Here is a 72,089-nt window from a genome sequence, read left to right on the forward strand (position 1 = left end):
AGTATGATGGCCAGTAACTCCCGATCCCCAATCGAGTAGTTGCATTCTGCGGAAGAGAAGAGCTTGGAGAAATATCCACATACCATTGACTTGCCCTTGGAACCTCTCTGGAACAGGAGTGCACCAACACCGACAGAGGAGGTGTCCACCTCCAACGAGAACTGTAGGGAAACATCTGGATGATGGAGGATAGAGGCTGACGTGAAGGCATTCTTCAGGCTATTGTATGCGGACTCTGCCAAAGGAGTCCACACCTTGGTGTTCATGCCCTTCTTAGTGAGGTTAGAGATTGGAGAAGTCAGTGAGGACAAGTTTGGGATGAACTGTCTGTAAAAATTGGTTAATCCCAGAAAGCGCTGTATGGCCCTCAAGCCTTGAGGGCGTGGCCAATCCAGGAAGGACTTTACCTTTTTAGGATCCTTCTCGAGACCTCAATTCAAGACGATGTAGCCCAGGAAGGGTAGAGCATCTTTCTCAAACACGCACTTCTCCAACTTAGCGTACAGACGATTCTCCCTTAACTGCAGCAAAACTTCAAGATGTCATCAAGATAGACCACAACACAAACATATAGGAGGTCATTAACAGACTCCTGGAAGACCGCGGGAGCATTAAATAGAACGAAGGGTATTACTAGATATTCATAATGTCCATCACGGGTGTTAAATGCAGTCTTCCATTCGTCACCCCGGCAAATCTGGATTAGGTTGTAGCCCGCAGGTCTAGTTTGGAAAAATCTTGGCACCACGTATACGATCAAACTGTTCTGAGATCAGTGGCAACGGATACTTATTTTTCACCATGATCTGGTTGAGACCCCGGTAGTCGATGCAGGGATGTAGAGAACCATCCTTTTTTTGACGAAGAAGAACCCGGCTCCTGCCGGGGAGGAAGACTTCCGTATAAAGCCCCTCTCCAAGTTCTCTTTAACATAGGCGGACATGGACTGAGTCTCTGGTAAGGAGAGAGGATATACCCTACCACGGGGAGGGGATGCACCAGGAATCAGCTCGATAGAGAAGTTACACGTCCGGTGTAGGGGCAGCGTCTCTGCCTCCCTCTTGCTGAAGACATCCGAAAATGCAGCATAATGACCAGGCAATCCTGCCATTGACTGAGGCAGAGGAGGCTGAGCTGAACTAATCTGTCCCAGGCAACGGTTGCGACACTCGGGGCCCCACTGGAGAACCTCTCCAGAGTTCCAGTACAGGACTGGGGCATGTAATCGGAGCCAAGGCAGGCCCATAGCACGGGGTTAATGGCCTTGGACAAGACAAAGAACGATAATAGCCTCAGCGGCTTGGTCACAGCAATAACTTTATCTGGCAGAGGTAGTCCATTTACTGATGAAACCGTCAACGGCCTCTCCAGAGGGGTGGTGGGTAATTGAAGAAGATCCACCAGGTCTCTACAAATGAAATTAGCAGCGGATCCAGAGTCCAGATACGCAGAGACCTGATGCGTTCTCTTGCCGGACACTATGGTCACTGGCATGGACAATTTAGATGGAAGTCCTTTTTTATCCAAGTTTGTCTCTCCTAGCAACCATAGGCTTTGGGATTTTTGGGGACACAGACGGACAAGATGGCCACCGAGGCCGTAATATAGACAGAGTCCCGAAGTGCATCTGCGTTGTTTCTCCTGGGTGGATAGCTTACACTGGTCCATCACGGACCCCTTAGGAGGGTCGACATCTGAGGACAGCAGGGGTTGCTGCAAAGTAGGGGCCAGACTAGGAAGGCCTCCCTCCCGACAAGCTTCTTGGAGGCGTCCTCGGATCCTCATATTAATCCGGACGTACAGAAGTATGAGGTCATCCAGGGTAGACGGTAGATCTCGGGCGGCAAGTTCGTCCTTAATATTAGGGGACAGTCCATGCCAGAATGTAGTCAACAGGGCCTCATTGTTCCACAACAGTTCTCCCGCCAGGGTGCGGAAGTGGATGGCGTACTTGGTCACGGAGGTGTCTCCTTGGTGTAGGTTAATCAAGGAAGCTGCTGCAGATGAGACTCATCCTGGCTCCTCAAACAGCATGCGAAAAGTCCGGAGGAAGCCCTGGAAGTCACGGGTCTCTGGTCTTTGTCTCTCCCAGATAGGATTCGTCCATGCAAGAGAATTTGCCAGTGAGGAGAGAGATTATGAAAGCGAACCTTGCACCATCAGACGAAAACGCCCTTGCGTACAGGCTGAAGTGGATCTGGCACTGGTTCAAAAATCCACGACAGGTACCCGCGTCTCCATCATAGCGGTCAGGAATTGGCAAAGAAAAACGGAGATCAACACTGCCAGGAGGTGTAGTAGCAGGAACAGCAGCTTGTGCCTCCTGCCGACGTGCGAGAATGTTCAAGGCCTGGAGGAGTTGGTCTTGTCGAGACCGGAGGTCCAGCATATTCGTCCGCAACTCTTTTGACGTCATCTTGTTCTTGGATCGACCAGCGGGGTCCATGGCCTGAGCGTATTGTCACGTTGGGTTCATGGACCCACTGGACCGTACCGCCTTGGCGGTATGGCAGTTGTCCAACAGGGCGCAAGTTACTGTCTATAGTTCGTATAGGGTACCTATGGCAGCTTGGACAGTAGCAAGGCAGGCTCGGCTGGGACTAGGCAGCAGGTAGACGTCAGGCGTGGTGAAGAAGGACAGGCATGGAATACAGCACAGCACGACTTCAGCACAGCACGGCACTCGACCAGGATAGCACGGTATACAGGTAACAGGATACAGGAACACTGGGAACTGGGAAACACTAGGAGACCATTTGCATAAACAAACAGGGTACGACAACAACGCTCAGGCGTGGGAGGAAGGGGCTGATCCCTTCTTATAGTCCAGGGTGCTACGGGCTAATTGAACATAAAAGCACCCTACAAGACCCAGCCGTGGTGAGCGGAAGTGAGTGCTGGTCTCTCCTGAGGAGGAGACTGGGGACAGCGCTCGCAGATCCATGGCTGCGGGCATCAGGAGGTGAGTGAGCCTGATGGCCTGCGGCCCGCGGCCATGGGTATGACACTAGGGTGAAGCAAAACAGGTCCCCTGCATTCAATTGTATTTGCTTCCAAAGAACCAGTCTCTGTTGTTTAAATCTACATTTACCTTAGGGTATATACAGCACCTGAACCAAGCTCAGTACATAAATAGTGTTTAAAGTACATAAATTTTATTAATGAGGGCAGTGTATGGTGCTATTATATACAGGGGTACAGTGCATAGTACTATTATATTCAGGGGCATAGAGTGTAGCACCACGAGAATTTTATATTTGTTTATTGGTGCGGAAATGTTGGAAAAGTGAGGAGCCAAATAAATATGTGGCAAACTCTACAGAAATAGGTAGTGGTCGGGGAGAAGTCATCATAGAGGTCTGGACCAGATGGAGAAGAAAAGTGAAAAAGAATGAAAAATAATCTGAGTAGGTGTCACCTGTGAGTCTCTAAATGTAAATGTTTATTCTCCCTCTGACTGATTAGTACTGTAGTCACTGTATGATCTGCAGTGAGATGATGGGTGGTAGCATTATTTTTTGTGGAACAGCAACTCCCAGCATATCATTACCATTGTTCAGGCCATACAGAGAGCTGTAGTTTTATGCCATACAACCTTATATGGCAGGGGTTAAACTGAATTTGCAAATGATCTGTATATATGTACTGACCTTGGTTCTGGTTGTGTATTTATGTACTGAACTGTATATATTTACTGAGCTTGGTTCTTGTGCTGTATATCTGTACTGAGCTTTGCTCTGGTGCTGTATTTATGTACCACAACCTTTGTTCTGGTGCTGTATATATGTACTGAGCTTTGTTCTGGTGCTGTATTTATGTACTGACCTTGTTTCTGGTACTATATACATGTACTGAGCTTCGTTCTGGCGTTGTATATATGTACTGAGCATGGTTCTGGTTATGTATTTATGTATGAGCTTTGTTCTGGTGCTGTGTATTTGTACTTAGATTAGTTATGGCAATGTATCTGTCCATTAGCCGGGAGATTTGTTGCGGCTTACTGCACACGTCGCCATGTCCTCTACACTTCTTACAGTAACTGGCAGCTGCTACAAGGCCCGTGGTATGAGGGGGCCTGTGCCGCCAGCCGTATGGGGGCATTTGTATACTGTATGGGGGCATTTGTGTGGGTATTATACTGTATGGGGGCATTTGTGTGGGCATTATACTGTATGGGGGCATTTGTGTGGGCATTATACTGTATGGGGACATCTGTGTGGGCATTATACTGTATAGGGACATCTGTGCGGGCATTATACTGTATGGGGCATCTGTGTGGGCATTATACTGTACGGGGCATCTATGGGTCAGTATACTGTATGGGGGCATTATACTGTATGATGGCAGCTATGGGGGCAATATACTGTGTGGGGGGCACTATGGGAGCATGATACTGTGTGCGCTGAACCGGGTGTGTATGGGCGGGATTAGAGTTTTAAAAGAAAAAAAATTGCTGTTACATGCCGCATCAATTGTCCCTCTTTGTGATACTTGAAAGTATAGCACTGTCTACAGGGGGGGCTGTATAGCACTGTCTACAGGGGGGCTGTATAGCACTGTCTACATGGGGGCTGTATAGTACTCTACAGGAGGGGGCTGTATGACACTATTTACAGGGGGCACTATCAACAAGGGCTGTGTGTGGCACCCAGGGGAGGGGGGCCCAGTCAAAAGTTTGCTATGGGGCCCAGTGTTTTCTAGTTACGCCCCTGTGCACAGCCTAACTAAATGGGCTGAGCATGCTTTGGATATTGAATGTGCACATAAGGGTCTATACGCAATGGGTGAGTTTAATATAATGAGTGTGGGTAGGTATGTGAGTATGCTTATGAAATTATATACATATTGTGAAAATCCAGTTAAACATTCTGGACAGGGAGTTTGTTTATTTAGAGTTCACTTTAACCCCTTGCGCACCTTCGCCGTAATAGTACGTCGCTGGCCGCTTATTCCAGCGTACCTTCGACGTACTATTACGGCGCAGGAATAAACTGTCACTATGTGAAATCACATAGTGACAGAACAGCGGCGGCAGCTGTCATTGACAGCTAACCGTCTCTGCTACCGGCCTGGGGACAAATTAGCACTCCCCAATGCCGGCGATTGCTGTGATTGGTCAGTCTCTGAAGACTGACCAATCACAGCCGTCTGTGACGTCGTCTGCAGGAGAAAGCTCCTGTCACTTTCTTTGATCTCCTCACTTCTGTGAGATACGTGAGGAGATCAGAGAAAGCGGTGTAAAAAAAAAAAACACTATTTTTATTAACCCCTTCCCGAAAATGGGCGTATAGTAACGCCCTGAGGATGAAGCGGGCACAGGAGCTGTGCTCGCTCCATCTTCATCGGATGTCGGCTGTAATATACAGCCGACATCCCACTGCAACTACAGCGATCACTGTCCTCTCCGATCGCTGTAGTTTAACCCCTTAAATGCCGCTGTCAATAGCGACAGCAGCATTTAAGTGATTGATACAGAGGGAGGGGGCTCCCTCTGCACCCCATTGCCCCCCCCCGTGAAAAATCGCGGGGTTCTGATGGTTGCAATGGCAACCAGGAAGCCTAGCAACGGCTTCCTGGTTGCCAGGTACGGGAGCCTATTAGATCCTGCCCAAGGCAGGACGTAATAGGCTCAACTGTCAGTTGTAAAGTGACAGTTACAATACACTGCACTACATCAGTACATACAGAAGTAGTGCAGTGTATTGTGCAGGGGATCAGAAGATCAGATCTTCCAGTCCCCTAGTGTGTGTAAAATAAAAAGTGAAAAAAAAGTAAAAAAAAAGTTTTAGATAAATAAATAAATACAAGTTTTACGTAATAAAAACAATAATCGCCTTGTTTCCCTGATCAAGCCCTTTATAATTAGAAAAAAAAAGACAAAAACTAGACATAATAGGTATCGCCGCGTTTGTATTAGCCTGACCTAAAAAAATATCATATTATTTATCCCGCACGGTGAACACCGTAAACAAAATACCATAAAAAACAATGGCAGAATTTCCTTTTTTGGTCACGATGTTTCCAAAAAAAAGGAATAAAAAGTGATCAAAAAGTCGCGCGTAGCCAAACATGGTACCAATAAAAACTACAGTGTGTCACGCAAGAAACAAGCCCTCACAAAGCTCCGTCGACAAAAAAATAAAAAAGTTATGGCTCTCAGGACATGGTGACACTAAAACATTTATTTAGAAAAAAGTTTTTTTTTTTGTAAAAGTAGTAAAACATATAAAAACTATATAAATTTGGTATTGCCATAATCGTATCAAACCGTAGAATAAAGTAAACATGTTGTTTATACTGCACAGAGAACGCCGGTAAAAAATTATAAAAAAAATAGTGAAAGAATTTCTGGTATTTGGTCTCCTCACCTCACAAAAAATGGAATAAAAACTGATCAAATTATCGCATGTGCCCCATGATACTAATAAAAACGACAGCTCGTCCCATGAAAATCAAGCACTCACATAGCTCGTCAACGGAAAAATAAAAAGTTATGACTCTTGGAACGCAATAATGCAAAACGACGGCCCAGACTAATTTATGTGTGCAGCAGTTCTTCACCTAAAACCCCACGTCATCATTTGCAGCCCCCATTGGTAGACCCTGTAAATCCAGCGAAAACGATGACGTTTTGGGGTCTGTGCTACATATGGGGCTAGTGAAGAAGTCAAAGATTAGGCAATACTGGAGTGCGGATATTTTGTACAACACCACAGACACCCTTTAGAAGTGCGACTCCTGCACCCAATAATCCGGCCTGTGCATGAAGGATTGGTTCAAAGCGTACGTCACTATCCAGGGATAATTAATTTTATTATTCATTCTCCCCATTATTACATCATCCTATTATGACCTGTTGCACTCCGCCCAGCTTACATATACCCTGATGTACTCCGCACAGTTTACATATACCCTGATACACTCCGCCCAGGAAACATATACCCTGATGAACTCCGCCCAGCTTACATATACCCTGATGTACTCCGCCCAGCTTACATATACCCTGATGTACTCCGCCCAGCTTACATATGCCCTGATGTACTCCGCCCAGCTTACATATGCCCTGATGTACTCCGCCCAGCTTACATATACCCTGATGTACTCTGCACAGCTTACATATACCCTGATGTACTCCGCGCATCTTACATATACCCTGATGTACTCCGCCCAGCTTACATATACCCTGATGTACTCCGCACAGCTTACATATACCCTGATACACTCCGCCCAGTTTACATATACCCTGATGTACTCTGCCCAACTTACATATACCCTGATGTACTCCGCACAGATTACATATGCCCCCACATTATAAACTGAAACACCAGTAAAACACTAAACAAAACTACTACCAAGCAAAATCTGCGCTCCAAAAGCCAAATGGCGCTCCTTCTGGGCCTGGCAGTGTGCCCAAACAGCGGTTTATGACCACATATGGGGTATTACCGTACTCTGGAGAACCGCTTAACAATTTATGGGGCGTATGTCTCCAGTGGTACAAGCTGGGCCCAACGCATTGGGCACTGAAATAGCATATATGTGGAAAATGTCAATTTTCAATCTGCAACATCCACTGTGCACTAATTTCAGCAAAACCTTTGGGGGTCAAAATGTCACTACACTTCTAGATGAATTCCTTGAGGGGTGTAGTTTCCTAAATGGGGTCACTTCTCGGGAGTTTTCACTGTACTGGTACCTCAGCGCAATGCAACATGGCGTCAAAAACAAATTTTGTAAAATCTCCACTCCAAAAACGAAATTGCACTTTTTCCGTTTTGACCCTTGCCGTATGTCCAAATAGCCGTTTACAACCACATATGGGGTATTTACGTAATCAGGAGAAATTGTGTAACACATTTTGGGGTGTCTTTTCTCCTGTATTCCTTGTGGAAATTAAAAATTCTGAGCTAAAGCTACAGGTTATTGTAAAAAAATTTTTTTTCATTTTCACGGATCAATTCTAATAAAATCTATAAAACACCTGAGGGCTCAAAATGCTCACTACACCACTAATTTAATTCTTTCAGGGGTATAGTCTCCAAATTGGGATCACATCTGGGGAATTTCTACTGTACTGGTACTTCAGGGACTCTGCAAATGCGACATGGCCTCCAGAAACCAATTCAGCAAAATCTGAGCTGCAAAATCCAAATGGTGCTCCGTCCCTTCTGAGCCCTGCCATGGGTCCAAACAGCAGTTTATTACCACATAATGGGGTATTTCCGTAATCAGGAGAAATTGCTTTACAAATGTTGAGGTGCTTTTTCTCCTTTATTCCTTATAAAAATTAGAAAATTCGGTGTTTTTTCCAAAAAAAAAGTCTCTTTTCATCTTCACAGACTAATTCCAATAAATTCAGCAAAAAACCTGTGGGGTCAAAATGCTAACTATACCACTAGAAAAATTCCTTGAGGGGTATAGTTTCCAAAATGGGGTCACTTTTGGGGGGATTCCACTGTTTAGGTCCCTCCAGGGCGTTGCAAACATGACACGGCACTGAAAACCATTCCAGTAAAATCAGAGCTCCAAAATCCAAATGGGGTCCTTCCCTTCTGAGCCCTGCTGTGGGTCCAAACAGCAGTTTATTACCACATATGGGGTATTTCCGTAATCGCGAGAAATTGCTTTACAAATGTTGGGGTGCTTTCTCTCCTTTATTTCTTGCAAAAATTAGACATTTTTACGTTTTTCCAGAAAAAAAGTAGATTTTCATTTTCACAGACTAACTCCAGAAAATAAAGCAAAATACCTGTGGGGTCAAAATGCTAACTATACCCCTAGATAAATTCCCTGAGGGGTGTAGTTTAAAAAATGGGGGTCACTTTTGGGGGTTTCCACTGTTTTGGCACCACAAGACCTCTTCAAACCTGACATGGTGCCTAAAATATATTCTGAAAAAAGGAGGCCCCAAAATCCAAGAGGTGCTCCTTTGCTTCTGAGGCCTGTGTTTCAGTCCATTAGCGCACTAGGGCCACATGTGGGATATTTCTAAAAACTGCAGAATCTGGGCAATAAATATTGAGTTGCGTTTCTCAGGTAAAACCTTCTGTGGTACAGAAGAAAATTTCAGGCAGAAGGGGCCTCTGTGCTCTGAAAGCTTGCATATAGAACTTTTATGGTTAGCCAATAAAGGTATCATACCTATTATACTTTTGTCTTTTTTGACACAAAAGTATTTAACATTTCATATTGTCTCTGGCTAACACGGTACTACACTATTTTTTACTGTACTTCTTAAAAATATGAGAAATTGCTGCTAAAGTTCTAAGCCTTGTGAGGTCATAGAAAAATAAAAGGATGTTCAAAAAACGATGCAAACATAAAGTAGACATATGGGAGATGTTAATTGGTAACTATTTTGTGTGGTATTAAAGGAACAGTGTCATCACAAATTATTTTTTAATATGTTAAAGATGTTAGTGCTTTATTAAAAACGTTTATATTTATTTGTGTGTTTGTGTTTTACTTTTTCTTATTTTTACACTTTTTCTTCCCTATGGGGGCTGCCATTTTTTGTTCCATTTCTGTATGTGTCGATTAACGACACATACAGACATGGAATACGGCAGCCACAGTCCCATAGGGACTGCGAACGGGTCCCGTCCCATCCACTTCTGTGTACGGCGTCTGTGTGGGAACTGCGCATGCGCCGCTCCCACACAGTCCAATTTGAAATTGGCGCCGTCCGGCGCCATTTTCCTGTGGACCGGAAGTCGCGGCCGGACAGTAATATTACTACTTCCGGTCGCGGCTTCCGGACTTGTGCACTTGGACCAGCGGCAGCAGACGGAGCGGACGGGCCGGAGGGAGCCGCGGCGGCAGGAGCAGGTAAGAGATTTCAATGTATGTTCGTGTTTGTGTGTGTTTACTACTGTATGTAAACCTACTACACTGTGTGTTAGCTCAAAAAATGGCGACACACAGTGTAGGAGGTTACACCGTTCAAACCCCTCGTTTATCCCGGCACTAGCCAGGATAAAGGAGGGGGGGATGCTGAGAGCTCACTAGAGCGAGGGCTTTATACCCAATTTTGCAATGCTGCAATTTTGGGAATAGCTCCATCTAGTGACCAGCAATGGGAAATATTATAAATTAGAATTAATTTATAATATTTCCTGACTCGTGAAAAAAATAAAAAAAATGTGAACAATGTTTAATCACCTACACACTAAATGTTTAATTAAAAAAAACAAACATGTTTTTCTGGCAACACATTCCCTTTAACATCTGTTTTACAAGCAGATACATTTAAAATTGGAAAAATCATAATTTCTTCATATTTTCGCTAAATGTTGGTGTTTTTCACAAATAAGCAATGAATTTATCGACCACATTTTTGCACTAAACTAAATTACAATATGTCACGAGAAAACAATCTCAGAATCAATTGGATAGGTAAAAGCATTCCGGAGTTATTACCACATAAAGTGATACATGTCAGATTTGAAAAATGGGTCTGGTCCTCAAGGCCAAAATGAGCTGGGTACTCAAGGGGTTAAGATATGGTGCAGTTGGAATATTGTAATTGTTTTATTTGATTATTAGAATCATTTTCCATGGCGCGATACACCGCGAAACACAGCCTCGTCGTCCCCTAGGCGGGTATGTCTTTGCCAGCAAAACATAGAACCTGTTAAAAATTTGAATCCCACCCCTGCCAAGTACTACAATTAAACTTTTTATTCTCAATTATTTAAACAGATACAAAAACAGGTTAATTTAGGAAAAAAAAAAATGAGGAATACACAGCGCCTACCCCGTGGGAAGCAATCACACAAATTGTGCATTGTAGCCTGGGATCACAGCATGGTACGCTTTATTTCTAAAGTTTGGTTCTACATGTTTTGATGATTTGCACTTGCTCACCGGCTGGAATAACTTAAGAAATAGCGACAAAGTGTATTTATTTTTCAGTGTTTACAAGACAGTACATACTCAAGTTCCAAGATGTGTAACCGTGATAAATAAATATATATATATATATATATAAAAAATAAAAAAAATAAAAATATATATATATATATATATATATATATATGCGTGTATGTATGTATTAGGGTTAATTATATAATCAATTGAAGTGTTCTTCATAATCCCGCTTCGTATTCCTCATTTCTTTGTTGAATTCTTTCCTAAAAAAAATTGGTTTTGTGTCTGTTTTTGTTAATTAAGACTACAATATTGCGTTTTAGTACTGGGTATTAGTTTTGCTTTGTAGGGGACATATTTGTATAATGAAGTTTCTAACTGATACTGTTTGACAATATTGACGATTCTTTGATGTGCTATCTGTCAGCCTTGTCTGAATTTAAAACGGTGTTTGAAGAATTAAAGAAGGACCTTTATCTGCGTGCCAGTACACAATACATTTTTTAAAATAAGTCTCAATACATAAAACATACACATATTCGGTATTGGCGTGGCCGTAATAACCTGCACAACAATGTTTTTGCATCATTTATGATGTGTACGCTGTAAAAAAATAAAATAAAAACTGCTTTCTATCACTTATTGTGGGGCACGAGGTGTGATGAATTTAACCTCCATGTGGCTCACATTAATAGTAATTAACCCCATCATGTACCTCACACATTAACCCATTATGACTGAGAAACATAATGGGGTTAATTACTATTAATGTGAGGCACGTGGAGGTTAAATTTATCATCACACCACGCGCCTCACATCAGAAAATGGAAGAACTTTTTTTTATTTTTTTTTACTGTTGGCAAAGTATCGAATTGGTATCGAAATCGCAATACTAAACGAAGTATCGGTATCGAATTCCAAAGGATAGGCCATCAATGTTTAGGGACTGGACAACCTTTAAAGCCTACCGTGTGTTAGGCTTAGGGTATGTTCACACGAGGTCATTACGTCCGTAATTGACGGATGTATTTCGGCCGCAAGTACCGGACCGAACACACTGCAGGTAGCCGGGCTCCTAGCATCATAGTTATGTACGACGCTAGGAGTCCCTGCCTCGCTGCCGGACAACTGTCCCGTACTGAAAACATGATTACAGTATGGGACATGTCCTGCAGCGAGGCAGGGACTCCTAGCGTCGTACATAACTATGATGCTAGGAGCCCGGCTACCTGCAGTGTGTTCGGTCCGGTACTTGCGGCTGAAATACGTCCGTCAATTACGGACGTAATGACCTCGTGTGAACATACCCTTAGATACAGGGCCCCAGCTTATACTGCATACGAATACTGTCCGCTGCACCCTGTGTCTAAGCCTACATTAGTCTTAGATACAGGGTCCAACAAACAGTATCACACATGCACATGGGCCCTGTTCACATCACCGCTGCCCTTCCGTTGAGGGGTTCCGTCTGGTTAACCCCTCAACGTAAAGGCAAATGGAAACCTTAGCTTCCGTTTGCATCACCATTGATCTCAATGGTGATGGAAACTTTGCTAATGGTTTCCGTTTGTCACCGTTGTGAACGGGTTCTGTTGTTTTGGCGGAATCAATAGCGCAGTCGACAATGCAAAACAACGGAACCCATTCACAACGGTGTCAAACGGAAATCTTTAGCAACGTTTACGTCACCATTAAGATCAATGGTGAGGGAAACGGAAGCAGAGATTTCAATTTGCCTTTCTGTTGAGGGGTTAACCCGACGGAACCCATCAATGGAAGGGCAGCGGTGATGTGAACAGGCCCTTACTAATGTTTTTTTTTTTGTTTTTTTACAGGTTCGGTCGATGGACCATGTCGGATTTGACGACTACTTAGATGACGGCTTTTTTATTCTCAATAAAATGGTTAATGAGGGTTGTGTGGCGGTGTTTTACTTAAATAAATCTATTTTTTCTGTCTTTGTATTTTTTTTTTACTTTATCGCTACCAACTTACTAATGGCCGCTGACAGATTGACAGCGTCCATTACTAAGGCGGCAGTGGCGTAACTAGGAAAGACTGGGCCCCATAGCAAACTTTTGACTGGGGCCTCCCCTCCCCAGGGTGTCACACAACCCCCCCCTTGTAGATAGTGCCTTTTTTACAGCACCCTCCTGTAGATAACGTCATATAGCCCTCCCCCTGTAGATAACGCCATTCAGTCCCCCTGTAGATAGCGCCATACAGCCCCCTCTGTAGATAACACTATACAGCCCCCTCTGTAGATAACGCCATACAGCCCCCTCTGTAGATGGCGCCATACAGCCCCCTGTAGATAACGCCAAACAGCCCCCCTGTAGATAACGCCATACAGCCCCCTCTGTAGATATCTACAAAGGGGGCTGTATGGCGTTATCTACAGGGGGGGCTGGATGGCGCCATCTACAGAGGGGGCTGTATGGCGCTATCTACAGGGGGGCTGTATGGCGCTATCTACAGGGGGGCTGCATGGCGTTATCTACAGGGGGGCTGTGTGGCGCTATCTACAGGGTGGCTGTATGGCGTTATCTACAGAGGGGGCTGTATGGCGTTATCTACAGAGGGGGCTGTATGGCGCTATCTACAGAGGGGGCTGTATGGCGCTATCTACAGGGGGGCTGTATGGCATTCTCTACAGAGGGGGCTGTATGGCGTTATCTACAGGGGGGACTGTATGGCGTTATCTACAGGGGGGACTGTATGGCGTTATCTACAGGGGAGACTGTATGGCGTTATCTACAGGGGGTCTGTCTGGTGTTATCTACAGGGGGTCTGTATGGCATCCCCTACAGGGGGGGTCAGTAGGGAACGCCATACAGCTCCCCCTGTAGGGAACACCATACAATCCCCCCTGTAGATAACGCTATACAGTCCCCCCTGTAGATAACGCCATACAGTCCCCCCTGTAGATAACGCCATACAACACCCCTGTAGGGAACGCCATACAGCCCCCCTGTAGGGAACGCTATACAGCCCCCCCTGTAGGGAACGCCATACAGCCCCCCCTGTAGGGAACGCCATACAGCCCCCTGTAGGGAACGCCATACAGCCCCCCCTGTAGGGAACGCTATACAGCGCCCCCTGTAGGGAACGCGATACAGCCCACCCTGTAGGGAACGCTATACTGCCCCCCTGTAGGGAACGCCATACAGCCCCCCTGTAGGGAACGCCATACAGCCCCCCCTGTAGGGAACGCCATACAGCCCCCCCTGTAGGGAACGCCATACAGCCCCCCTGTAGGGAACGCCATACAGCCCCCCCTGTAGGGAATGCTATACAGCCCCCCCTGTAGGGAACACCATACAGCCCCCCCTGTAGGGAACGCCATACAGCCCCCCTCCTGTAGGGAACGCTATACAGCGTCCCCAACCCCCCAAAAAAATGCGACCTACAGTGTGAAAAGACAAAAGACATGTGTCCCCTATCCACAGGATAGGGGATACATGTGTAATCGCTGGCAGTGATAAGGAGAACGGGGGACTGAAAGTCCCTCAAGTTCTCCATGACTAACCTCTGACTTCCGGCGTCTGCGCAGCTCAATAAAAATGAAAGGAGCGCTGGTCACGCATGCGCACAAGCGCGACCGGCGCTCCATTCATTTGTACGGAGCTGCCGACACAGACCCCGGAAGTCCGAGGTTTGTGATGGAGAACTTCAGGGGGCTTTCAGTCCCCCGTTCTCCCTATCACGGGCGACACGGGCCCCCTCATGCTGCGGGCCCGTAGCAGCCGCTACGGCTGCTATAGCGATAGTTACGCCACTGAAGGCAGGGCTTAGTGTTAGCCGGTGAAAAGGCTAACACTAACCCCCATTATTACCCCGGTACCCACCGCCACCTTGGATGCCAGGAAGAGCCGGGTACGATCCAGTACCCGACCATCTGTAGTGATGGTCGGGCACTGGGGTGACCGTAGGCTGGTATTATTAGGCTGGGAAAGGCCAAAAACAGTGGCCCTTCCCACCCTGGTAATGCTAGTCTGCTGCTGCTGTGTTGTATCTGGCTGGTTATGAAAAATCCCACGTCATTTTTTTAAAATTTATAAATAATTGGACAGCACGATGTAGGGTTCCCCCATTTTTATAGCCACCAAGATACAACATAGCAGCAGTAGCCTAGAATTACCAGGGTGGGAATGGTCACAGTTTTTGGCCTTTCCCAGCCTAATAATACCAGACTGTGGTCACCTCAGTGCCCCTCTGTCACTACAGATGGTCGGGTACTAGATCATACCCGACTCTTCCTGGTGGCGCTGGGTACCAGGGTAATAATGGGGATTAGTGTTAACCTCTTCATTTCTAACATTAAGTTCCCCCCTTAGTAATGGGCGTTGTGAATCAGCCAGCGACAATTACTAGGGTGGTAGTTATAAAGTTTAAACAAATACAAAGACATAGATAAAATATTTTATTGAAATAAAAATTCCACACACAATCCTCGTTATCCATTTTATTGAGAATAAAAAAAACGCAGTTATCGAAGTAGTCCTTGAATCTGAAGTAGTCCAACAACCAAACCTGTAAAAAAACAGAAACACACAAAAATAATTAGTATCAGTCAAAAAGGAAAATAATTATTATTCTTACCTTTCCTGGGTCCAGCGCTGGAGCTGCAATGTCAGCGTGCTGGGCTCTATATCTAATCCAATCATGTGTGATACTGTCTGCTGAGCCACTGTATCTAATCCTATCATGTGTGATACTGTCTGCTGAGCCACTGTATCTAATCCTATCATGTGTGATACTGTTTGCTGAGATACTGTATCTAATCCTATCATGTGTGATACTGTCTGCAGGGCCCTATATCTAATCCTATCATGTGTGATACGCTTCTGCTGAGCCACTGTATCTAATCCTATAATGTGTGATACTGTCTGCAGAGCTACTGTATCTAATCCTATCATGTGTGATACTGTCTGCTGAGCCCTGTATCTAATCCTATCATGTGTGATACTGTCTGCTGAGCCACTGTGTCTAATCCTATCATATGTGATACTGTTTGTTGAGCCACTGTATCTAATCCTATAATGTTTGCTACTGTCTGCTAAGCCACTGTATCTAATCTTATCCATAGCTTTAGGGTCGTAGTGCTATAGATATGCTGTCTATGCTATATATATATATATACAGCACAAATTCATACACGCACATATTATTTTTTTTTGGGGGGGGGGGGGCACATATGTAATGGGGCTATTCCCCCTGATGTTTTAAGTCCTTAGTGAATGCCCCTGGCTGCTAGTGCTGCATTGTTGGATCCAGTGGCGTAACTACCGCCGTAGCGGCTGCTACGGGGCCCGCGGCATGAGCTGTGCAGACACCGGAAGTCAGAGGTTAGTCATGGAGAACTTCAGGGGACTTTCAGTCCCCCGTTCTCCCTATCGCTGCCAGCTATCACACATGTATCCCTCATCCTGTGGATAGGGGACACCTGTCTTTTGTAGGACACACTGTAGGTCGCATTTTTTTGGGGGGGTTGGGGACGCTGTATGGCGTTCCCTACAGGGGGGGGGCTGTATGGCGTTCCCTATGGGGGGGGGGGGTTTGGCGTTCACTAAAGGGGGGGCTGTATGGTGTTCCCTACAGGGGGGGGGCTGTATGGCGTTCCCTACAGGGGGGCTGTATGGCGTTCCCTACAGGGGGGCTATATGGCGTTTTCTACAGTGGGGGCTGTATGGCGTTAGCGCCATACAGCCCCCTCTGTAGATAACGCCATACAGTCACCCCTGTAGATAACGCCATACAGTCACCCCTGTAGATAACGCCATACAGCCCGCTTTGTAGATATCTACAGGGGGGGGGCTGTATGGCGTTATCTACAAAGGGGGCTGTATGGCGTTATCTACAGGGGGGTGTATAGCGTTATCTACAGGGGGGCTGTATGGCGCTATCTACAGAGGGGGCTGTATGGCGCTATCTACAGAGGGGGCTGTATGGCGCTATCTACAGAGGGGGCTGTATGGCGCTATCTACAGCGGGGTGTATGGCGTTATCTACAGAGGGGGCTGTATGGCGTTCCCTACAGGGGGGCTGTATGGCGTTCCCTACAGGAGGCGCTGTATGGCGTTCCCTACAGGGGGGGCTATATGGCGTTCTCTACAGTGGGGGCTGTATGGCGTTAGCGCCATACAGCCCCCTCTGTAGATAACGCCATACAGTCACCCCTGTAGATAACGCCATACAGCCCCCTTTGTAGATATCTACAGGGGGGGCTGTACGGCGTTATCTACAGGGGGGCTGTATGGCGTTATCTACAGAGGGGGCAGTATGGCGTTCTCTACAGTGGGGGCTGTTTGGCGTTCTCTACAGTGGGGGCTGTATGACGTTCTCTACATTGGGGGCTGTATGGCGTTAGCGCCATACAGCCCCCTCTGTAGATAACGCCATACAGTCACCCCTGTAGATAACGCCATACAGCCCCCTTTGTAGATATCTACAGGGGGGGGGCTGTATGGCGTTATCTACAAAGGGGGCTGTATGGCGTTATCTACAGGGGGGTGTATAGCATTATCTACAGGGGGGCTGTATGGCGCTATCTACAGAGGGGGCTGTATGGCGCTATCTACAGAGGGGGCTGTATGGCGCTATCTACAGAGGGGGCTGTATGGCGCTATCTACAGGGGGGTGTATGGCGTTATCTACAGAGGGGGCTGTATGGCGCTATCTACAGAGGGGGCTGTGTGGCGCTATCTACAGAGGGGGCTGTATGGCGCTATCTACAGAGGGGGCTGTATGGCGCTATCTACAGAGGGGGCTGTGTAGCGCTATCTACAGGGGGGATGTATGGCGCTATCTACAGGGAGGGCTGTATGGCGCTATCTACAGGGGGGCTGTACAGCGCTATCTACAGGGGGGCTGTATGGCGCTATCTACAGGGGGGCTGTATGGCGTTATCTACAGGGGGGGCTGTATGGCGTTATCTACAGGGGGCTGTATGGCGCTATCTACAGGAGGGGCTGTATGGCGCTATCTACAGGGGGGCTGTATGGCGTTATCTACAGGGGGCTGTATGGCGTTATCTACAGGGGGGCTGTAAAAAAGGCACTATCTACAAGGGGGGGGGTTGTGTGACACCCAGGGGAGGGGGGGCCCCAGTCAAAAATTTGCTATGGGGCTCAGTCTTTCCTAGTTACGCCCCTGGTTGGATCACTTAGGAGACCCAGCGATGCAGCTGTAAGCTGCGGGCCATCGGCCCTGAGAAGTTTGGGGGGGGGCCCAGGAAGAAACTTTGCATCGGGGCTCATGAGCCTTTAGCTACGCCCCTGGTGCCATCACAAGCATCAGCAGCCCCCACAAGTGCATGGGGGCTGCTGATGTGCTACAAACCCACTACATGCGGAGATCGCAATCAAGCCCCGCATGTAACGGGTTAATTGCCAAAATCAGTGGCAACGAGCCTCTGATCGGCAACAGTTGAGTGTCAGCTGTCAGGAACAGCTGACCTCCCGGTTCCCGATGCACACTGTCACCGACACTGTCACAGACACTGTCATCGACAGTGTGCATCGCGAACGACAGTGACGTCCTGTCACTCTGGCAGGACATCTATCAGGAGGCTGGTCCTTATAGGCTTCCGTACATGGCAGACACGGTGGCTATTTCTTTGCCTCCGATCGCTGTGCTAGCCATCTGCAAACCTCAAGATTTCATTGTGAGGTCTGCCGATGTGCTAGAAACCCCTGAATGCGGTGATTGCAATCGATCACCGCAATTAAGGGGCTAATTGCCGAAATCAGCGGAAATAAGCAGCTGATCGGCATACAGTGGAGTGTCAGCTGTCAGGGACAGTTGGCCTCCCGGTTCCCGGTGCACACTGTCACCGACAGTGTGCACTGGAAACCATGCAGTAACTATACGCCCCTGTGCAATAAGACACTGGCCACATGGACGTACAGTTGAGTCGTGGTGCGCCTAGGGGTTAAAGGGAAGGTGTCATGATTTTATTTTATTTTTTAATTATATTGCTTTTAATAAAATATAAACAAAAATTGTATTTATTAGTGTTGTCACGGTCTAATTTTTACTGGGTTCAAAATTTTACTTCTCTATGGGGGCTGCAATTTTTTATTCATCTCTGTATGTTTCAATTAACGATTACAACCCCATAGAGAATGCGAACGGGAGCTGTTCCATTCTCAGAAGCGCATGCGCCGCTCCCACACAGACCAAAACGAAGCTCGTTCGCAGAGCGGAATCCGGCGCCATTTTCATGTGGACCGGAAGCCGCTGCCGGACAGTAAGATGAGGACTTCCGGCCCCGGCTTCCGGCCTTATGTTGAGGCGCAAGGAATAGGAGCGTAGACCAGCGGAGGCGGCGGCAGGAGCAGGTAATTTATGTTCGTGTATGTGATGTGTGTATTATGTTCGTGTATGTTCATGTTATAATGTCTGCTGAGCCCTGTATCTAATCCTCCTACACTGTGTAGGAGGTTTGAAGATTCAAACCCTTCCTTCTCCTGGCACTAGCCAGAATAAGGGAGGGGGGATTGTGTGAGGACAGTAGAGGAGAGTGTGTCCACCCCAAATTTGCAGCATAAATCAATGAGGTTGCTTTACCACAGTGACCATGCTGCAATTTTGGGAACTGCTCCCTCTAGTGCCTAGCACATGGAAATGTTATAAATTAGAATCTAATTTATAATATTTCCTGAGTTGTGAAAAAAATTAAAAAAATTAAAACAATGTGTAATCACTCAAATACTAATTGTTTAACTGAAAAAAATATATATATTTCTAGCGACATATTCCCTTTAAAAAGACTGTAATAATAAATCTGTCCCATAGAGACCCTAGGTGTACAGTTCACTTTAAGATTCTTGTGTGCTCTTTGTAAAATGCTAGACATCCAGTTGGATTTCTCCTCCGAGTATCATCCACAAACGAATGGCTAGACTGAACATATTAACCAGGTACTTTTTTGAAGAGCTTTATGTCTTCCCAACCAGACAACTGGGTGGATCCACTTGCTTGGGCCAAATTGCCACATAACAATCACGAGAGTGAATCTTCTGGAAGTTCACATTTCTACATCATGCACACTATGCATACAAAGTTCCCGTTACCCCTTTATTCTGCTTCTGAAGTACCTGCCGCCAACATAAGGAAATGTAGAAATCCACTCCTGTATAACCAGAAGTCAAAGTATGTCCGTCTGAAGGTACTGTACCCTTAGGGCATGACCACACGTGGCGGATTTCCTCCGCAACTGTCCGCATCAATGCCGCACAGAATCTGCGTTGCAGATTCTGCTGCGGATCTGCACAAAATGTGCAGAAAATTGATGCGGACTAGCTGCTGCGGACTGCGGTAAAAGTGCTTCCCTTCTCCCTATCAGTGCAGGATAGAGAGAAGGGACAGCACTTTCCCTAGTGAAAGTAAACGAATTTCATACTTACCGGCCGTTGTCTTGGTGACGCGTCCCTCTTTCGGCATCCAGCCCGACCTCCCTGGATGACGCGCCAGTCCATGTGACCGCTGCAGCCTGTGCTTGGCCTGTGATTGGCTGCAGCCGTCACTTAGACTGAAACGTCATCCTGGGAGGCCGGACTGGAGACAGAAGCAGGGAGTTCTCGGTAAGTATGAACTTATATTTTTTTTTACAGATACATGTATATTGAGATCGGTAGTCACTGTCCCGGGTGCAGAAACAGTTACTGCCGATCGCTTAACTCTTTCAGCACCCTGGACAGTGACTATTTACAGACGTCTCCTAGCAACGCTCCCGTCATTACGGGAGCCCCATTGACTTCCTCAGTCTGGCTGTAGACCTAGAAATACATAGGTCCAGCCAGAATGAAGAAATGTCATGGTAGTAAAACCAATACGCTCCGCAGCACACATAAGATCTGCGGACTTCATTGCGGAATTTTGACTCTCCATTGAAGTCAATGGAGAAATTCCGCCATGAGTCCGCCACTGCTCCGCAACAGACAGAGCATGCTGCGGACACCAAATTCCGCTCCGCAGCCTATGCTCCGCAGCGGAATTTTACGCCTCGTCTAAACGAACACTGCTAAATTAAAGTGTAAGTCAATGGACAAACGGCTCCGCTGCGGATTAACGCTGCAGAGTGTCCGCAGCGGAATTTAAGTGAAATTCCGCCACGTGTGAACCCAGCCTTATACAAGATTTCTCCTCCTTTCCTATGTTTATATGCCCTGTGACAAATGCACCCTGTGACTTATAAGGCTGTGTTCACACAGAGTTTTTTTGCAGGCAGAAAATCTGCCTCAAAATTCAGTTTGGAATTTTGAGGCAGATTTTCCTCTGCCTGCACGCCGATTTTCGCTGCGTTTTTCGCAGCTAAATACTCTTTCTCTGCCTCCCATTGATATCAATGGGAGGTCAGAGACGTAAACGCCCAAAGATAGGTCATGTCCCTTCTTTTTTCCACGAGCCGTTTTCTCCGCTCGCGGGAAAAAAACGCCTCTGCCTCTCATTGAAATCAATGGGAGTCATTTTCGGCCGTTTTTTGCGCGTTTTCCGATTCGGTTTCCGCGGCAAAAAACATGTAAAAAAAACTCTGTGTGAACTGACCCTAAGCTTCTGCTTCATGCCTCCCTGTACACCGATAACTCATTTCATGTGTCTGTTGAAACCTCTGGGGCTAAATTGATATTCCCACAACACAAAGCAGTCTGAGCCTGTAATCTTTTCCTAAGATCAAGAATACGAGGTAAAAAGAAATACTCGATGCCAAAAGAGTCAGAGGTAAATAGTTTTATTTAGTTGATTAGAAAGGCCTTGCTGCCAGAGGGAAGAACTTATACAGCACATTAATGCTCCTACACTTATCCACATATTTCATTTGCACTTTCCTAACAAGCCAAAGAAGAAAGGTGCATAAGGGGGATACTATAATCAGACGCACCTGCCTGTGCGGCTGACATCCCTCTATTTGGCTCACCGCTGCAAGCCCCTCGATAGGAGTGCACACGTGTACTCTGCTATTTAAAGGGATAGGCCTATGTCAGCTGGTCAGTACTCAGCGTGTACTCTGATTATTTAAATGTGCCGAGAACTGTCACACTTTGCCTGAGTAACAAGACTCTTTGGATTCTGTCCATTTGTGAAGTAGTTTATTGTTTGCTATATTGGATTTGACTTAGACTTTTTCCTGCATCTGCCTTTGGATGGTTGCCTACCCTATATCTGTCTTCTGTTGCATGAACTCTGCCAGCCCTGGCCTTCGGATTTTGTACTACCACAGTTCTGTTTATCGATTCTGGTTCCCTATTTCAAAAAACATTTTCAAACTGTCAGCAGCTTTTAGAGACTACTCCAGGGACACAACCTGGAGATTCCCTGAACAAAGTCCATACCCCCATGAGAAGCCGTTTACAAAATTCCTAAGGCTGGGTTCACACGACCTATTTTCAGACGTAAACGAGGCGTATTATTCCTCGTTTTACGTCTGAAAATAGGGCTACAATACGTCGGCAAACATCTGCCCATTCATTTGAATGGGTTTGCCGACGTACTGTGCAGACGACCTGTCATTTACGCCTCGTCGTTTGACTGCTGTCAAACGACGTCGCGTAAAAATACAGCCTCGTCAAAAGAAGTGCAGGACACTTCTTTGGACGTTTTTGGAGCTGTTTACTCATAGACTCCAATGAAAACAGCTCCAAAAACGGACGTAAAAAACGCATCTGAAAATCAGGGGCCGTTTTCCATTGAAAACAGCTCTGTATATTCAGACGTTTTTGGTCACTACGTGTGCACATACCCTAAGGGTATGTTCACACGTAGTCAACCAAAACGTCTGAAAATCCAGAGCTGTTTTCAAGGGAAAACAGACCCTGCTTTTCAGACGTTTTTTTACCAACTCGCATTTTTACCAACTCATTTTTTTACCAACTCGTTTTTGGAGCTGTTTTCATTGGAGTCTATGAGAAAACAGCTCCAAAAACGTCCAAAGAAGTGTCCTGCACTTCTTTTGACGAGGCTGTATTTTTACGCGTCGTCGTTTGACAGCTGTCAAACGACGACGCGTAAATAACAGGTCGTCTGCACAGTACGTCGGCAAACCCATTCAAATGAATGGGCAGATGTTTGCCGACGTATTGGAGCCCTATTTTCAGACGTAAAACGAGGCATAATACGCCTCGTATACGTCTGAAATTTGGCCGTGTGAACATACCCTTATACTCCACCCCATTGATTAGCCCTAGCCAAATCTAAGGCCTTATTCACACAAACGTTGAATACGTCCGTGTGACTGCCGTTAAAACAACGGCCGTCACACGGACCTATGCAATTCAATGGGGTTATTCAGACATGCAGTGGTTTTCATGCAGCGTGTTTCCGTTCCGTGAAACTCACTGCATGTCCTATTCTTGTGAGTCTTTAGCGCACCACGCACCCATTGACAATGAGTGCGTGAAAAACACGGACAGCACACGGACGCACTTCCGTGTGCTGTCCGTGATTCACGCACAAGTTCATAAATGAAGAGAAAAAAAGTAAAAAAAAAAGAAATGTGTAAAGAAACAGACATCAACAGCTGATGCCACACGGAACACACACTGATGCCTCTCGGAACTGCATCGCATGACAAACGTGTCCATTTTTTGCGGACGCAAAACTGACACATTCATGTGAATCAGGCCTTATAGTGACACATTGTGTCCACTCTCCTGTCTCGAGCCCTGACCTTGACAAACATACACATGGAAACAGAGGGCAAAATAGAGGAGCTCTTCTATTATCTAGGGATGGGCAGAGAACTTGAGCGCTAATAATACCTGATCATCATCCTGAGGAAGGCAGTTGCACCATATAAATTTTTCTACTTCTGGGGGGCTGCACATCTGGCAGATGAGGCACACCAGATGGGCATCATTGGTCTAATCCATCGAGCCACCAGGGATGTGGAGAGGTCGTATCAAACTGTGCAAAATAAAAAAAATTAAGACTAAACCTACCACAGGATTTGAGAAATAGGCATTGTGTTTTTTATCAAGGTGAATAGGTTAATTTTTTTAAGCCACCAGGGCTGTTTGCATAGTCTTTTTACTATGCCATCTGGGTACTGGACTGTATTTTTTTTATCCACTATACCTTGTGGGTATCAGGAACTATTTTACAAAGTTACCAGTAAACTATCTTTATACTTTAAAAAGAGCCCCCAGAGATGATGCATTGGACCATCATCTGTAAGCACTACCTATTTAAAAAAAATGTCTCTGTCCATTTCCCTGCTGTTAACCCCTTCCCGCCGCAGCCATTTTTAATTTTCATTTTTTCCTCCCCTCCTTCCAAAAGCCATAACTTTTTTATTTTTCCATCAATATAGTCTTATGAGGGCTTTATTTTTGCAGGATGAGTTTTTCATTCCTTAGTTTCTACAGCATTCACCATGCAATTAAAATGACATGTTAAGTTAATTCTGCGGGTCAATGCGATGACATCGATACCAAATTTATATAGCTTTGTTTTGTATTTTACTACTTTTACAAGGAAAAATCAAACTGTGAAAAATGTAATTTATTTTATGTCGCCAAGTTGTGAGAGCCATAACTTTTTACTTTTCTATCGAATGAGCAGCAAGAGGGCAAATATCTTTTGCGGGATGAGCTGTAGTTTTTAATGGTACCATTTTGAAGTACAGATGAGGTTTTGATCACTTTTTAATTCCATTTTTTTTGGGAGATGAGGTGACCAAAAAATAGCGATTCTCGCGTTTTACTTTACGGCATTTTTTTACAGCGTTCACTGTGCGGGTTACATAATGATATATTGTAATAGTTCAAACTTTTACGGATGCGGCGATACCAATTATGATTATTTATTTTTTTACAATGCTTTTAGGGGAAAATGGGAAAGTTGTTTTTTTTTTACTTACATTTTTCTTTTGTACATAAAAAAAACGTTATTTAACAGATTTTTACTTTATTAGGTCCCCAGGCTGCCATAACAACCAATGGCACCATGCGTTCGCGGCTTTGAGCTGTTAAAGGGGGTGGCCCCCTCTTTCTAACTATTTAAATGCCACGGTCGCTATTGACCGCCGCATTTAATGGGTTAAAATGAGCGTGATCCCACTCATTACAGTGAAGTGTCGGCTGTAACATACAGCCACCACCTGCTTTGTATGGAGCAGGCTCAGCCCGTGAGCCCACTCCATACTTCCCCTACTTGGCTATGACGTTAGTATATGTCATATGTCGGGAAGGGTTAAAGGAAGTCAACTGGTTAATAACTGAACTCTAGATTGAAGGTAAGCTAGAATAAAATGATGGTGGCAAAGTCAGATGCCAACATGTTCTATTGAGTGTCTGCCGCAGATCTTTCAAAGCCTGTGCAGCAGCTGTGTAAGTACTCTATGATGTACATCAGCTACACAATGTTGACTGTATACCAGTCTGTGCATTTCTAAATGCTTTATGAAATGCTTTATGAAATTTCCGAATCAAAGTTATTGAAAGTGGACAAGTTAGAACTTCCAATTTTGATGATCTTATTTGTTTAAAAATATCCATATACATCATAGAGAATGGAAACTGCAAAAACAGGCCAATTCTCATGAGCATAGAAAGATTCTTGCCAAGATCCATCTATTTCTAAAGAACATTCACATATTATATAGAGAACATTGCAAGAACGTCTTATGCCTCATTACAATATAATTCTATGCAAACATTTGGGCATCCATGGTCAACTGAAGAAGCTCACGACCTACACGCTAAACATGTTCATAGGGGCTATATTGGCCTGATGGAAATTGGTCTCAGTTGGGCTGGCATACGTCGGTATACCTTTTTTTTTCAGGTATGGAATAGCATAGTAGACTGCTCTATTGTGTTGTTTTAACATGATGCTTGAGGAAGATGTATGCCATGTGTATTAACAAATAATAAAAACAGAAAAGAAGGCAGAATTCTGTCTTAGCACTAAACAGGAAAATACAATGATGCAGGTACCAATTCTTGGTGAGTATAAATGAATTACCCAGTGGGGTGGAGCAGTGGATTACTACACAAAACCACTTTGGAAGTGTAGGGCAAATCACATGTCCTGATATCGCCATACAGCTTTCATACCAGGATTGCGCAAGATTCATACCCAAGTCTGTAGGTTCTCCAAGATTTATTATATAAACTGCTCAAAGTGTTTCAGGGGTTAACAATAATATCCCCTTCCTCAGGAGATAACGATAAACTTGTCATCGCCCTTTACACAGTAATAGAAATATATATAGTGTTACTTACACCTGTAGGTAAATATCTTAAAAAACCCTTCATCCCCCGGTCTGTGGCGTCTCAGCAGGTTCTCCAGATCAAGGAAATAGAAAGGGACCGTACATGTATGTGCGCTCCAAAAACCAGAAGTCGGGCAGCTTTGCAAGCGGCCTCACTGGCCCGCATTCCAGTGATACCGAAAGCAAGCAGTCCCTGCGTTCCTGCCAGCTGACAATATTTTGAACTTACAATTGTTGCCCGGAAACCAATTAATATTGTAACTTGAGGAATTACTGTATATAGAAAAAATATATAACACCTTGAAACCACTAAAAACATTACATTTAGCTAGTTAAAACATACATTGTCCTAGCAATGAACACAATATTTATTTTACCAATATTTCTATATTACTCAATATGAAGTATCTAGATGTAAAAAGTACAAATCTTATGAAGGAGGTTTCCATTGGGTTAACCCCTCAAAGGAAAGGCAAACAGAAACCTAAGCCTCCGTTTGCATCACCGTTGTTTTGACGGAATCAATAGGTGATCAGTAGTGGGTGTACAAATTACGTTGCAAAATAGTGCACCAATTATAAGCGTTGCATACAGTTGCCTAAAAAAACAATACTATACAGTGCTGCTGCCACCATACACTCCAAAAAATAATTAAATAGCAGCGCTGCACAATGCCTGAGTAAGACATTCTGTTTATAACAGAAATCACAACACATTGCCATGGAACGGCGGTCGATCATGCCCCGTCAATCCATTCAATGTCTATGAGAATGACAGAAACAGCTAAGCGCTGTATTTGACTGTTTCCGTCATTCCCATAGGCATTAAATTGAGCATGGGGGCATAATGGACCGCTGCTCCATTGAATGTCCTCCTTACTGCAGTTAAGCAGTTAGGAGGAAAGGGGGTTCGGGACCCCTGTTCTCACTATCAGTGGGGGTCGCAGCAGTGGGGCTCTTAACAATAAGAAAATTATCACATCCTGTAGACACATGATAATTTATGATTTTGGGAAAACCTCCCTAAAGATGCAGCTGTTCAATTGTAAAATATGTTCCTTATTACATCTGTTATGGTATAATCCACCAAAACCTTAGGGCAGAAGTCTATTTTGCATTGATTTTCATAAAGAAGGTCAGCCTCTATAGTAAAATTTGGATAACTAATTTACATATATAAGTGAATACCACAGTAAATGTGACATATTAGCAGTATGTGACATATCCAGGGCCGCACCGTCCATGAGGCTAGATGAGCTTCTCGCCTCAGGTGGCGGCCTGCTGCATCTCTGAGGGGGCGGTGCATCGACAGGATGCAGATACAATTACATGCATAAGCGCTGACTGGCCGGGCACATTTCGTGCCCGGCCATTCAGCGCCTTTCAATGACGCAAGCTGCGCGATGATGTCATAGCCACGCTTGCATCGTTGAAAGGCGCTGATTGACAGGTCAGAATGACTTACCCTGTCATTCAGCACATTTTAACGACGCAAGCGGTGCAATGACATCATGGCGCCGCTTGCGTTTTTCAGCCCCAGCAGACTTGCTCAGAAGAGAACAGGACTGCACTGCAACAGGACGGTGCGGGAACGGGATCAGGTGACTATGTAGTTGTTTTTTTTTTCTCTTAATAGTATGAGTGGCATTATCTATGGGGGGAGCTATATGTGGGGCATATATATCTACAGGGGGGCTATATGTGGGGCACTATCTACAGGGGGGGGCTATATGTGGGGTATTATATATGGGGGGCTGTATGTGGGGCACTATCTACAGGAGCTACTATGTACAGGGGGTTCTATGGGGGTCACTATCTACAGGGGGATCTATGTAGGGCACTATCTACAGGGGCTCTTTGGGGGTCACTATCTACAGGGGGTGTATGCAGGGCACTATCTACAGGGGGCTCTATGTGGGCTCTATCTACAGGGGGCTCTATGGGGGGGGTACAATCTACAGGGAGCACTGTGTATGTGTAGGACACAGTGTATGGTGCTATTATAATCAGGGACACAAAGTATGGCACTATTATAATTAGAGGTGCAGTGTATGGCGCTATTATATTTAGAGGTGTAGTGTATGGTGCTATTATATTTAGGGGAGTAATGTTTGGCCCCGTGAGAATTTTATCTTCGTTTATAGGGGCAAAAATGTTTTAAAATTGAGAAGCTGAAGAGCGGCAAACTGCAGAAATGGGCTTTGGCCGGGAGAAGTCATCATAGAGGTCTGGATCGGATGGTGAAGAATAGAGAAAAAGGACAACTAGATCTGAGAAGACGTCACCGGTGAGTCACTTAATGTAAATGTTTCTTCTGCCTCTAAAGATTACTGTAGTCATTGCATGATCTGCAGCGAGATGATGGGTGGTATGTTTTTTTTTTGGTGAAACGTCAACTCCCAGCATATCCTTACCATTGTTTGGGCCATGCTGGGAGCTGTAGTTTTACAAACCTATACGGCAGGGGTTGCACTATATTGAGCTGTATTTGTGCTAGTGTTGTATTTATGATATGAGCTTGGTACTAGTACTGTATTTATGTACTGAGCTTTGTTCTAGTACTGTATTTATGTACTGAGCTTTGTTCTGGTGCTGTAGTTATGTACTGAGCTTGGTTCTGGTGTTGTAGTTATGTACTGAGCTTCGTTCTGGTGTTGCATCTATGTACAGAGCTTTGTTCTGGTGCTGTATAGCTGTAAATATGTGCTGAGCTTGCTTCTGGTGCTGTATATATGTACTTAGCTTTGTTCTGGCATTGTATATATGTACTGAGCTTTGTTCTGGTGCTGTATTTATGTACTGAGCTTAGTTATGGTGCTGTATTTATGTATGAGCTTGGCTCTGTTGCTGTGTGCTGAGCTTGTTTCTGGTGTTGTATGTGCTTGGTTCTGGTGTTTTATTTATGTACTGAGCTTTGTTCTGGTGTTGTGTATATATATGTATGAGCTTGTTTTTGGTGCTGTATACACTACAATTCAAAAGTTTGGGGTCACCCAGACAATTTTGTGTTTTCCATGAAAACTCACACTTATATTTATTAAATGAGTTGCAAAATGACTAGAAAATATAGTCAAGACATTGACAAGGTTAGAAATAATGATTTTTATTTGAAATAATAATTTTCTCCTTCAAACTTTGCTTTCGTCAAAGAATGCTCTATTTGCAGCAATTACAGCATTGCAGACCTTTGGCATTCTAGCTGTTAATTTGCTGAGGTAATCGGGAGAAATTTCACCCCATGCTTCCAGAAGCCCCTCCCACAAGTTGGATTGGCTTGATGGGCACTTCTTGCGTACCATACGGTCAAGCTGCCCCCACAACCGCTCTATGGGGTTGAGATCTGGTGACTAAGCTGGCCACTCCATTACAGATAGAATACCAGCTGCCTGCTTCTTCCCTAAATAGTTCTTGCACAATTTGGAGGTGTGCTTTGGGTCATTGTCCTGTTGTAGGATGAAATTGGCTCCAATCAAGCGCTGTCCACAGGGTATGGCATGGCGTTGCAAAATGGAGTGATAGCCTTCCTTATTCAAAATCCCTTTTACCTTGTACAAATCTCCCACTTTACCAGCACCAAAGCAACCCCAGACCATCACATTACCTCCACCATGCTTGACAGATGGCGTCAGGCACTCTTCCAGCATCTTTTCAGTTGTTCTGCGTCTCACAAATGTTCTTCTGTGTGATCCAAACACCTCAAACTTTGATTCGTCTGTCCATAACACTTTTTTCCAATCTTCCTCTGTCCAATGTCTGTGTGCTTTTGTCCATATTAATCTTTTCCTTTTATTAGCCAGTCTCAGATATAGCTTTTTCTTTACCACTCTGCCCTGAATGCCAGCATCCCGGAGTAGCCTCTTCACTGTAGACGTTGACACTGGCGTTTTGCGGGTACTATTTAATGAAGCTGCCAGTTGAGGACCTGTGAGGCGTCTATTTCTCAAACTAGAGACTCTAATGTTCTTGTCTTGTTGCTCAGTTGTGCAGCGGGGCCTCCCACTTCTCTTTCTACTCTGGTTAGAGCCTGTTTTTGCTGTCCTCTGAAGGGAGTAGTACACACCGTTGTAGGAAATCTTCAGTTTCTTGGCAATTTCTCGCATGGAATAGCCTTCATTTCTAAGAACAAGAATAGACTGTCGAGTTTCACATGAAAGCTCTCTTTTTCTAGCCATTTTGAGAGTTTAAATCGAACCCACAAATGTAATGCTCCAGATTCTCAACTAGCTCAAAGGAAGGTCAGTTTTATAGCTCCTCTAAACAGCAAAACTGTTTACAGCGGTGCTAACATAATTGCACAAGGGTTTTCAAGTGTTTTCTAATCATCCATTAGCCTTCTAACACAGTTAGCAAACACAATGTACCATTAGAACACTGGAGTGATGGTTGCTGGAAATGGGCCTCTATACACCTATGTAGATATTGCATTAAAAACCAGACGTTTGCAGCTAGAATAGTCATTTACCACATTAACAATGTATAGAGTATATTTCTGATTAATTTAATGTTATCTTCATTGAAAAAAACTGTGCTTTTCTTTCAAAAATATGGAAATTTCTAAGTGACCCTAAACTTTTGAACGGTAGTGTATATGTACTGAGCTTTGTTAAGGTGCTGTATATATGTATTGAGCTTTGTTCTGGTGCTGTATATATAAAATAAAAGAAATCTATATTGCAAATTTTATTACTAGTTTAGAACACAAGTAACAAACATAAATAATGAAAATAATTTCCATATTTAACAACTGAGAATAAGACAAAGCACTCATGTAACTAACTTATAATGACTTTATCTTGCTGATTGCACTGTCACTTGTCAAGCAGGACTATCAAGCAGTTTTGCTGTTTTCGTAACTCCCGACCATCTAATCAGGAAGTGGCCGGGAAGCAGCAGAAACCGAGAAAGGCAGAACGGGGTTTAGGGGCCCCTGTTTTAGAGATAGGCACAGGTCCCAGATTTGGGACCCGCATCTATCGGATATTCATGGCATATCCTGTGGATATGCCATAAATGTTAAAGAAGGGCAAACCCCTTTAACTGTCTACCGAGCTCCACTCCACTCCAAACATTTTCTACAAACAGGGCAGCAACCACTACCTCCTAGTTCTTTTTATTTTATTTTTATTTTCAGTCAGTCCATGTCATGACGCTCAGCACACACACCACACAGTAAAAGCACTGGCAGGCTCAGAGTGCGGAGCAAGAAGAACTCTAACACTGATTGGCTGAGAGGCTCCTCCCACATTTTCTAATCTACTGTTGGATTTCTGTCTACTGTTGGAGCCTCATCTTAGCCTGAATCTACCGCTACTGTCTACGTTGCCTCAGGTACCCTTTCTGAACTATAGACATTGCATTGTACCTGTTTGGCCAGCTGCTATCCCGCAACGCAGTATGGCCCAGTGGGTCCACACCCCGCGCCGTGACACCCATCATATTATTTTGCTGCAGATGATACAGTCACTACAGTACTGATTAGAAGCAGAATAAACATTTACGTTAAGTGACTAACCAGTGACGTCTTTTCAGTTTCTAGTTGTTCTTCTTTTTCTCTTTTCTTCTCCATCCGGTCCAGACCTCTATGATGACTTCTCCTGGCTACAGCCCATTTCTGCAGTTTGCTGCTCAGATGTCTTCAGCATCTCACTTTTCAAACATTTCTGCACCTATAAACTAAGTTAAAATTCTCATGATGCCACACACTACACACCTAAATAGAATAGCGACATATACTGCACCTCTAATTATAATAGCACCATACACTGTGTCCCTGATCATAATAGCACCATACACTGTGTCCCCCCCCCCACACACACACAAACACAGTGCTCCCTATATAGTGCCCCCTTCTAGATTCCCCTGTAGATAGTACCCACATACAGTCCCCTGTAGATAGTGGCCTACATATAGCCCACCTGTAGAGTGCCCACATATAGCCCCCTGTATATAGTGCTCTACATATAGTCCCTCCTGTAGATAGTGTCCCACATATAGCCTCCCCTGTAGATAATGCCACTCACACTTTTAAGTGAAAAAAACAACAACTTTACATACTCACTTTGATCCCATCCCCGCGCTGTCCTGTTTCAATGCAACCCTGCTCTCTTCTGAGCAGGCCTGCTGAGACTGAACGACGCTTGCATCATTGAAGGGCGCTGATTGGCAGGGCAGAATGACTTACCCTTCCAATCAGCGCCTTTCAACAACGGAAGAGCTAGCATCGTTGAAAGGCACTGATTGGCGGGGCAAGTCATTCTGCCCTGCCAATCAGCGTCATTGTTAGGTGCTGAATGGTCTGGCACCTAATGCGCCCGGCCATTTAGGGCTTATACATGTAATTGCATCTGCGTCCTATAGATGCAGATACAATTACAGGAGTGCAGGAGGAGGTGGCGGCGGCTGGTTTCAGTTGCGCCGCCGCCCATTAGACAGGCAGCAGGCTGCACTGTGTGGCGTGGCCATGGCGGGGCAGCGGGAGTGGCAGTCATGGTGATGGCGGTGGGACCTACCATCTCAGTGGGCATGGGGCCACCACCCCCCCTGTCCCCCGCTAGCTACGGTACTGGGCAAAGTTAAAAGTTGGGCCACATATGCTGAATTAGGGCCTGTTTACGTCTGCATTGGGGTTCTATTGCTGGCTTCCATCAGACCTTTCCGTCAGGGGAACACATGAACGCAAACCAAACGGAAACCATAGCTTTCCGTTTGCATTACCATTGATTTAAATGGTAATATTTCCATTGCAAATGGTTTCCGTTTGTCTCCGTTCCATAAGATTTCCGTTTTTATTGTGGAAACAATAGCTTAAAAGACTGCACTATTGATTCCGTCAAAAATACTGAAACCTTCCATGACGGAGACAAACGGAAACCATTTGCATTGGAAGAGTTACCATTGAAATCAATGGCAATGCAAACGGGAGCTATGGTTTCTGTTTGCCTTTCCATTGATGGGTTCCTCTGACAGAAAGGTCTGACAGAACCCATCAACGGACACCAAACGCTGATGTGAAATGGCCCTTACTGTATCAATAATGCAGTTAATTCAGAAGGCGGTGTGCAGAGTACTGCGTCGCTGATTTCTGTCGCAAGACCCAAAGCATATGTCCCCCTTCTCACACAAAAAATTATCTTTATACATATACAGTTATTATATCATACCACTATACCAGATTAAATATTACCTGCATATTGTTACTGAACACAACTCAATATTATAAGACCAATATTACCAATAATAATACATTATAAGGTACAAATAATACCGCCACACCATAACCACATAGTGACTGACCAATACCCCCATACTGTCACTGAATAATACTACCACACCATAACCACATAGTGACCGAATAATACCCCCAAATTGTTACTCAATAAAAACCATAGAAAGACCAATATTACCACCATTTAGTGACCATATAGTGGCAGATGTCAGTTATATACAGGAGCTTTGCAGACGATGATTAAGAAGTGATTACAGCACGTTCATATCTAGTGACTCTGATTAGAGTCGTTCAGCTTTCCCTTTTTTTCTCCATCCGGCCCAGACCACTGAGACGACTTATTCCAGCCGCGATTCGTCTATGCAGAATTTGACACGCAGACATGTTGGTTTATCGCTTTTCCAGCACCCTCGACACTTATACCTTATCCGCTAAACAAACTCTTAATCCACAGTGCCCCAGATGGTAATAATGATCCCTCAGTGCTCAACACAATATAAATTCCCCCATTAGTAACCGTGCCCCCTTTGTGCCCCCCTACACAGTAATGTCCCCTTTGTGCCCTTTGTAGATAGCGCCACACACAGCCACCCTGTAGAGAGAGCTACAGTCCCCCCTTGTATATAGTGCCACACAACCCCCTAGTAGAAAGTGCCGTACAGCCCCCACTTAGTAGATAGTGCCAGAAAGCCCCCCTTGTATATAGTGCCACTCACAGCCCTCCTAGTAGACAGTGCCACACAGCCCCTCCTTAGTAGATAGTGCCACACAGCCCCCCTTGTATATAGTGCCGCACAGCCCCCTCCCTTGTATATAGTGCCACATAGCCGCCCTTGTATATAATGGCACACAATCCCCCCTTGTATATAGTGCCACAACGCCCTCCCCTTGTATATAGTGCCACTCAGCCCCCCTCCCTTATATATAGTGCCACACAGAACCCCTCCCTTGTATATAGTGCCACACAGCACCCCTCCCTTATATATAGTGCCACACAGAACCCCTCCCTTGTATATAGTGCCACACAGAGCCCCTCCCTTGTATATAGTGCCACACAGAGCCCCCTTGTATATAGTGCTACATAACAATCCCCCCTGAGGATGCAGATGCAAGTGAATGTAGCAGTCGTTAGCAGCGGGGTCCCCTCCGGTGCTAGCGACCCCACCGGCATGAGGGGGCTGTGACGTCCGGCCCATAAATGTTATGAGCCTGGCGGCACAGGCCCCCTCGTGCCCCGTAGCAGCCGCGAGCAGGGGGCCCAGAGGATGTGTGCCCTGGGTAATTGCCCAGTTTGCCCCCCTAACGCCGGCCCTGTTGGCAACTCACAGATCAGTCCTCCTTCCTTAACATATGTTATTGATGGCATCAATAACATACGTGAAGGAAGGGGGCCCGGTCTGTGAGTTGCCGAAAGTCACAGGGAGGGAAGGGGGCCCCCCTCTGTCTGCCGCACGGCTGTGCCGATCTATACACACCTCGTTTTGGGCAGCTAAGTGGGCCTCCACCCCCTCCGGGCCCCTGTGCTGCCGAACCTGCTGCACCACCTATATGTTCGCCCCTGGTATTGAGATTGGTTCTGGTACTGTATATATGTATGAGCTTGGTTCTGGAGCTGTAATTATACAGGATATATGTATAATAATACATTTGCAGGGTAAATGGAATTGTTTTCAATTCATTGTCTATTTAATGGGAACCTTTCAGGTAGTTTTAACCCCTTGAACTGCCACCATACAGTAATACATGACCTGACAATATTTCTAAACATCCCCCCGAATGTTTTTTTCAGATACAGCAAAATCTATAAATCAACTTTTTAAACGGCGCACACTTTATTCTAATTATTCATTAAAGAGTCATGGGGTGGTGCCGCTATCCTGAAGAGTCACATAGTCCTGCCTCCAAACCCACCTTTCCATGTTTGTTTGACATCTTCCTGGCTGTTATACATCACTAGCAGCCTCCTCCATCTTTCTCGGATGCACCATTGTCTTGTACTACTTGGGCACGCAATGTGCAGCGAGGTGTACTCTGCCCGGCTTCATTGCTGCACTGCGCATTCCAGGAGAGAACTAGGAAACGTTGCATCCGCAAGAGTTGGAAGAAGCTGCTAGTGATGTAGAACCCAGCCCTGGACATATCTCAGACAAGTGCACGTTCAAGGCTTAGTTTATTGATCAAAAAATTTGCATATTTGTATCCAGAAGCTCAACTTAGCATAGCATTCCTAGAAATTCCATATGCCTTGCCCCCTTCTTTGGTCAAAAGTATGCACTTGTTTAAATACTCATTATTTATAGAAGGGGGAAGGAGCCACAGTGCAACCTACTTCCCAGAATTTATGAAAATAGACTTTTGCTGGAATACAGCTCTGAACACAGGACAAAAACTATTTTGTCCCAGAGATTAATAGCTTAATCACTGGGAAATCCCATCGCACAGTCAGGCAAGCTGTAAGGAGGAGGGCAGTACCCACCAACCACCAAAACCACTATGACTCCTGGAAAAACTGAAGAAATGTTTTAACCTATTGACACATCCCCCTCTGCTGATTCATTGATCTAAGAACTTTATATAGGAGGGAACCAAACCCTTCCTCAGTCTGTACAGCTGCAACTCAGAGAGCTACAGGATAGCCAACAACCAGGGTAGGTAACATCTGTATTCTATTATATAGCTCATATTCTCACACTATCTGTGCAGTTTTCCTACTATCTGCTATATGTTCACTAGACTAAATAATAATATTTGTGTTAACATTTCATAGCAAATATTGGAACTTTGTAATATTGTCTTAACAGATCTGCTTATTGTATTTTAATGTATCGACATTAGTTAAATAGGTTTTATATGATTATAAATCTAAACCTCATAAAAAGGACATCTACAGCCTGTTTAGATTTCTTTCCCTAAAATTGCATTGTAGGTACTGTCTATATAAAAAGCAACTTGTCTCAAGAAGCTGTTTGTACAACTTATTTTGCATGTTTCTCTGACTTCACTGTACAGTTTTTAGTGTGTGAGCGTTCAATTTAGTCTGGAACATGATTGATAGAAGCAGATCTGGACTGTTGAGTTTGTGCTAGGACACATTTTTGTAAGCCAGAAAATATGGACAGTGATATCTCATGTACACCAATAAGATTAATATGCTATGAATGAATCCAGCTCTGCAGAGAGCAAATAATAAAACATTTCCAAGGCAATGTACACAAAAGCCAAAGCACTCAGTAATCCACATGTATTGCTGAAGTGCACACATTTCGAGTTGACTTGGAAACTTTTCAATTAACATGACGTTACTTTTGGATACAGATACAGTGATTCAGTGCATGTAAATACAATATTAGGACCACATGAATATGTTTGTCAGGAAAGCCTTCTACAAGGATAAGACAATGTTTTGGCTGTGTTCTAAGTGTTTCCAAGACAAAACGCAGATTGTGTACTTGTATTGAGGGATTTACTGCAATACCTTACCACGTGAAAAGAAAAAAGGATTTTGTACAGAACATTACTCCCTTTAAATGAACTACATGAAAGTGGATGCAGCGTCTTGCACAAGCACATGACTGAAATGAACTGATGCTATTCAATGGATCCTTTCAGCTTCCAGGGCTCATTAAATTAAGATTTTTACCATTTCATTTTATACGTTTACTGTTTAATTTTTCATGTTTCATTGCCAAAAGTTTCCTTTACTTCTTCTACTGGAATCTCATCATAGGATAGAAGGATGGTATAATGCTCCTGTAGACAAAGCTTAAAGGCTCTGTACACCTTTGAAAGCAATTTTAAAAAAATAAAAAATGATTTTTACTTTTTTAGATACAGCTGCTCTGTATTCTTTATACAGAGCAGCTTTATCTTGTGCTGAATCCTGTATCCGTCAGGTCAGCGGGACTGACGGGTTAAGTGTAAGCGGATCCTGTGTGTCTGTGACATGCAGGATCGAGCTGTTAACGATCACATCTAAGTTCATAACTTAGATTTGATCAGTAACAGGTGGACGGATTCAGGTCTCAGCGCACTATACAGCTGCTCTCTATACAGGATTCAAAGCAGCTGTATTTCAAAAAGTATAAATCATTTTTAATAAAAACTAATTAGAAAGTTGAACCAAACACACTGATGGACATTTTTTTAAATTAAAAATAAATAAATAATCGCTTTCGGAGGTGTACAGTCTGCTGACGTGAAACATTTCATTACCTGTAATATAATGAACTTTTATTATCTGTGAAAGAACACTATATGTCTTTCTAGCAATATAACAATATAACAGTCATTGTGTACAAAACGACTTTTAAGGTGGCAGTGGGCCCTCTTATCTATTGGGCTCCAGCAGCTGCACATGTTGCAGATAAGATGCGCCCACTTATGTCATAGTGGTCTCTGCATTTTAAACCTCTGCACATTTTCAAAATCTTTGTGATCTTTTCCTAGTATTTTTGTGGTGTTTTTACCACATTGACTTCAACAGGAAAAAGGCAATGACGAAAATGCAACAGCATGTGCAGTTTCTACATGGGATAAAACTATTGTTTCTCAATAGGAAACAATTCTGTGCACATTTTGTCTTTTTTTTGTTTCTTAAGCCAATGTACTACTGTCGAACAGCTAATACACTTTCAATAAGACTCTGATCACACTGGCGTTTTCTACCTTTCCATTAGGGTTCTGGTATTTTTGATGTCAAGCTGAGCGAGTAGTCTGCAGAGCTTTTCATGCTGTCAAAAGCAGAAAAAAACTGCAATAGAAACATAATGGACCCCAATATAAGAATATGATCTAGGATTTCTATCATTCCTTAAACAGAGCACCATGTTTCATATGGAATTCAGTTCTGTTATAATTCTGGAAGGATTTATCCACAGTGTTGATCTATGTGTTGCCAGCAGTTTAGCCTTTCCATGCCCCTCTTATCTTCCCTTACCTCAGCGCAATTCTGAGAAATGTGAGTGTTTCCATATCCTACTACAAATAAATTGTAGACTGCTAGTGTGTTATTTTGATCTCCTTTATGTGTGCATAACCTTACTAACAAAATCCTCATTTGGACACACAAAAAGCCAGTTTGTTTTAGCAATTGTCATTATTTAGTAAATTCAAAAAGATTGTTATGTGGCATAAAGAAAATCTGATCCAATCACATAAATCTGTGGCAATAGCATGATTTTATAGTATCTCTGTGTGTCTTTTTGATCATGACAGAATTATTATCATCAGATTTCTGTAAAATGATAGCAACAATGGTGATCACACAAAAATGTTTCATTCTAATTTTCCTGTAATAAGAACAATTAAAACCAGATTATATTGGTTCCATTGTCTAGGCTTAGTTATGCAATCTAGTTGTGCTGTAGTGTTATATATGTAAGTATGTGGACATTTTAGATGCCAATGCATAGCTTTGATAAACTTTTGTGGTATCATTTCACAATGTTGTGTAACTTTATCAATACTACACTCATATTGTTCTCTTTTTGAGTCCTATGATTTTATTCTCCTCACTTCAAAACTAAACCTAAATACAAAATTCTGCAAGTTTCACCCTTGGTCAGGACTCGGGAGAGCAGCGTGGACCCAATGTCACTATTAGATTTGGCTAGGGCTAAACTGGGGGCGGAATCTAAGGGATTTTGAATTCTTCACCTCAAAGCGCCCCTCACAAGTGTAAGACTTTGTGCAGGGAATCCCCAGGTTACATCCCAGAAGTAGCATCCAACCGCTGAAGGCCTGCAGATGGAATTTATGGAGCGAGGTACCAGAATAAGTCAGGAAACAGTCTGGATCAAATACAAATTTGCAAACAACATACACCGTCACAAATGTACAGGATCCAAAGAACCTTGTTGCTCAGGCAAAGTGTGGCAGTTCTGAGCAGGTTTAAATAATCAGAGGTGATCAACCACAAACTGAGCATTGACCGGCTGTCATAGGACTGTGGTCTCTTTAAGATATAGCAGAGTTTGCCTCTATGGACACAGACTTTTGAAAGCAGCATGAAAATGAATGGAGAAAGGTCGATTTTTATATGGCCATAATGCCACCACATTTTGACATCTGTATTACGGTTGTAATTCCCAAACTTCCCAAGATTCAACTAGGGTGATGGCTCTGTTCTGTAAGACTAACCCCTGATGGATAAATTACCATTTGGTCAAACAAGATCATGTTTAAAAATGTGCAAAATAGATTCAATCTGTAGCATGTCCCATGGGAGCTAATATGGCTAACAATGGCAACTGTCTAAAAGCCACTTCCTGTCCCAGAAACTGAAGACAGAGGTCTGGAGAAAGATCTGCGCTTACAAGTGGAAGCCTATGCACAATTACCGCATATAATGATTTTGCAACAAACCTGCCATGTGTGAACTTACCATAAAGCTATTATCACACATGTCATTTTGATACAGTTATTAGCGCAGTTTTTAGGAAAGATTTTGAGCCAAACACAGGAGAGGATAAAATGAAAGACGATGCATTAGCCTTTTCTTTATACCTTTCCTTCCTTTTGGATCCAGTTGTGGCTTTGGCTAAATTTTTTTGGGCCAAAAACTGCCTCACAAACAACATCAAAACTATGTGTGTGTTTTTTCGTGTTTTTGTTGACATTTTTCAACTGCGTTTCTATGATGAAATATTGAAAAGTCTACATATAAAGCGTTTTGTGGAATTCTGGTAGGTTTTTTGGGGTCAGTGGAGTTTTTTCTAAATGTAGCATTCTCTGGGTATTGACGTTGTTTTTTTTTCATAGCCTTCTCTATAGGACTTGAAGAATGCTGGAAAAAGCACCGATTCAAAATAAGTTTCTTATTTCTTTCGCCACCAAAAACGCTTGTAAAAAAAAAATCAATAAAAATCGCCTATAATTCATGGCATTTTTTACGTGTTTAAAAACACTGAAAAAAAGTGTGTGTGAAGGAAGCCTTAAAATATTAATTATTGGTTGGAGGTATGCTTTAAGGAAAATAATATAGGCAGTAAACATGTCACGGAAGGGGCAGTCAGCAGCTTGCAGTGTGTGTGGGCACCATTATTTTTCTAGCAAGCACTTTCTAGTTTATATAAGCATTACTTACAAGCTTCCAGACATCCCTTGTTTATTCTAACGTCCTAGTGCCAAACACAGTCTACGTCTTCAATGTACTCTCATTTGTGTATATTAGTGTCTATAAACGTACATACGTGCATGTGTTTTGTAGAAAATATCACATAAGTATTAAAAAAACTGAACACCCACACTCATTTTTAATACGGTTCATTTGTGTATAAACTTGCTGTATGCTTAATTCTTAGTTATGCTATGCAACTTTGCTCTATCTGTTAGTGAATAGAAGGGGCCAATATATGTAATATTTCAGGTTTGGTCACTCCTTCCTGATGCAAAGAATAGAAGACTGAGTAGAGGACTAGTATTTGGAAATCTTCCTATAGCAGCAGAACTGTAAATGTAACTGGACCGTTAGGATGGGAGGGCAGACGAGGATAAGAGGCTGCTGCCTGGATTCTAGGATTCTGCGCTGCTCCTAACAGTCACTCACAAAGAAAATATACAATCTAATCCTGTAATTGTAGACGCTCAGGATCGGATGTGAAGTTAGGACAGGGAGCACAGTAAAAAGTAATGGAACGGGACTGAAATCTTGCATCTCTCTCATGCGTTTTGCTCCCTGCTGTATTAGAGGAAATCATGTTTTCCCCTGAACTACTAGTTTACTGTATGCAGAATACATAGAGCAAATCAATCAGTTCAGTAGGCAAACTATAAGTGGGCAAAATCTCCATAAAGCCACTATTCGCTCCAGTGCACAGCTGTACTCCTCCATTACTGCCAAAAACATTGTGCATGGCATCTGTGTTCTGCTGATGGAGCCGACAGGGCAGTGGTGGGTGATCTAAATATCTGACACTGAAGCTAATACTTACATTTGATGTGCTGATTCATGCAGAAGGGAGCTACCAGGGGTGGGATTCAAATTTTTAACAACAGGTTCCCTGTTTTGCGGACAAAGATATACCCGTCAACGGTGGGCGTGTGTCGCAGTGTTTTGTGGTGTATCGCGCCATGGAAAATGAAAAATAAAACAATTACAATATTCCAAATATGCCCTATATTAAAGTGGACTCTAAATAAAGAAATTCCCTGTCCAGAATGTTGTAGTGTGGATTTCCACACTATGTATATAATTACATAAGCGTGTGTACCTACCTACCTACCGACGCTGATTATATTAAACTCACCCATTACATATAGACTTAGATGCGCACATTCAATACCCTAAGCGTGCCCAGCCAATTTAGTTAGGCTGTGGACTGTGAGAAGGGTGGAGGACAGTGCGGCGTGCGCAGTAAGCCACGACAACTCTCCCGGCAAATGTACAGATACGGTGCCAGAAGCAAGCTCAGTACAAATATACAGTACCAAAACCAAACTCTGCATAAAAATACAGCACCAGAACAAAGCTCAGTACATATATACGATACCAAAACCAATCTCAGCATATAAATACAGCACCAGAACTAAACTCAGTACATACAGTGAAGGAAATAAGTATTTGATCCCTTGCTGATTTTGTAAGTTTGCCCTCTGTCAAAGACATGAACAGTCTAGAATTTTTAGGCTAGGTTAATTTTACCAGTGAGAGATAGTTTATGTAAAAAAAAAAACAGAAAATCACATTGTCAAAATGATATATATTTATTTGCATTGTGCACAGAGAAATAAGTATTTGATCCCCTACCAACCATTAAGAGTTCAGCCTCCTCCAGACCAGTTACACGCTCCAAATCAACTTGGTGCCTGCATTAAAGACAGCGGTCTTACATGGTCACCTGTATAAAAGACTCCTGTCCACAGACTCAATTAATCAGTCTGACTCTAACCTCTACAACATGGGCAAGACCAAAAAGATTTCTAAGGATGTCAGGGACAAGATCATAGACCTGCACAAGGCTGGAATGGGCTACAAAACCATAAGTAAGACGCTGGGTGAGAAGGAGACAACTGTTGGTGCAATAGTAAGAAAATGGAAGACAAAAAATGACTGTCAATCGACATCGATCTGAGGCTCCATGCAAAATCTCACCTCGTGGGGTATCCTTGATCCTGAGGAAGGTGAGAGCTCAGCCGAAAACTACACGGGGGGAACTTGTTAATGATCTCAACGCAGCTGGGACCACAGTCACCAAGAAAACACATTACACCGTAATAGATTAAAATCCTGCAGTGCCCGCAAGGTCCCCCTGCTCAAGAAGGCACATGTACAGGCCCGTCTGAAGTTTGCAAATGAACATCTGGATGATTCTGAGAGTGATTGGGAGAAGGTGCTGTGGTCAGATGAGACTAAAATTGAGTTCTTTGGCATTAACTCAACTCGCCGTGTTTGGAGGAAGAGAAATGCTGCCTATGACCCAAAGAACACCGTCCCCACTGTCAAGCATGGAGGTGGAAACATTATGTTTTGGGGGTGTTTCTCTACTAAGGGCACAGGACTACTTCACCACATCAATGGGAGAATGGATGGAGCCATGTACCATCAAATCCTGAGTGACAACCTCCTTCCCCCCACCAGGACATTAAAAATGGCTCGTGGCTGGGTCTTCCAGCACGACAATGACCCGAAACATACAGCCAAGGCAACAAAGGAGTGGCTCAAAAAGAAGCACATTAAGGTCATGGAGTGGCCTAGCCAGTCTCCAGACCTTAATCCCATCGAAAACTTATGGAGGGAGCTGAAGATCCGAGTTGCCAAGCGACAGCCTCGAAATCTTAATGATTTACAGATGATCTGCAAAGAGGAGTGGGCCAAAATTCCATCTAACATGTGTGCAAACCTCATCAACTACAAAAAACATCTGACTGCTGTGCTTGCCAACAAGGGTTTTGCTTCCAAGTATTAAGTCTTGTTTGCCAAAGGGATCAAATACTTATTTCTCTGTGCACAATGCAAATAAATATATATAATTTTGACTATGTGATTTTCTGTTTGTTTTTTTTAAATATAATCTATCTCTCACTGGTAAAATTAACCTAGCCTAAAAATTCTAGACTGCTCATGTCTTTGACAGTGGGCAAACTTACAAAACCAGCAAGGGATCAAATACTTATTTCCTTCACTGTATATACAGCACCGCAACAAAGCTCAGTACATAAATACAGCACCAGAACCAAACTCATGCATATATACATGACCAGGACAAAGCTCAGTACATATATAGAACACCAGAACAAGCCCATACATATATACAGCATCAGAACCAAGCTCAGTACAAAAATACAGCACCAAAACCAAGCTCAGCACTGTATTTATGTACTGAGCTTGATTTTGGTATTGTATTTATGTACTGAGTTTTGTTCTAGTTCTGTATTTATGTACTGAGCTCGGTTCTGGTGCTGTATTTATGTACTGAGCTTTGTTTTGGTGCCGTATATATGTACTAAGCTTGGTTCTGGTGAGTATATATGTACTGAGCTTTGTTCTGGTGCTGTATATAAGTACTGAGCTTCTGAATATAATAGTACTATACCCTGTACTCCTGAATATAATAGTACTATACACTGTGCTCATGAATATAATAGTACTATACACTGTACTCCTGAATATAATAGTACTATATACTGTGATCCTGAATATAATAGTACTATACACTGTACTCCTGAATATAATAATACTATACACTGTACTCCTGAATATAATAGTACTATACACTGTGCTCCGGAATATAATCGTACTATACACTGTGCTCCTGAACATAATAGTACTATACACTGCACCCCTGAATATAATAGTACTATACCCTGTACTCCTGAATATAATAGTAATATACACTGTGCTCCTGAATATAATAATACTATACACTGTACTCCTGAATATAATAGTACTATACACTGTACTCCTGAATATAATAGTACTATACCCTGTACTCCTGAATATAATAGTACTATACACTGTGCTCATGAATATAATAGTACTATACACTGTACTCCTGAATATAATAGTACTATACACTGTACTCCTGAATATAATAGTACTATACACTGTACTCCTGAATATAATAGTACTATACACTGCACTCCTGAATATAATAGTACTATACACTGTGCTCCTGAATATAATAGTACTATACACTGTACTCCTGAATATAATAATACTATACACTGTACTCCTGAATATAATAGTACTATACACTGTACTCCTGAATATAATAGTACTATACCCTGTACTCCTGAATATAATAGTACTATACACTGTGCTCATGAATATAATAGTACTATACACTGTGCCCCTGAATATAATAGTACTATACACTGTACTCCTGAATATAATAATACTATACACTGTGCTCCTGAATATAATAGTACTATACACTGTACTCCTGAATATAATAGTACTATACACTGCACTCCTGAATATAATAGTACTATACACTGTGCTCCTGAATATAATAGCACTATACACTGTACTCCTGAATATAATAGTACTATACACTGTGCTCCTGAATATAATAGTACTATACACTGTGCTCCTGAATATAATAGTACTATACACTGTACTCCTGAATATAATAGTAATATACACTGTGCTCCTGAATATAATAGTACTATACACTGTGCTCCGGAATATAATCATACTATACACTGTGCTCCTGAATATAATAGTACTATACACTGTGCTCCTGAATATAATAGTACTATACACTGTGCTCCTGAATATAATAGTACTATACACTGTACTCCTGAATATAATAGTACTATACACTGTGCTCCGGAATATAATCATACTATACACTGTGCTCCTGAATATAATAGTACTATACACTGTGCTCCTGAATATAATAGTACTATACACTGTGCTCCGTAATATAATCATACAGTGTGATACAGTGTATACACTGTGCTCCTGAATATAATAGTACTATATACTGTATCCCTGTGTCCAGTTAATGGAACTAAGAAACCTAGGCCAACCTCTGAAACACAACACCATAGCATTATCCCTCCTTCACCAAACGTTACAGTTGGCACAATGCAGTCAGGCAGGTAACGTTCTCCTGGCATTCGCTGAACCCAGACTCGTCCATCACACTGCCAGATAGAGAAGCGTGATTTGTCACTTCACAGAGCACATTTCCACTGCTCCAGCGTCCAATGGTGGCCTGCTTTACACTACTCCATCTGACGCTTGGCATTGTGCTTAGTGATGTAACACTTGCATGCATCTGCTTGGCCATGGAAACCCATACCATGAAGCTCCCGGTGCTCAGTTTTTATGCTGATGTTAATGCCAGAGGAGGTTTTGAATTCTGCAGTTGTTAAGTCAGCAAAGGTGACTTTTATGCCCTGTGCCGGTCTGCTATTTTATGTGAGTTGCTGTGGATTCCAAACGCTTCCACTTTGTAATAATACCACTCACAGATGATCGTGGAATATCTAGGATGGACAAAATTTCATAAACGGTCTTGTTACAATGGTGGCATCCCGCTCAAATTCAGTGAGCTCTTTAGAACGACCATTTCTTTCACAAATGTTTGTAAAGGCGGGCTGCATGGCTAGGTCTTTGGTTTTAAACTCAATGGAATGAATGAAACACCTGAATTCAATGATTAAGGGGTATGTCCTAATACCTTTGTCCATATAGTGTGTGTATATATATATATATATATATATATATATATATATATATGCACACAGTATATGCTGTATATATTGTAAATATATTTATACACATACAGAGCTTCATAGTATGTTCACATTATTTAAGCAATGAAAAACATATACTACACTGAATACTTAAAATAAATCCATTTGTCTTTTGGATCACTGAGAACATACTGTTCCTAAGAATGCGGAGGAGTAGTTTCCAACCCTCTTGAAGACTTTAGTCTGAATTGGCCGGCCTTAACTGCTGCTGAATACAGTCACTGAATTAAAGCCATACACTTGGCAGCTAAGAGATGCAGTCTAACCACTGATCTGGGTATTACAGATACACTGTATGAATGGAAATGTTTCACTGTAGTGGAAATGGTTTTATTTTTTGAAAAATCATGGAGACATAGCTGAAAACTATTAACCCATTCTGTGTTACAATGTAGTGATACAGTGCAGAGGTGTTTATCTTCCTGTGTGCATGCAGTAACGGAAGAGAAACACATCTGAGACACCAGCAAATCTAGTGATACTTTTTAGAAACAGTATTGTAGGGAATGAAGATAAAATCCAGCTTTTGCTTTGAAGATGAATTCTAAACAATGTCTCCTATTTAAAGTTTCTCTTATCTCTAGTGGGTGGTTAAAGGGTTATACCCGCCTGCCGCATTCAGACGAAGAATAAATGGAGAGGCGGTGGGGCTCTCTCTATTCATTTCCATAGCAGTTTTGGAAACAGCCGTGCTGGATCGTCTATTGTTAGGACTCTGTCCCTTTGGGCCTTAACCCCTTTAGGACGCAGCCTGTTTTGGCCTTGTGGCACAGCCGATTTTTTCAAATCTGACATGTGTTACTTTATGTGGTAATAACTCCAGAATGCTTTTACCTATCCAAGTGATTCTGAGATTGTTTTCTCGTGAAATATTGTACTTTATGATAGTGGAAAAATTTGGTTGATATATTCAATATTTATTTGTGAAAAACACCAAAATTTAGAGAAAATGTGCAAAAATTTGCATTTTTCTACATTTAAATGTATCTGCTTGTAAAACCGATAGTAATACCACACAAAATAGTCACTAGTTACCATTTTCCATATGTGTACTTTATATTTGCATCATTTTTTAACGTCCTTTTATTTTTCTAGGACGTTACAAGGCTTAGAATTTTAGAAGCAACTTCTCACATTTTCAAGAAAATTTCAAAAGGCTATTTTTACAGGGACCAGTTCAGTTCTGAAGTGGTTTTGAGGGCCTTATATATTAGAATACCCCAATAAATTACCCCATTTTAAAAACTGCACCCCTCAAAGTATTCAAAACAGCATTCAGAAAGTATTTTAACCCTTTAGGCGTTTCACAGGAAATAAAGCAAAGTAGAGGGGACATTTACAAATTTCTCTTTTTTTTGCCGAAATTCATTTGTAATAAAAAAAATTGTGTAACACAGAAGGTTTTACCAGAGAAATACAACTCAATATTTATTGCCCAGGTCCTGCAGTTTTTAGGAATATCCCACATGTGGCCCTAGTGTGGTAATGGACTGAAGCACTGGCCTCAGAAGCAAAGGAGCACCTAGTGGATTTTGCGGCCTGCTTATTTTTAGATTATATGTTAGGCACCATGTCGAGTTTGAAGAGGTCTTGTGGTGCCAAAACAGTGGAAACTCCCCAAAAGTGACCCCATTTTGGAAACTAGACCCCTCAAGGAATTTATCTAGGGGTATAGTTAGCACTTTGACCCCACAGGTATTTTGCTATATTTATTGGAGCTAGTCTGTGAAAATGAAAATCTACTTTTTTTCTGAAATAACATAGACATTTCTAATATTTACAAGGAATAAAGAAGAAAATTAACCCCAACATTTGTAAAGCATCTTCTCCCGATTACGGAAATACCCCATATGTGATAATAAACTGCTGTTTGGACCGACGGCAGCTCTCAGAAGGGAGGCAGGGCCATTTGGATTTTGGAGTGCAGATTTTGCTGGATTGGTTTTTAGTGCAATGTCGCGATTGCAACCCCCTGGAGGGAACAAAATAGTGGAAACACCCCAAAAGTGACCCCATTTTGGAAACTAGACCCCTCAAGGGATTTTTCTAGGGGTTTAGTAAGCATTTATACCACACAGGTCTTTTGCAGAATTTAGTAGAATTAGGCCGTGAAAATGAATATAAACATTTTTGTCCACTAAAATGTTGAATTTTTTCATGTTCACAAAGGATAAAGGAGAAAAAGTCACCCTAAATTTGTAACGCAATCTCTCCCGAGTATGACAATACCCCACATGTGGTAATAATTTATTTTTTTAATAGAAATTAATTAACCTTTGCAGGACTGATCCTTTTTTGCTATTCCATTTTAGTTTTTCACTCCCCGCCTTCCAAACGCCATAACTTTTTTATTTTTCCATGAATTGAGCGGTGTGAGGGCTTATTTTTGGCAGGACGAGCTGTAGTTTTTATTGGTACCATTTTTTGGTAGATGCAAATTTTTTATCACTTTTTATTACATTTTATTTAGAGCTTTGGTGGCCAAAAACAGTGATTTTGGCGTTTTAAATTCTTTATTTCTTACGGCGTTCATAATGCGATATAAATGATCATTTTACTTTATTCTGCGGATCGGTACGATTACGGCGATACCATATGTATATAGTTTTTTTTATGTTTTGCAGCGTTTGCACAATAAAAACACTTCTTTATAAAATAATTTTCACCATATCCTGAGAGCCGTAACTTTTTTATTTTTCAGTCAAAAAAGCGGTGTAAGGGCTTGTTTTTTGCGGGACATGTTGTAGTTTTTATTGGTACTATTTTCGGGTACATGCAACTTTTTAATCACTTTTTATTCTATATTTTGGGAGGGGTGGTGACCAAAAAATAGTGATTCTGGCATTGTTTTTAGTTTGGTTTTTTTGCGGCGTTCACCGTGCGGTAAAAATAACATTATAGTTTTATAGATTCGGTCGTTACGAACGCGGTGATACCAAATATGTGTACTGTTTTTTAACGGTTTCATTTTTTCCCTATAATAAATGACTTATTATAGGAAAAATAAATCTTTTCTTTTTACACTTTTGTAAAACATTTTTATTAACTTTTTTTTATTTTTTATTTATTTTTTACACTTTCTCTTTTTGTTTTATTAACTTTTCTTTTACTTTTTACTTTTTACGCTGCTAGAATACATTACACTGCCTAGGTAGTGTAACGTATTCCAACTGTCAGTGTGACGTCACAGTCACTCTGAGAGTTAGTCTACGAGGACCAGCCAGAGGCTGATCCTCATAGACTTGCATACATGGCAGACCTGGGTACCATTGTCTGGCCCCCGGGTGCCATCACAAGCATCAGCAGACACAATTGCATGGGGGCTGCTGATGTGCTACAAACCCACTACATGCGGAGATCGCAATCGAGCCCCGCATGTAACGGGTTAATTGCCGAAATCAGCGGCAATGAGCCGCTGATCGGCAACTAGTGGAGTGTCAGCTGTCAGGGACAGCTGACCTCCCGGTTCCCGATGCACACTGTCGCCAAAACTGTCACAGACACTGTCATCGACAGTGTGCATCGTGAACGGCAGTGACGTCCTGTCAATGACAGGAAGTCTATCAGGAGGCTGATCCTGATAGGCTTCCGTACATGGCAGTCACGGAGGCCATTACTTGGCCTCCGATCGCCATGCTAGCCATCTGCAAACGTCACGATTTCATTGTGAGGTCTGCCGATGAGCTAGAAACCCCTGAATGCGGTGATTGCAATCGATCACCTCAATCAAGGGGTTAATTGCCGGAATCAGCGGAAATAAGCCGCTGATCGGCATACAGTGCAGTGTCAGCTGTCAGGCACAGCTGGCCTCCCGGTTCCCGGTGCACACTGTCGCCGACAGTGTGCACCGGGAACCACGCAGTAACTGTATGTCCCTGTGCCTTAAGACACTGACCACAGGGACGTACAGTACAGGGACGTACAGTTGCGTCCTGGTGCTCCCTGGGGTTAAAAAAGAAAAATAATACATTTTCCAATATAGTTACCTTTGGCCCCATGCACACGACCGTAAAACCGCGGACCGTACAATGGTTCTATTGGTCGCAGACACCTTTCCGTAGGGATACGGATGGGTGTCCGTGCCGTAGAACCGCGCCGGGAATTATGGTGCATGTCCTATTTTTCATATTTTACTTTGTATGGGAGCGGGCTGTGTTTACGCGCACGGCTGTGTGCATGGGGCCTTACTGATTCTTCTTAATTGCCTTGCCACTGGAGTTCTGCTCCTTGTCTGTGATATAGTGTGATGTTGTATTGTTCATCAGGATGACACACCATATGACTGTGACGGCCAATCACTTTCTTATGAGGTAATTCTGGACAAATCAACCGTAGGCAAGAAACTAGCAGGAGACTAGCAGTAAGGGAATGGAATTCAATTTGTATGGTAACTCTATTGGAAGGTTACACCATTTTGCTAATGTAGGCCCATGTAAATCCCACTCCCCTTCAAAAAAACAAACCCTTGATCCATAATCCATCGTCTTGTCTCATCACTATCGTCTTCTAGTGAAGCGTGTGAAAATGGACCAACAAAATTTCTACTGTATATTGTGCGACAATGCTGGATCTCTACAAGAGTATGAAGACCAAGCAGTGTCACACAGCAACTGTGGCTTTAGTTGCGGAACACAACAACTTCAAAATTATTAATTAACAAGTCCAAAAGACCAACAATTATAGTTTATAGCACAGTTATATTATAAGAATTACAGTATAAGTCCCCTTAGACGGTTTTGAGAACCCTCAGTCCACTTTTACAGCCGCAACGCATTGATAAATCACATGCTGCAACTGTGTGTATATATATATATATATATATATATATGTATATATATACATATATAATGTTAAAAGTCACTTGTGAGTTTTGAGAACTCAGCATTTTTTCTTGAAAAAGGCTCCGTTCTTATGACTAATATTATCTTAAAGCAAACATGACTATGAAACAGATATATATTGCAGTTCTTAATAGATAATACCCAGCACATCAATATAATATCTTAATAGAGATGTATTTGATGGCATTGCTAGAGAGTCCTTGCTTGAACCTGTGGTCAGTAATGGATCTGGAGTAATACAAAAACCCTAAAAAAACGGACACTCCTCAATGATGTATGGAAGGAGCAGCCCATTAAGAACAACTAATCCTTATCACGTGCTTTACGTTGGCTGATCCCTGCTCTATTTTTATCTTGAAAGAATAAAGCTGTCTGTATTGAGTACAGCTGGAAGCCTGGGACACATGTGGCCCGCATTAGTAATGTTTTCATTTCCCATCCCTTCTCTTAGCTTGTCTGACATGACAGAGACAACATAACAATTTACTGGAGCTAGCCAAATGTTTAGGACCTGCAGATAAGGAACATATTGGCTGTAATTTGTTTCTTTGTGATCTGTTTTTATTTAAATGTCGGTCATAATACAAAGTGCCAAACATTTTTGCATCTTGCGGGCACTGACAGTGCATATGAAATCACATCAAAGTATGATGACAAAGTGTGATCTATGGAAGATTGTAGTATTTTTAGTTGTTCCGCTAATCGACCAATCTGCGTTACTTTGTCCCGCCACATTTGTAGAGAGGAGATATATACCTTACGCCACGGTAGAAAAATTAATAATTTAGCTGCAGTAATTTAAATGTTGAACGATTATTTTTACTGGGAGTTAAATCCGTTAATAGCTTCTACACAGGGGTGTAGCTAAAGGCTCATGGGCCCTTGTGCAAGAATTCAGCTTGGGCCCCCCTACCCCACCCCAACACCACAAGACCCCTGCCCGTGCCTTTGCCTAGCCGCAATGCCCAAGAGCCCCCATGGATGCCCACACAGTATAATGTCCCCCATAGCCACCCCCAAACAGTATAATGTTCCCCATAGTTGCCACCATACAGTATAATACCCCCATAGCTGCCCTCATACAGTATAATGATCCCATAGCTGGCCCGCACAGTATAATGCTCCCCATAGTTGCCCCATACAGTATAATGCCGCCATACAGTATAATGAAGCTCGATGGTTCGTTTTTCCTTTACCAAATTATTGCACAGTGTCTAGTATTAGCACCACATTTGCCAAAATTTAAAAAGTCAGATAAAGCTTTGTACAGACTTCAGAATTGTGAATGCAGCTCTGGACTATAATACACACTAACTCAAAATAATTATAAAATAAGTAATTTAATGTATTTACAAAGTTACTCAGCTTTCAATGCAAATTAATTCTATATATCAACTGTAAGAAAAGGACATCTTATTTAAGTGTATACAGTTCAGATAACAATAGGCTTTTAAAGCTAGAAGAATTAGTTGTGGCACATTAAAGGACACTTGGTTATATGTCATGACTGTATATTATAAATAATGTAACATTTTCTTCTTTATTCTAGATATAATAATGTGGAACGGTCCCCTCATCGGAATTGTACTTTTCTTTATGATTCATCTGACCTACAGCCAGTGCCCTAAAGAATGCAAATGTCTTCGATCGAGTCAGGTGGAGTGTTTTGGAAGAGATATTGTTGAGGTCCCTCGTTCTATCTCTCAGAACACCAGAGACCTGCAGATAAAAAACACTGAAGTCACTGATCTTGAAGATGGAGTCTTAGAAAACATGACAGCTCTGTTAATTTTGAGAATTGAAAAAAGTGAACTATCTGTTATAGGCCCTAATGCATTCAACAACCTCATATCACTCCGTTACCTAAGCTTGACCAACAATAAACTTCAACAATTACCTGGAGGTTTATTTCAAAACCTAATCAAACTGGAAACTCTTATTCTGTCAAACAACCTGATTGGTCAGATTCCCCCATTACTATTTACTTCACTAGTCAATTTGAAGGAACTCAATTTATTAGGAAACAGCCTCCGGTCCATACCAAAGGTAGCCTTTGACCAGATGAGTGGACTTTTAAGACTAAATTTAGCCAAAAACAATCTTACACGTCTATATCCCAAAACTCTGGATAAAGTCACTAATCTTCAAAGCTTTCGGGTGTATGAAAATCAGCTAAAAGATATTCCTGAAGGTTTACTCAAATCACTTCGAAGCTTACAAGAAGTTGGACTGCAAAGGAATCAGATAAGTCAAATATCTGCGGATATGTTCTCCAACAACACAAATTTAGAGAAAATATACTTATCAAACAACATGATCACATCATTGCCCCAAGGCTTATTTGCGAATTTACCTGAACTCTCTAAACTAACTTTATTTGAAAATGCCATAAAACACATTTCCACCGGAGTGTTTGGGCCAATGCCAAAATTAAAGGAACTCTGGTTATATGATAACCACCTTGAAGAGCTTGTGGATGATGCATTCTCCAATCTAACAGAAATACAACTGTTAATTATATCCAGAAATCAAATTCATTCCATCTCTTCAAATGCTTTTAATGGCTTACATGAGCTCCTGGAACTTTCACTGCATACTAATGCCCTGTCAACGTTAAATGAAAATGTTCTCCAGAATCTGCCCAAGCTTCAGAATATCTCTCTTCACAGCAATGAGATTGAACATCTTCCTGCGGGCATCTTTAGAAATATGAACACTTTAGTGACCATACAACTGCAAAATAATTCTCTAGAGAATCTGCCAAAGGAAATTTTTGATACTCTTGCAAATCTAAATGAAGTAAGACTTTTAAATAATCCATGGAAATGTGACTTTCACATTCTCCCTCTCAAGAACTGGATTACTCATAATTTGAAAAAACTTGGAGACCAAAGTCAACTTGCGTGTGTCAACCCACCCTTCAGAGGTATTCCCATAGCTGAGCTAAATGAAGAAAATCTATTAACATTGACAACTACAGTAGCATCAGAAATAGACCAAACCACATCTATTTATGAAGAAAGTAGTACGAATGTCCCCTTTCAACCTTCTGAAGAGCCCAAACAAGTTACCAGCACAACAACAATGAAAATAACAACAACACAATCTGGTATCTCAGTTGATCATGATGATGATGATGATGATGATGATTATGATGAGGATATTCTAGATACCACGGAAGCAGATATAATCAGTGGCAAAAAAGAAGGTAATAACGGCAAACTGGTTGGAGTAGTTGTTACAATAATTGCATTGTGTTGCATAGCAATTGTTTGCACAATTATTGCATGTGTCCTATATCACAGAAAAAAGAAGAACCATGTTGTACTCATGAGAATGAAACAGCAAAACGAAGCATGAAGGAATGTGTTTGTAACGTTTAATCACTGGGAAATTTTCGATAGAAGCACTGTTTTAAGATTGCTTCAGTATATTTAACTTTACTGGAAGATAACGGATCCCTGACCCTTGGATCTTAAATCAGCCAACATTACCTATTCTCCACATGGTTTAAATATTTAAGTATCATAGAAGTGGCCAAAACAAATTCCTCTTAAGGCTGCTCAAATATTGCTTCATACAAGACTGTGAAGAAGATCCATATAATAATTTATATCAAGCCATAGACAAAGATGTAACCAAAGGAGAAGCAGTCGCCACAATCTGGTCACAGATGGTACTACAGCGGCTTTTTTTTTTTTTTTTTTTAACTTTGCATTTTACAATTTTTTATACCAAAACCTCTGGAAGTATTTTTTTGGGCAGTGGGTTTTCTTATTCTATGGAGTTGGGGGGGATTTTAATCCATTTTCATGTGCGGTAAAAGACTGATCTTGTGATCTTGTGAATGTATAAGCATTTCTTCAGTTAAATAAATAAAACTTCCTAGAGGCATAATTTATCTTATCACGAATTATATTCAGGTCCAGTATAACAAATATCAGAAAATAAAATTGTATACAAGCGACATAAGCCTAAAGAATATTTATCTATCTATCTGCATTACATATACTTGTATATTATCAATATTATACTGAATAGCAAGGCTATGACTATGGTATAATGACTGGATATGTCATAAAAGTTTGATAAGTGTTGTCCGATTGCCACTGATCCCAAGAGCATACAGTATTTTTGTAGAGCATGGTATAGTTTCTGTGGCATTATTTACTATTTATTTGGTGGAAAAAAAAGTTGTTCAATAAAAATGCATGTATGCCTTGTCCACACAGTGCACTTTTGGTACAGTTATTGATGTGTGGATTCATGCAGAGTTACTCAGAGATTCGGAAACAGTTGAGTAAATAAATGCCTTAAAAGTTTTTGATCAGAGAACGCCTTTAAGGCTGGGTTCCCACAGTGCAGATTTTGCATGATTTTTTTTAAACAGAAGAAATATAAAGTAAGGCTTTATAGGTCTGCTCTCCTGGATCCAATTATGGTTTTGGCAAAAAAAAAAAATGCATGCAAAATCAGCAGCAAATCTGCACTGTGGGAACCCAACCTAAGGGTTTGTCTCCTAGCTTTCAGCACCATAGGCTCCAAGGTTATGTTCCCACAGGCTGGATATGCTACAGATCTTCCGATATGGAAATTCTACAGCGGAATCTAAACAAAACGCAGGTAAATCAGTCACAGCAATCCACAGCATATAGTTTGTTTTTGCTGCGCTTATTGCTGCGGAAAAGCAATGTAGTTGAGGAAATCATTGCGGATTTTACACAATGGTTTTACCTGTGGAGCCTTGATTATAGCAAAATTGATATGCACCTGCGGATTTACAGCAGTTCCGCTGCGTAAATGCTACACCAACCGCAACAAAACTCAACTTGTGTATTTTAGTTTGGAATTTATACTCCCCATTTAAGCCTATGGACTAAACACGCAGCATCTCAGCTCAAAATACGCATTATAAATTGACATGCTGTGGATTTGAAAACCCCACCACAGAGCACTTTCCACACAAAGTTTTGACCGCGACCTGAAAACTCAGTTTTAGTGTATGTTCACACACGGCAGATTTGTTGAGCAAATTTCTGCCACTGTCCCATTCATCTGCACATGCTGCAGAAACATCCCCATTTAGAAATATGGAAAGTTTTTTTAGTTGCAGAAATCTGGGTTCCCACAGAGCAGATTTGCTGCAGATTTTTACCAGGAACGGAACCTAAACAGAATAAATATATAAAGAAATGCATTATAGCTCTGTTCCCCTGGATCCAATTCTGGTTTTAGCTTACAAAATACAGGCAAAATCTGCAGCAAATCTGCACTGTGGGAACGCAGACTAAGCTTGTGTCACATGCTTATATTGATCAGTTGTTAGGGAGCAATCTGATGGGAATTACCCAATCCAGAGTACAGTGCTTGCAATAGTGTTTAATTATGAAATATTCTGCTTCTTTTTTTTGTTTAATCATTTTTATGCAATTTTACCAAAATATGTATAACCATACAACAAATTTAGGTACGCAGACCCAAAATACAAACATTTATATAACAGAAAATAAAGGGGAAAATGACACAATATTTCCTTCTGTCCCAGTGGGAACAAGAAAAAAGAAGAAGATCTCCTGGGAAAATGCAATGGCCCGCACAGACTCCAAAGTACAACCACTAGGTGATATGTAAACGACACAATGTAAGCTTCAATGTCTCCAGTAGATACCATTCGGTATACGTGAAAGGAGACACAGCCTGTATGAGTTCAGTCTCAGATAAGTGCGTCACCATAAATGTCTTTCATTTGACAAAGAACTTCTTTGTACCTTTTTTTATATTCTGCTTCTAGTCTTTCGATGAGTAAGCAGTGTTTCAATTGTGTCAAAACATTTTGTATGGTCGGTAGACTCGGTACAATAGGAGACAACCAATGTTGCAATAATAAACGTTTAGCTATCAAACACATTGGATGAAACAGTTGTGGCAAGTATCTCCCTTCAGCTCTGTCATCATTTGTCCCGTCTTCCAAATAGTGAAAAAGGAAAAGTGTGGGGGACATCGGCAGGGACAATCACCAAAGAGCATTCATCAATTCACAGACCCGAGACCAGAAGGGTTGAATCTTAGGACAGTGCCACAATCCATGCAATAAATCTGTCCTGCCAGTGAGACATTTGGGACATGCCAGCAGTTGATCAGGCATTAAAAGACTCGGTGGCAAGTTAAAACCAAAAATAGCTCTATGCATGATATGATATTGAGTATCTCTCCATACCTCCCTAATCACATGCTTTTATATCAAGCCCCATCCAGTCAGGATCTTATCTCTAAGGTGTAATGCCGGGGTAGGGAGACAGACAGGTGAGCCCTAATCTACCCGCCACTCAGTCCCTGCCTACTTGCAACGGCCCGTCCTAGGCGACGGCATACAACTGGGCGACGGTCCCTACACTCACTATGTGCAGGACAAACAGACAAGGGTGCACAGAAGCTAAGGGAAATGGGGCAGTTGCCCATGGCAACCCCGTGAGCAACAAGAGTAGTGAACGAGCCGAGTCAAACCAGGAGTGTACGAGGTACCAAACGCAGAGCAGGAGAGTAGTCAGTATGAAGCAGAGGGCAAATAGTATAAGCAGCAGCAGAGACAGGAAACAGACAGAATCACAGGCAAAGGAGGAGCAGGAAATGAAGGCATAAATAGACAGAGGGCAGGGGCTAGCTCTGTCTGGCCAGGCTGTGATAGGCTCTCCCACTTCTCAGCCTCCCAGCCTGATTGGTAGGAGAAGGAGTCACTCTATCAGACTTAGGAGCAGGTGCAGACTGACTAACCACGGGCGTCGACACAGAAGCTGTGTCTGGCAGATCCTTTACATAAGGTCAATATCTCCCATTTGCTCCTCCCATGCAGTAAAAAAACGTTTCAGGTGGAAGTACAATTAGACTATCTCTAATATTTCTGTATATTTGAGAGATGGACGTCATGCCTGTGCCCTGAAAAAGAGCTTTATCCGTGTCATTGGTCAACACTTCCTGGCTAACATCTCTCAAAGCATTTGTGAAAAAACGTTTAACCTGAGCATATTGTATATATTGGAAGAGTGTTAACCCATATTTATCAATCAGTTCTTCCCCTGTAAGCCATCTCGGAACTATGTCATGAAGTAGATGCTGCACTTTAAAGAGGCTCTGTCACCACATTATAAGTGCCCTATCTTCTACATAATGTGATCGGCGCTGTAATGTAGATTACAGCAGTGTTTTGTATTTAGAAAAATTTGACAGCGTTATGACCTATTTTAGCTTTATGCTATCGACTTTCTTTATGCCCAACTGGGCGTTTTTTAGCTTTTGACCAAGTGAGCGTTCATGCTCATGTACTCAGCACATAGTGATCTTGCGAGATCACCTTTGCGGTCATTAAAGGGAATGTGTTGCCAGCAAAACATGTTTGTTTTTTTTAAATTAAACATTTAGTGTGTAGGTGATTAAACATTGTTCAATTTTTTTTTATTTTTTTCACGAGTCAGGAAATATTATAAATTAGATTCTAATTTATAATATTTCCCATTGCTGGTCACTAGATGGAGCTATTCCCCAAAATTGCAGCATTGCATGTGGTAAAGCAACCACATTGCTTTTTGCTGCAAAATTGGGAAAAAAGCACTCGCTCTAGTGAGCTCTGAGAATCCCCCCCTCCTTTATCCTGGCTAGTGCCGGGATAAACGAGGGGTTTGAACGGTCTAACCTCCTACACTGTGTGTCGCCATTTTTTGAGCTAACACACAGTGTAGTAGGTTTACATACAGTAGTAAACACACACAAACACGAACATACATAGAAATCTCTTACCTGCTCCTGCCGCCGCGGCTCCCTCCGGCCCGTCCGCTCCGTCTGCTGCCGCTGGTCCAGGTGCACAAGTCCGGAAGCCACGACCGGAAGTAGTAATCTTACTGTCCGGCCGCGACTTCCGGTCCACGGGAAAATTGCGCCGGACGGCGCGCATTTCAAATTGGACTGTGTGGGAGCGGCGCATGCGCAGTTCCCACACAGACGGCGTACACAGAAGTGGATGCCGTATTCCATGTCGTTAATCGACACATACAGAAATGGAAAAAAAAATGGCAGCCCCCATAGGGAAGAAAAAGTGTAAAAATAAGAAAAAGTAAAACACAAACACACAAATAAATATAAACGTTTTTAATAAAGCACTAACATCTTTAACATATTAAAAAAAAAATTGTGATGACACTGTTCCTTTAAGTCCCACACAAACATTACCGAAGTGTCGGGATTGTGAATAAACAACGCGTCCTGACTGGAAGCGATGTCTATTCACTCTCAAGACACTTCAGTAACGTAAATGTGTGAGTAAGTGACAGCAAATCGTGAACAACGCAAGGTCACTATGTGCTGAGTACATGAATGGATAGAAGTATATGACGCTGTTTGGTTAGCGTCATACACTTCTCTTTACAACGCCCACTTGGTCAAAAGCCAAAAAACGCCCAGTTGGGCATTAACAGTCATTAGCATAAATCTAAAATTGGTCATAGCTCCGTCAAAATGTATTGTTTTTCTAAATAAAAAACACTACTGTAATCTACATTACAGCGCCGATCACATTATGTAGAAGATAGTCCACTTATAATGTGGGACAGAGCCTCTTTAAGTATACTCTTCGCCCAGCATTAAGCAAAAAGACCATTATCCTTGCTCTGGATAAATTCAGGATGGTTCCATAGAGGAAGGTATTTGGAAATCCAGAAGGAGAGACCATATCGTCTTCTCATTGTCATCCAGGCCATTATAGTATCTCTACATATTAAAGATTGCTTTATGAATTTAGGTAAAACCGACAGACGTATGTAAGAGCGAGCAGAGATCCCAATGGGCACAAAAATGTGATTCCAGAACGCCATCAGAATGGTAACTAATGTGTTTGGCCCAGTCTATGACATGTCTCGCCAAACATGCCAAATGATAACCCCTCATGTTAGGCAAGTTGATACCGCCTCTCTCCCTGGTAGCCATAAGCTCAGGGGCGTAGCTAAAGGCTCATGGGACCCGATGCAAAGGTTCTGCTTGGCCCCCCCAAACTTCTCATCCCCAATGACCCGCAACTTTCAGCTGCATCGCTGGGTCTCCTAAGTGACCCAATGATGCAGCACTAGCAGCCAGGGGAAATAGCCCCAATACTCATACCCCCCCAAAAAATGTGTGTGAGTATATATATGAGACAGCATATCTATAGCACTACGACCCTATAGCTATGGATATATACAGTGGCTCAGCAGACAGTATCACACATGATAGGCTTAGATATAGGGCCCAGCCCGCTGACATTGCTGCTCCAGCGCTGGACCCAGGAAAGGTAAGTTTAAGAATTGTTTTGCTTTTTTATGTGTTACTAATTATTTTTGTGTGTTTGTGTTTTTTTTACAAGTTCGGTTTATGGACTACATTGGATTCGAGGACTACTTCGATAACTGCATTTTTTTTATTCTCAATAAAATGGATAACGAGGGTTGTGTGGGATTTTTATTTAAATAAAATATCTTTTCTATGTCTTTGTATTTTTTTAAACTTTATTACTACCACCTTAGTAATGACCGCTGGCTAATTGACAGCATCCATTACTAAGGCAGGGCTTAATGTTAGACATGAAGAGGCTAACACTAACCCCTATTATTAACCCAGTACCCACCACTAGGGGTGACGGGAAGAGCTGGGTATGATCCAGTACCTGACCATCTGTACTGATGGAGGGGCAGTGGCGTGGCCGCAGGCTGTTATTATCAAGCTGGGAAAACCCCAAAACAGTGGCCTTTCCCACCCTGATAATGATAGCCTGCTGCTGCTTTGTTGTATCGGCTGGTTATAAAAATGGGGGAACCCCACATTATTCTTTCCAATTTTTTGTAATTTTTTATATTTTAAAAAAAGACGTGGGGTACCCCACATTTTTTATAACCAGCCAGATACAACATAGCAGCAGCCTAGCATTACCAGGGTGGCAAGGGCCACTGTGTTTGGCCTTTCCCAGCCTGATAATACAAGCCTGCGGCCGCCCCATTACCCGTCCATCACTATAGATGGTCGGGTACTGGATCGTACCCAGCTCTTCCCGGCACCCCTGGTGGCGGTGGATACCGGGGTAATAATAGGGTTTAGTGTTAGCCTTTTCACCGGCTAACACTAAACCCCGCCTTAGTAATGGGCGATGTAAATCAGTCAGTGGCCATTACTAAGGCAGTAGCAATAAAGTTTAAAAAAAATACAAAGACATAGAAAAAATAGGTTTATTGAAATAAAAAAACCCACACAAACCTCGTTAACCATTTTATTGATAATAAAAAAAAGCCATCATCGAAGTAGTCCTCGAATCCGACGTAGTCAAACGACCGAAAACACAAACAAAAAAAAACATTAGTAAGGGCCTGTTCACATCACCGGTGCCCTTTCGGTGACGGGTTCCGTCGCAGGTTTCCGTAGGGTAACCCCTCAACCGAAAGCCAAACTGAAACCTCAGCTTCCGTTTCCCTCACCATTGAGATCCATGGTGAGATAAACGGAAGCTGAGGTTTCAGTTTGCATTTCCGTTGAGGGGTTACCCAACGGAAACCTCATACGGAACCCCTCAATGGAAGGGCAGCGGTGATGTGAACATAGACTAGCACATATGGTAGGCTGATACAGGGCCCATGTGCATGTGTGATACTGTTTGTTGGACCCTGTATCTAAGTCTACCACAAGGCAGGCTTAGATACAGGATCCAGCAGACAGCAAGCTTATACAGAATACTAATACTGTCTGCTGGGGCCCTGTATCTAAGCCTACCCTTTCAAAACAGCTGATTGGCAGAGGTCCCGGGAGTCGGACTCCGACCTATCAGCTCCAGCAAACATAATATTAAACTTACCCTCCTCTTCGCTCGCAGCGGAGGTCCTGACTCCATCCAGGGATGTTGTGCGCAGAGCCTATGGTTGTGACGTCATGCGCTGCGCACAGTGCTGTGACGTCAGAGCCACTGCTGCACTCCAGAAAGAGGAGGGTAAGTACTGTCAGTTACTATAGTAACAGTGGCCCACGTAGTTTATTACATAGGCCCCAGTTACAATAGTAACTTTTCATTGATGTGGTGTGGGGGGCCGCGGGCTCCCCTGGCTTCGGGGGGTCGTAATTCTGACCGCTGCGACCTCTATAGTTACGCCACTGCATAAGCTTATCCATGTGGATGCGCGGTCATTTGCCACACCATATGAAATGAACAAAACCCTTGTTTAGTTTCAATTAGGCATGCACGATGCAACGAAACTTCGATACTGTTTCGATACTCTGCATCCCCAAACGGTTCGATACCGTTATTTCATGTATTTCGATACTTAGCTGTGCGACCGCACAGCTCAGTATTGCAACACATGAATATATGAGAGCGAGGCTACGGCTGTGTGATATGCCGCGCTCCTGATTCCTGATAACAAATGCGTGGGGTCAGGATGATGCGATGCGGCCGGTGTTGCACTAATGAACGGCGGCACTGAAAACAGAACATGGCGGGCGCGCTACAAAACACCCTTATGTTCTGTCTTCAGTGCCTGTAACGCCGCTCATTAGTGCAGCACCGGCAGCATCTCCTCATGCTGACCGCGCACGCACTTCCTGTCAGGAGTGGGGTAATGACTGTATTACACAGCCGCAGCCCTGCTGGCGGAGATCAGAGAAACCTCTCATCTCCGCCGTTATTCCCGTGAATGTTGCGATCATAGCTGACTGCAGCATTCAGGGGAAAATGAGAAGGGGAGATGCCCCTTGGATCGCATCACAGGAATTCCTGTGACATACCATATATGGGCAAACAGCCCAGGGTCCATTGAAGGACCCCAGGGCTGTCCTACCATATTTCCTGTTGTTAGAGCATACTTAGGTATGTCCTAACAACTGCCTGTGTGCTATCAGCACACAGGCTAATGTACTGGCATATAGATATATGCCAGTACATTAAAGTTTAAAAAATAAAGTAAAAACATAAAGTAATGTTACATTTTAAAAAAATACACATACACCTTTTTTACAATAAACATTAAAATAAGACTCAATACATAAATTCTACACACATTCAGTATTGGCGCGGCCGTAATAACCTGCACAACAATTTTTTTGCATCATTTATGATGTGTACGCTTAAAAAAATAAAAATAAAAACTGCTTTCTATCACTTATTGTGGGGCACAAGGTGTGATGAATTTAACCTCCATGTGCCTCACATTAATAATAATTAACCCCATCATGTACCTCACACATTAACCCATTATGACTGAGAAACATGATGGGGTTAATTACTATTAATGTGAGGCACGTGGAGGTTAAATTCATCATCACACTACGCGCCTCACATCAGAAAATGGAAGAACTTTTTTTTATTATTATTGTTGGCAAAGTATCGAATTGGTAACGAAATCGCAATACTAAACGAAGTATCGGTATCGAAGTCCTAATTCTGGTATCGTGACATCCCTAGTTTCAATATGTCCGTATGTTTTAGAAGCAAAGGTATTGTCTGCAACGGATATGGCAGCCTAGAAAACTCATCATCTTGAGGAGATAATTCCTTCTTAACATACCATGCCGTCTGTTCAGTTCTTGTATAATCTTTTAGAGTAATGTTGCATAGTTTAGGCGATAGATAGAGTCCGTAGTACGTTCTACGTGAACGGCCAGATATTTTATGGAACGTTTAACTTCTGGGATACCGTGGAGATTGGTAGGTAGTCCCTCATGAGGTACCTGGGTCCCCAAATAAAACACCTCGTACTTGGAAACATTAAGTTTAAAACCTGAGAAGGTGCCAAATCCCGTAAGAACGTCTAATACCTTGGATAAATCAGTATTTGGATCAGACATGAACAATATCACGTCGTCAATGAATAGGTGTGCCAGGTGTGTGCACGCATGCCTTAGGTTGCATGTAAAGAGCTTCCAGGAAACTTCTAAGAGCATCCATGAAAACCAATGGCATCCAGCACATGCCCTAACCCCCCCCCCCCCGCTCAAATTGTCATAATCTTTCTCAGCATCTAGAGTGATAAGGGCAGGTGTCGTCCCCTTCGGTCTTGCCTCTACCATGCCCATAGCCATGGTGACCCTACGGAGGTTAGTTACTGCAGAGCGCCCTCGCACAAAACCTACGGTCCGATCAAAGAGGGCAAGACGGTCTGCCATAAGTTTGGCCAAGATCTTGAGATCCTGATTGATCAGTAAGATCAGGCGATAGGATGATGGGCTCTCAACATCTCATCCCTCTTTAGGTATTAATTTAATGTAGGCCAAATTAGTACGAAACGCCTGGTCACTCCCCGAGAGAACATTCTTGAACTAACTAGTTAGTATGGGTGTCACTTGCGGACTCATAACCTTATAGAATTAACCTGGATATCTTTCCGGGACCGGGGATTTACCCGGCGGTAGGGACTTTATCACTTTTTGCACTTCTTCCGCTGTTATTGGCTCGTTAGAAATGGCTAGTTGTTCCTCTTGTGGTAATAAAACATTATGTAAAAAGGTTAAACCTTTGGGCATCTTAGCCGGGTAATCACGGTACAAGGATGTATAGTAGTCTCCCAATAAAGCATTAATGGATTTATTATCCTCCACTACTCTACCCTCAGGTAATCTTAGTTTTTGAATACAATGAAAGGGCCTCTTCCCTCTTTCTAAATTTGCCAACAATCTACCAGGTTTATCGCCAAACCTTCTGTAAACAACTTCTTGTTGAGTCCTAATAAAATCTTCACTTCCCCAGCCTATACATCGAAGTCTCTCCTGGCAGAGAACCACCGTTCATAAGAGGAAGGGGTCTGTGCCACGGGAAAGTCAGTGTACGCCCTGCGTAGCTGGTCACTAGAGCTATTGTATTGAACTCTCACAACTTTTTTAAGTTTATGGATGTGAGCTATAATACGACCCCTCAGATCAACTTGCTTGGATCGAGCAATGAAGTGGTCAATAGAAGATCCATCAACTGTGATGTCGGATCAATAGTGATTAAATCTATGCTAGACCCTGTCGATGGTTCTTCGATTTGCGAGAACACCTCATTAAAATCCCCTCCCATGAGTATATCAGGGAACGAATCTTGTAACAGCTTGTCACGAAGCTTGTCATAAAAGGGTTTTTGCGAGGAGTTTGGGGCGTAAACATAGTACAAGATAAGTATAACCTGTGGGCTTTTTATCATGAGTTATATCATACGCCCTTCATCATCTATCTCTATATCAGTGACCGTGTGGGGAAAAGTTTTACAAATCAAGACAAGGACACCAGCTTTCCTTTCAATTGCAGAAGATCCATGCACCTCTACTACCCATTATTTATCCATATGGGGGAAGTCGTCTTTAGTGAGATTGGTCTCCTGCAACAAGGCAAGATCCACCTGAAGTCTCTTCAGGTGACGCAAAACCATCATACGCTTTGCTGGGCACCGAAGGCCCTTAACATTCCATGTAACAACTTTCATGTTATAAAATAGATAGATATAGGCCTAGATAAACAGGTCAGATACAGAAATACATATAATTGTAGGATGGGGCACGGCATAAAGATCTTGGGCAAGGTTTCCCAGAAGAATTCCTTCAAACAGAAATAGCAGCAATAGCCATCAATATTCAAAAGTGCGTTAAGAAGCACAATACAAAAAGAAAAACAATAGAAAAGGTGGACAACTGTATACAATGGTACAAGTGTAGGACTTCCATTAACCTGGTGCTCGTAATCTCACAGCTCACCTACCCCATAATGTATACAGAAAGACGAGAAGAACGCAAATGAGCCGATCTAGCAGATGAATCACAAAGTTAGATAAAGAAACCCCCCAACTCCCCTGCCACTAGTTGACTTGACTGGTGAGGATGATAGCTGTTGTGGGCTAGAGACTGATGGTCTTGTTTCAGGTACAGTAGGTGAAGAGCCTGCGGCGAAGAAGCGTGCTGCAGACTCCGGGACTCTAAAAGTCTGAAAAGTCCCATATGTACGTTTGAGCCTTAAAATGTCTGGGTAAATAAGCTAGAATCTAATGCAAATGCTGCTCGAAAAAGCAGCGAGTGTGTTGCACTGAAAGCTCTGCGTTGTTTGGTGACATCTGCTGAGTAATCTCCAAATAGGAGAATACGGGCTCCTTGATATATGAGTGGTTCTTTTCAGTTGCGATAAGCACAAAGAATATCTGCCCTGTCATTAAAGTCCAAATAACGCATTATCACTTGACAAAAGCGATCCGACTTATCAGCCTGCAAGTTAGAAGTGGATAGTTTAGGCGGACCAACTCTGTGCGCGTGTTCCCCACACTTGATCCTCGGCAATCCCAAGGCTTGTGGTGGGTCAAATTCACACAGATTTTTAAGGGCCTTTAGCGGTATTGATTCAGGTAGACCTATTAGCCATAAATTGTTCGAGCAAGACATATTTTCAAGATCTTCGATTCGATCATATATCTGATGAACTATTTGTTTCAAGTCGCTGGTTTGTGAGACAACCGTTATTAATTCATCTTCATTGTTAGATACTCTCTGTTCCACCTTTTTCAGTCGGCCCTCGTCTGGTCTGCACCGTTGTTACTAGGGTGCTTGATAGATCTGGGGCTATAAGATTAGCCACTTCTTTGGACAATAACTTGTAGTCCAAAGTCTCTTGTGAGGCAGGAGGGTACTGGGAGACATCGGAGATGGCAGGTCTCCGGTCTCAACAGCCGTATTCTGTTCATCAAGTGACGCCATCTTGGGCTGCTGCTCCTCCATCACGTCTTATTTCATGTTCTCAAAGTTGGATTTTTTGCTGCTCCTGAGTAGGTAACGCTCAATATAGGTAACTCCAGTTAATTTTTAGTGCAACTTCTCCTCATCAGGGCGTCTGGAGAAGATATCTGTGTCAGCTTTGTAAGGACTCGTGGAGCGGGAGCAATGTCACACACGTCTTCACATACCAGTGTCGGAACCGGAAGTTCATTCTGCTCCTTTCTAAGTGTTTAAAAGGTTTTGAAGTCAGAGAAATAGCCAGACCTTGATTATTTTTGTTGTTTTTTTTTACTGTTTCTCTGTGTTGAGGTGGCCATTTTTGAAAAATTGACAATAGGAAATGCAACTAAATTTGTTGTCTCTTTTAAATGAGCTTCTCAGAAACAACTCACTTAGGCCTAATTCACACGAACGTATTTCACGTCCGTGTCACACGCGTGAAAATAGCTCACGTCACACGGACCTATGCAAGTCAATGGGGCCATTCAGACATTCAGTGTTTTTCACGCAACGTGTGTCCGCTGCGTGAAACTCACTGCATGTCCTATAGTTGTGTGTTTTTGCGCATCACACACCCATTGAAGTCCGTGTGCTGTGCTTGATTCACGCAACAGTTGCTAAAGAAATGATGAGAAAAAGAAAACCACCTCCTTCAGGGTAAAAAACGCATGACATACAGATGACATACGCGAGTAAAAAATGCTGACAAGCACCATACGCCGATGTCACACGGAACTGCAACGCAGGAAAAACGCTGCATCTTTCACGAGCGCAAAACGGACATGTTCGTGTGAATAAGGCCTAACTATGATTTTGTCAGTATGTACAATCAACTCACAGTTTTGCCACCAGTTGCTTAAGGCCCCGTGCACATGACCCCATGCACATTATGGTCCGCAATTATGGACCCATTCACTTCTATCGACCCGGACACCTTCACGTATATTTACGGGAAGGTGTCCGGGCCGTCGAAAAGCCTCCACAAAAGATAGGACATGTCCTATCTTTTGCTTTTTACGGAACGTGCTCCCATATTTTGTATGGGAGCACGGGCGAAAAATGCGGGTGGCTGTCCGCGGCCACTAGCCGCCGTCCGTGCTGGTGATCGCGGACAGTGATTACGGGCACGGCCTTGTGCAGGTGGCCTAAAAGATCATTTAAAAGGAACAACCAATATGGCTGACAAATTTTAGCCTTGGTGGAAAGAACATAGCACTGGGCCATTAGTAGCAGCCCATCCGTAACCTGCTTACCTCCACCTGCCAAATAAAGGTGGCAGAGGTAACTGGTCTTTATATCCAGCCGTTGTTAAAAGCCTGCGGCTCGTGATGTTCTTCTCATGTTTGCATGTGCAATCCCAGATACTTGATTGATCTGTTGACAACAGCTAGATCATTTAGAAGGGCCAGGAACTAAAAACTATTGGTTCCTTTCTGATTCTGTGAATGTTGTGATAACAAATCTGCCCCTTACTTACATGGAAGCTATAGATCCGCTTATTACTATATATTATAAACAGACTAGAGAGCCTCCCTTACTATATATAGTATATACTGTACAAGCTAGAGACCTACCTCCCCATTACTATATTTTATATGCAGACTAGATTCCCATTCTCTCTTACTATATATTATAAACAGACTAGAGAGCCTCCCTTACTATATATATTATATGTAAGCTAGAGACCTACCTCCCCTATTACTATATTTTATATGCAGACTAGAGATTCCCATCCTCTTTTACTATATATTATAAACAGACTAGAGAGCCTCCCTTACTATATATATTATATGCAAGCTAGAGACCTACCTCCCCTATTACTATATTTTATATGCAGACTAGAGATTCCCATCCTCTTTTACTATATATTATAAACAGACTAGAGAGCCTCCCTTACTATATATATTATATGCAAGCTAGAGACCTACCTCCCCATTACTATATTTTATATGCAGACTAGATTCCCATCCTCTCTTACTATATATTATAAACAGACTAGAGAGCCTCCCTTACTATATATATTATATGCAAGCTAGAGACCTACCTCCCCATTACTATATTTTATATGCAGACTAGAGATTCCCATTCTCTCTTACTATATATTATAAACAGACTAGAGAGCCTCCCTTACTATATATATTATATGTAAGCTAGAGACCTCCCTCCCCTATTACTATATTTTATATGCAGACTAGATTCCCATTCTCTCTTACTATATATTATAAACAGACTAGAGAGCCTCCCTTACTATATATATTATATGCAAGCTAGAGACCTACCTCCCCTATTACTATATTTTATATGCAGACTAGATTCCCATTCTCTCTTACTATATATTATAAACAGACTAGAGAGCCTCCCTTACTATATATATTATATGCAAGCTAGAGACCTACCTCCCCAATTAGTATATTTTATATGCAGACTAGAGATTCCCATCCTCTCTTACTATATATTATAAACAGACTAGAGAGCCTCCCTTACTATATATATTATATGCAAGCTAGAGACCTACCTCCCCTATTACTATATTTTATATGCAGACTAGAGATTCCCCTCTTTTCTTACTATATATTTAATACAGGCCGAAAACCCCACTCCCCATTACTAAATAATCAATGCAGACTAGAAACCCCCTCCCCCTTAATTAATATTGAATGCAGACTAGAGAATCCGCCAACCCTTACTATATATTATATGCAGGCTAGAGACCCCCTTACTCATTACTATATATTATATGCAGACTAGAGACCGCCCTCTGAATTAATAAATATTATTTGCAGACTAGAGATCCCCTCTATATATCATATGAGGTCCCCCTGGGCACAATCAAAGTTGGTCACCACTTTGACATGGGCCAAATTGCTATGGCTAGACGATCTGCCAAAACGTCAATACTTAGTATGCAGTTTCTGGTATGCAGTGGTTATTACAGAGGCAGATCAAGGATTGAAACCTAAAGGGTGTGTAAAGCAACATGCGCTGCAGCAAATGTCACTTTATTTGGTTACACCCCCCTCCCCGCCACTTCCTTAAATATGTAAACCACATTATCAACACAAGAAGAAAAATAAAGGTGGAACATAGAAACCCTTCATCACATGTTTCTTTCTAAGTCAGGGACAAGTGTACGCTTCTATTATACAAGCACTAACAGGGGAAGTACTAGTGGTACTGCCATATGAAGCCCGGCCACTAGTGTAATGAAAAGGGGCCCAGTCCATTAACACCTAATCATATGGTCAGTCACACGCATTGCTTTTTCCGTCAGGGACAAGTGTACGCTCCCACTATGCACCACTTCACAGGGGAAGTAATAGTGGAACTGCCATATGGGGCCCGGATACAAGTGTAATAAAAATGGGCCTGCTGCCTTCTCCCACAGTCTGCCATCACTGCTGCAAACCAGAAACAATGAGGCTTACATGGATCAAAGGAAGGGTCTAATAACATATGTTCAACCTAAGTAAAACTATACAGGCGACAAGAAACAGTAAGTGCGTGACCTCATCTCTTATTGGCTCTTCCTGCCCCCTCCTCTTCACTTCTGTGTGAGGAGGTGAAACTCTTTTTGTGGTAAGCCACAGCAGCAGGATTCCTGTGTGTTTGCCAATGACATCACCAGCAGTGCCAATCAAGCCATCAGTAAGGACAGCCTATGCAGTAGTGTCAGGCAGAAAGACTGTGCCTGTGTTCACTTTGTGCCCCCTGCTCTTCCATAGATGCCCTGTGACATTTCCCCCACTTTCTGTGTCCCTGCCTCATCAGACCCCAAGCCATCTTATGTCCACCTGCCCCCCACAAAGCCACCACCACATTCTATCCCCTGTTCCCTGTCATTCACAGAGCCCCTGGGGCCCCTCTAGCCCCCCGCATTCACACAGAGCCTCTCCCACCTGCTTTTGTCTCCCTTCCTTAACAGAGATTCGGTCTCCTTCTGCATCCATGCTCCCACAGATCTCCCGCCATCTTATGTCCCCCCTGTCGCATGCATTACACCTTCCACTTTATGTGCCTCCCTGCCCTAACAGAACCCCTTCCACCTTTTGTCTTCCATGTCCCCACCTCCCTTACTGAGCCCCTGCCACCTGCTTCTATCCCCTCTCCCTCAAACAGACACCATGTCTCCACCTGTATTTTCTGCCCCCTCACAGAGCCCCTGTCACACTTACCCCCCAACCCATACCAAGATCATGCTACCTTGTATGCGTCACCCTCCCAGCATGAGGAGTCCCACACTCCTTGGCAGTATGAGGCCCTGCAATTGCTGATAGCGGACCTGAGCACTATTATAACCAGTAATATCGTCCTACAATGACCATATAACAGTTAGATACCAGTTCTACACTGGCGCTCTGCAGAGTATTATCACGCTGCAGACCATAGAAGAAAATACAGTACTGTTTAGACGCAGTCACAGGCAGAATAATTAAACAGGACCTATCAGCTCTCCAGACCCATTTTAGAAAATACTTCCATTACCCGTTAAAAAATAACAATTCTGGAGCACCTTTTCTTAACGTTTCAGTCGAGTTATACTATCCCGCCTGAAATAATATCGGGTGTGGAGAGATGATCTTGCACTCTGGGTGGTGCTGTTACCATGGCAATTGTACAACACCCCGGAGAGTATTGTGTACGGGTTCAATTAATTAGAATTGGACCCATTCATGATACTCTCCAGGCGTCACCTATGAGTCACTGGGGTATTATGACCCCCTAAATCCATCAGACGCCAGACCAAACCCTTTCAATTAGTCAGACCCCAAACCAGACCAGTTTAATTATGAGACCCCAGACCAGACCCCCTAAATTAGCAAGACCCGAGACGAGACCCCCTTAAATAATCAGACCCCAGACCAAACCTCCTTAATTAATTAGTCCCCAGACCAGACCCTCTTTATTCAACTCAAGACCAAACCACTTTAATTCGACCCCAGACCAGGACCCTTAAATTAATCAGACCCCAGACTAAACCCCTTGTCAGACCACTTAACTAATCAGAACCCAGACTAGACCCTCTTAATTAATCAGATTTTCTTTAATAAATCAGACCTCAGGCCAGGCCCCCTTAATCAGACCCCCTTTATTAATCAGATCCCAGACCAGAGGGGGAAGGGGAAATAAGGGGGAAGGGGAAATATTTAGAACACATATCAGATTACCTGCCGCTCCTTGCTCCCCAGGCTCTTTTGTGCCTCTTCTTATCCTCTTCAGACGCCTAGCGTCAAAACACCATGCTCTGATGATGGACAGCTCTGAAGAGGAGGACAAGCAGCCCAGAAGAGATAAACGGTGAATTTTTGCAGTCATGCCCACTACTCCACGGACTCAATTTCAGTGCGGCCCTAAGGGCACGGCCAGACGTGGCGGATTTCCTCCGCAGCTGTCCGCATCAATGCCGCACCTAATCCGGGTTGCGGATTACGGCTGCGGATCTGCCCAAAATGTGCAGTAAATTGATGCGGACTAGCTGCTGCGGACTGCGGAAAAAGTGCTTCCCTT

General features: G+C 42.8%; 1 protein-coding gene across 1 annotated transcript; it reads left to right on the forward strand.

Annotated features, from left to right (window-relative positions):
* Window positions 1-35,873: 35,873 nt before the first annotated feature.
* LOC142759511 (uncharacterized) lies at window positions 35,874-54,776 on the forward strand. Its single transcript, XM_075861754.1, has 2 exons — window positions 35,874-35,958; window positions 52,406-54,776. Exon 2 carries the CDS (start codon window positions 52,414-52,416, stop codon window positions 54,214-54,216), a length of 1,803 nt encoding a protein of 600 aa, XP_075717869.1. The 5' UTR covers window positions 35,874-35,958; window positions 52,406-52,413; the 3' UTR covers window positions 54,217-54,776.
* Window positions 54,777-72,089: the final 17,313 nt, after the last annotated feature.

Source organism: Rhinoderma darwinii, chromosome 4 (assembly GCF_050947455.1).
Source record: "Rhinoderma darwinii isolate aRhiDar2 chromosome 4, aRhiDar2.hap1, whole genome shotgun sequence".
NCBI lineage: Eukaryota > Metazoa > Chordata > Amphibia > Anura > Rhinodermatidae > Rhinoderma > Rhinoderma darwinii.

What these genes read in the sequence shown, in the direction of transcription:
- LOC142759511 (XM_075861754.1), top strand. Translation starts at nt 52,414, where the DNA reads ATGTGGAACGGTCCCCTCATCGGAATTGTACTTTTCTTTATGATTCAT.